The 66,076-nt window shown below is 33.9% G+C and overlaps 1 protein-coding gene across 1 annotated transcript; it reads left to right on the top strand.

The window, feature by feature from the left end:
- Window positions 1–32,946: 32,946 nt before the first annotated feature.
- On the top strand, window positions 32,947–50,140 carry sNPF (short neuropeptide F precursor). The gene is made up of 3 exons (XM_089233847.1): window positions 32,947–33,027; window positions 45,262–45,382; window positions 49,722–50,140. The coding sequence occupies exons 2-3, from the start codon at window positions 45,280–45,282 to the stop codon at window positions 49,919–49,921; spliced, it is 303 nt and encodes a 100-aa protein (XP_089089973.1). The 5' UTR covers window positions 32,947–33,027; window positions 45,262–45,279; the 3' UTR covers window positions 49,922–50,140.
- The last annotated feature ends 15,936 nt before the right edge of the window (window positions 50,141–66,076 follow it).

The following is a 66,076-nucleotide window of genomic DNA, read 5'->3' as shown; positions in this document are numbered from 1 at the left end:
CAGCCTTTTGTTATCAACCTCACTGGAAGAAAAGTTACAGTGAAAACACAGTTGAAGTGAAACACACGATGATTACTGGAAAAAACTCGCCCCCACCGAGTATGACAATCCTCTTACGCTTACTCATGTACGAAATTTCGTCATGAATTTTGGCGATGTAGTTTGGATCCCTATTCGGTGGATTGTAACAAACCACAACAATAAGTTTATGACGTTTTTTGTTTTCAAGCTCATTCCCCCGTGAATTCTGTTTCTATTACCATTTACTAACCCGCATTCCCGTCTACGTGGTCTGAGAGTAAAAAACCTGACCTAAGCCTATCGTAAACCTCCCAGACCCCCCCCCCCCCTATTCATATGAATCCCATCCCAACGAAGCCACCTATCAGTAAATGTGGGAAGCTCCAAGATCATGACCCCAAGTGAGGAGCAAATGTCCTTCAGGCCTAAATTGAAATGATGGATCCTACTGTTATACCCCTACTACTCCCTTGGCAGTACTGGAATCACTGCCCCATCTGAACCCTCTCCCCCCCCCCCTCGCGAGTGGATAATAGTTAGTCCCGATGCACTGACAGAGACTCACTAGTATCCCAAGACTAATGTCTTGTGTAACGGGTATGCGCCCTACTTAAAAGGAGGTATAAAGCTAATTTTATACCTCCTCTAAGGCCGAACACCTAGTCGAACAAAGACGTATGCAATACAAGAATTGCGACTAGGAAGAAAAAATTTCATAAGGGTGGAGAGAAAGATGTGTGCACATAGTCAAGGAGATAAAGAAATGACCAGAGGGGTTCTGAAATGTAAGGGTGTGATGATGATGATTCCGCAGAAGAGGGAGAGGAAAAAAAAGGAGAAACGGGAATATCAGCAGATAATGAAAATTCCCACCTCGAGATAAAACAAACACCGCTGTTCGAATCCCTCACCTCGTTGAGGGCCTCTTTCTTTTCTTGTCGAGTATGTGGTGTGTAGAACAAAACAATACAATTTTCATCACTAGTCTTTATTATACCATCCCTCGCTGGAGACTAGCGCCGAAAAACAATTGTATTGTTTTGTTCTAAACCGCACATACTCGACAGGAAGAGAAAGAGGCACTCAACGAGGTGCGGAATTCGAACAACGGTATTTGTTTTAACTCGAGGTGGGGATTTTTGCTATCTGCTGATCGGTCAGTTTCTCACTTTTTTTCGTCTCCCTCTTCTGCGGCATCATCATCACACCCTTACATTTCAGAACCCCTCCGGCCATCTTGTCTATCCTCTTCCTCTTTTGCTATGCGCGAATTTCTCTTCCTTCATTCCTATGCATTTTTTTCTCTTTCTAGTCGCGATTCTTGGAGCTCGTATCTCTTCGCTCTACTATAATTGCAGCCCAAGTTCGTAGTCGATGCCCCCTCGTTTTAAAGTGCGTCTTTCTCATAAAATTGTTTTTACTGAATATACACGGAATTTTTTTTTTTTTTTTTTTTGAGAGAGAGAGAGAATAATAAAGGTTTATTTGTATAAATAAACTACATACAACAACATAAAAAAAAAACAACACAACACATGAAACTACACACAAACTGTATACAGTACAAGAGTATGATCTCCCAAGGGACCTTTCTATTTTTCAATCAATACACATGTCTATTTCTCTATACAGGGTGATTCCAAATTCGTGGGACAAACTTTAAGAGGTGATATAAGGCACTTAAACAAGTATTTTTGATCATAAAATGTGCGGTAGAATCGCAATATCAAAGGCGGTTGGTGTAGAGGGTGTTTTGAGAGTGTGCACCACAGTACTTCACCAAAAGCAAATATGACATTTTTCTGACGGATTTGCTGCAATAAGTGCAATCAATCGAGAGTGCAGGGTATTTTAATGTGGTAGGCCTTCTCATGATGCAATTTTTGGGTAACGCAAATTCTACCACAAGTCATTGTACCACTTAAACATTGTTTGACACAGCATAACTTTATGGTCCTTGCATCAATAAAAAACAAAGTTCAATCCAATCCGAAGGTGCATATGAACCCTCGAATGGTTGATAGCACATATCGCAAAAAATCCGTTGAGAAAATATATTATTTTGTTTTTGATGAAGTGCTGTTGTGCACTCTCTAAAAACACCCTCTACCGCCTTTGCTATTGCGATTTAACTGCACATGCTATGATCAATAATGCTTGTTAAGGTGTCTTACATCACCTCTTAAAGTTTGCCCCATGAATTTAGAATCACCTTGTATAAATAATGAAAAATAAAATGGCAATTAATTTTTGTTCCCAAATTCAGGTGAAATTTAACGAAAAAAGATCATCGCAATGTGAATTCCGAGTATCTATCAATTTTATTCAACAATTTATGTTGAATTTCCGGTCCTTAAAAGTTAAGAGAAACTCATTCGTATTCGAAGAAGAGTGGAACCATAATATACCGATCTAAAAATAGAGCTATAAAATTTGTTGTTCTTTGGTAATACGAAATTTCTCTCTCCATTCGTGGCTCCATCTGTACGTGTAGAATGAAACAGCATTTAAATACAAACTGTGAAGTGGTGAATTGAAGAATGGTTTGATAAAGAATCAAAATAGATCATCAACTAGATTAAGAATTGAAAATATCAAGTGCCAAAAACAAATAAAACATTATTCAAAAAAGTTTCAGTTACACTGCTCCAAAAATATTGAATCATTATCAAGATACTAATCATAGTAATCCGAGATTAAATTATAATATTTTTTGTTTCGCGAAGAGTATTGTTTTCGAAGCGCTAATACAATAAAAATATTTGCATTGAAAAAGATTTCCCCTTCCCTTTTACAATGCACATTTTTCAAAAATATGTGTATTTTCAACAATTTGTAGGATCACTAATCATCAAAGTATGAAGCGATCATACTATAAACAGGATGTACTTATTTTAATTTACTATTTTTTTTATATCTTTTTTGCGACATATAAAAATTATTGTGCGTGTATACGCGTGTAAATAATTACTGTATATGATAATAGAATGGTATGAAAGTTGCTGTGGTAGAGGAAATAGAGAATTGATATTATAAATTATTTTTGACCTTCTGGAAGGTCCCTTCAGGGTTGCAAAGTGGGTGTATGTGCATGCCCATTTTTGTTTAGCTTTGTCTAGTTTTTGTGCATTTTTGTCTTGTCATCTGTCTTTCTTTTGTATTTTGTTACGTGTTTTGTCCAATAAAAAAAATTCGGTATTCAGCAGTGGTGGCACAAAATATTCTGCAAGATGCAAAAATCGTTTTTCATTGTATTTATGTTACGGGCAGGACCTGATTTCTTTTTACGTGATGAGAGAGACATTTGCCGTGGACCTCAAGATTTTGAGGTCCCAAAAATGTATCATATATTCACTGACTAACCAAATATCTTCTACCTCAGTTGCCTGAGGACCCCGCAAATTTTTGCTTAGCACAAGGCCCCCCCAAAATAAAAATTGGGCCCTGGATACGGGTAATATACTCTATTTTTGTCTATCAAATTATTTTTCAAATTACCTGTGCATTTATATGCAGTAAATTTCAAAAAATATTTAAATGCTCTATCAACGCAACATTAACCTAAATAATTTCTGCACACACAGCGAGCTTTACCGATATCTCTTAACAACGTTGAAAAGCATCATTTAGGTTCAGCAGTGGCCATCGACAACCTTTTTTTGCAAATTGGAGAAATAATGATATATTTCTCTCAATGTATTCCAATTTAACAGATGTATTAAAATCTCTAAAATATACAAAGATACGGAATATAATATATATATACCTCTTATTATATTTTTTAATTCAATCATATTCTAATTCAAAAGATAGAATGGATATAGAAAATTAATGGCAGCATCAGTATCCATGGGAGTTTTTTTCCCCGGGACCAGAAGAAGAATAATAACCCGTGCACAATCATCTGCATTATCTCGCTTCCCTATGTTTCTAACTACCAAGGCTCTTTTTTGCGTACGCGTGGTGGTACGCGTCACCGAACCATGGCAGTTAGAATTATATGGGGTGACCGCATCACAAGTATTTTACCGGACACATTTTTTCAAATCAGTTTTGCTTACGAAAGTATTTCTTTCCTGATTTTATCAAATTCATCTGATTAAAAGTAATTCAATGATATCAAAGTTGATATATCAAATCCATTTGAATAATCAAATTAATAACTGAAATTTTCTAGGGAGGCGCGATTTCGCCTCTTTTCTGCAGGAGCCGCCCCTGGTATTCAGTAATACTCACACAAACAGACATTTTCGAGACCAAACTAATTTTGATCAGAATTTCCCATCCAATTCCCATCCATAAAGAATCAAAATAGATCATCAACTAGATTAAGAATTGAAAATATCAAGTGTCAAAAACAAATAAAACATTATTCAAAAAAGTTTCAGTTACACTGCTCCAAAAATATTGAATCATTATCAAGATACTAATCATAGTAATCCGAGATTAAATTATAATATTTTTTGTTTCGCGAAGAGTATTGTTTTCGAAGCGCTAATACAATAAAAATATTTGCATTGAAAAAGATTTCCCCCTCCCTTTTACGAGTTCCAACGGAAAGAAATGATAGAAGAACTCAAAGACGTAATGAAAGATGTTATAGCTTAAAGCAGATGTGCTATAGCTGGTGTTGCTCTAGATGACCTGCCACCCGGGTTCCAAGCCTCAATTGTCGTCCCTATAGACGATCCTGGTGGGAGACTGAAAGAGCTTTCGCCCTGGGGACTCTGGGATAAACCTAATTTTTTATCGGTCCAAAACCGCATACCAGTGTTTAAACAGCAAAAACCGTTGACCAAACGCCCCTTTTTTTGGTCCGAAGCTATTTCGCCCGTTCTTAATTATGCTAGATAACTTTTCCCAAATTACGGCTCCTATCGATGTGCCAGTTTAACCTTGTTAACACCAAAATATGTACTTCAATGTCCCCAGGCGGCCCTGACCACCAGGGAAGAAACTAGGGGAATACGAGGGGATATGGTGCTCTAGGCCTTGGAAAAATGAGAAAAAAATTTCAACTGGTTCTAATTTTTGTGAGGCCCCTCTTCCGTTGAGGCCCATGCGTTAAGACGGGACTGGTTATACCGTCAAACCAAAAGATACCCAGGACACATCGCCATATGGCAATATTGGCTCAGGACTGGTTATACCAATCCAACAGCGAAAATATGATTAATGTTAATTGCTGAACAGATGAACTATTCCAAATAGAAAATCAGAGTGGGAAGAGAATGCCGCCATATCTATTTCCAAAAAGATAAAGTAGTTCTATTTTCTCTCGCATGGCTGTGTGTAATTTTTGCTTCCTTATGAGAAAAATACCTTTCCTATCCAATATGTTTGCGTTTGATTATTTGGTAGTACTCCCAAGGGAATCCTTTTGCGGACGACAGGAAACCACTCAAGATGTCAGTCAACCCGCGAGAGTTAGTTGATTGATCCAAATTGAAGAATGCAACATCACTGGGCCACCCTTATCAGACGCGAGGACCGCTGCGAGAATAATTTCGAGTCTCCTTAGCCCTGATTTTGTATATTTTATAGGGGGACAGAGAAGGAGAGAGAGAATTGGGCATCCAAAGATTCTTGCGTTACTTCAGAATATACAGAAATGCTGAAAAATATCTATCACCAATGAAAATTTAGAATTAATGAAACAAAAACATCCGAGAATCGATTGAAATTTAGAATTAATGAGAGGGAGAAATGTCCCAGAATTGATGAAAATACAGAATTAAAAAAAAGAAGAATTCCAGAAATTGTATAAATTGAGAATTAATGAGGAAAAAATCTCATAATTAATATAAATTCAAATTAACTAGAAAAATATTTCGAGAGTTGATAGTAATTCAGAATTCATTAGAAGAACAATTTCATAATTGATAGGAATTCAAAATTGATGAGAAAAAAATCTCAGAATTAATGAGAAAAATCTCAGATTTGACAAGAATTCAGATTTAATGAGGGAAAAAATCTTAGAATTGGTGAAAATTCAGAATGAATTAAAAGAATATTTTCAGAACTAATAGAAATTCAGAATTTTAGCGCCCCGCTTAATGTAGAAGGAGCCAGTAAAGGGTCAATTCGGCGCCCCCTCTAATCGACCCTCTGGGACGAGAGATTCACCTGCTCCTTCCTCCCTAATTGCCCTGACTGCGTCTTATATGCAATTTTTTTCTTTGAAAGGTACGAATATAAATAAATATTTTAAAAAGTAATTTTTTTTTCAGATTCATATATAGATTGAGTAGAAAAATCGACATTTTCTCTACAAAAACGAGACGAACACCTTTACCTTTTATTATCTCATCATTGATGAATGTAATTTTCACATGCGCATTAAACGCAGGAAAAAATACAAACTGAAAATATGACAGAATAAATTTTGAAAAAAATGAATGAATTCATTCATTCCTGATGTAACAAAAACATTCCCTCTTTTACGGGCACTCGTGGGACAAAAAAAGTCGTCACTATAAGAGGTGTGACCGCATCAGCGGGGGTTCTATTGAAACTGTAAAATACACATAGTATTAACGACATCTGAAATGGTTCTTTGTTTGCAAATGAAAGAAATTCTGACAATATAAGATACGTTAAAAATCATGAAAGTGCATAATTATTGTCCAGACACACAATTAAAGTTACGAAAGAAATATATTATTATACGAAGTTTATATACTGAATTCAGATCTTTTGGAAAAACTAACCAATCGATGTTTGATAGGTTTTGGTTTGTCAGTACTCCTACTTCTTCAAACATTGGCGGCATGCGGTCCGCGGGCCGGCTATTGTCCACCCCTGGTATATATGATTGTTTGAATATCACTCGATAATTTTTGGCAATTTTTACTTCATTCTTCGCACACTTCATCACTGACATCAACAGATTCGCTGCACAATTTCTTAAGTATAATTTCGTGACGCATACGAAACGATTCAACCAACCCTTTGAAGCTTTGAAGTTGGTGAATGCAAGTTCTTCTGCAGCTTTTCGAGCTTTTTATTCTAGAATCGGGTCGGAAACAGGTAAATTTTTGCTTTTTGCTGAAACAAATTAATCGTGCACAACTGCTTCTACGGCAAGTCCTTCTCTCTCTGTCTCCAGAAATTTATTTTTTTTAGCGTGATTTTCGTTTCTCGGTCATTATTCACGCCCATGTTCCTTTTGCTTCAAAATGGAGCATATCTGTGTCCTCCCGGCATCGAATTCATTTGCAAGAGCATGGACATTTTACGTTTTCTTTGAATTCAATGACATCATTTTTTTCTCTTCGGAATCTCTTTTAGTGATCGAGAGTGACGGTTACTAGAGTGACATTTTAAACAACGTGGAATCATGTAAAATATACGAGCACGAACAGAAAACTGACATCAGAGTTGCCAACCATTAACCAACTTCAAGCCAAATATTTAATTGAAAAGTAGCCAAAAAAGTGGATCAAATAGTGTAACTTGTGCTGCCACCTGGCGAACATAATTTGAACCAAAATTGTAAGTAGTTGTGCCCGTACAGGGGATTTAGTCCAATAGAACCAATGATGAAAATGATGTCAGTGACTATATCTGAGGATTAAGCAGGGGTTCAAAATAAATTACTTAAATAGTCTTTTTTTCCAGTTAGAAGTAAAACAGGGGTGACCGTTTTAAGAGGGGTTTATTTTTACTGTATTTTATTAACGCAAGAGAAATGGTCGGCTTTCACGGCCAGAATGTATCGAATGATTACAACTTTCCGTGGTCGAGTGGTTTCATTGGCATGCATTTCATCCACTACTGCGGTGAATATCCTCAGTGCAGTCACAGCCATCTTGGCTATCACTGACTCATCTCAACTCAACTACACTTGAGTCAAGGTGCCAATGGCGCAGGTGATGGCAGTCAAGTAGACAATGTGATCTCCTCGAACAACTGTGGATAACTGGCCTTCCTTTATAGCAAGGGTGTCAAACTCAATTGTACTCGGGGCTATTTGTTTCAAAATTATCTCTTTAGTTTATCGTCAATTATTTAAAAAAATTATTAAAAAATCTGTTAATTAGTAATTAAATTTTTTTTTATTGTTAACCAAAAATTGATTATAAACATTCAAAAAAAGTTCCAACAATAAAAATAAATAGTAATAAACAATAGTAATAAAAATAGTAAATATTAATTAGTAATAAACAATAAAAAATAATAGTTCTGACAATAAAATATTAAAATTAAAATAATAAAATTAAAATATTAAAATTAAAATATTAAAATTAAAATATTAAAATTAAAATATTAAAATTAAAATATTAAAATTAAAATATTAAAATTAAAAATATCCATTTTTATAGGGACACCCTTTGCCTAAAAACCCAATTACAATGTTATTACCCTGGCCGTCCTGACGCCAACAAAAAATTTACACGTTTCCAAGTGCAATATTCGCTGAGATATCTGAAGTCAGAAACCAGAGTAAAGTTGGGGAAGAAGCGCTGTCCGTTAGTTTTTGTTGTTCTTTTCCCAAATTTCCTCAAATTTTGGAATTTAAATATCTCAGCGAATATAGCACTTGGAAACGTGGAAATTTTTTTTAGCATCAGGACAGACAGGGCAACAACTTCCTAATTGAGTTTTTGGGCACAGGGTGTCTACATAGGTTTTTTTTCAATTTTAATAAATATACAGCCCGTTTCAACATGAATGACGTTGCTGAAATTCCTGACTTCGTATATTTATGTTTCGCAAGAATAACTTTAATAGCTGTCACCGTTTTTTTGCCATCCCATTTTGAAAACTGTCAGTCGATTGTGGGATTCTATGTGTATAGAGTCCCACAATAGACTGTGGGATAGGCTATATGTTTTTCAGCATTCCTGTACATTCTATTTGAAGTTATGTTTTTTTTATGTTGACTCCCCACCCCACCCCCAAATATATAAAATAGAGGCTTGGGGGGGGGGGGACTCAATAGCTAGGCCCCAGCTCTAGAAACCATTCTGCCCAAAGATGCTCATGTTTACACCTACTGTTTTGAATGTTCGGTAAGCAACTGCTTCGCAATATGTGCATCACAACGCATGCCACTCACGTCAGGTGATTTCACACGCCTCATGCGAGTCTCAAAAGTGCCTAGCCTATCAAAATTTGGAATGCCTATCAAAGTTGAGAATGATCGGAAATCACATCGAATGCACAATTTTAAAACTAAATAAAAAAAAAGTGAACATTTCTCCGTTTCTTTTTTGAGAAGACCTCTAAGAATAATAATTCAGAATAAGCTATTATTCACGCCAAATATTTAGTTATAACTGGTGTTGAAGATCAGAAACTATTCTAACATTTAACAACCCTTGCAGACCCTGTATACACAAATGTTTGGGTTGTTTTTTTTTCACTGTAGGAATTTTGTTTTTAAACTCGGGAGTTGATCTCTTTCTTAAAGGCTTATGTATAAGTTTTGAGTTGGTAAATATGATATTTGGGGGCTTTCAACAGAGGGCAGCACTTGAAGTTGAACTTCAATTCAATTCACTTTATTGTTTTAAATTCTTATATAAATACAAGATGAGACAAAAAATCAGTCAAGGGGTCTGGAGATCCATAATGGTTGACACATTGCAATTTTTATAATGAATACTAATGAACAGAGTTTCTTATTAGTGAACAATATCAGCAAACTAAAAAAGAAAAAATATATAAAAAAATTACAAAAGAGGCGTATTTAAAAATTAAATTTTCCTCCCCCCCTTCAGGGGGTTTTTAAGGAGTGTCACAACACTTGGAATCGAGTTTTCAAAAATGACTTTAAAATTATTTCATTCAATTCCAAACAAAATACTAAGAGTAGGCGAGTCTGGTGGCCTGGGCGTTGGACAAAAAAGGGGAGACGAATTCACCCTTTAAGTGCTTCTTCTACGTGGCAAGGGGCGCCAAAATGCCGGTTTGCCCCGGGTGACACAGTATCTAGTTACGGCCCTGTCTTTCATAATAAAAAAAAGAAATAATGAATTATATTGGTTAAAAAACACTTTGAACGTGATTTTTTCAGATTGCAGTTTGTGAGTTTATTCATAAGATAAAAAAAACTACTCCCTCAAAAATTCTGAAATTTTGCCGAAATGTTTATTCGACATGTATAATGGACCGCGAACGTGGATATCTGACTATTCGTTAGAATTTTATGAATTTTTAAGGTTTGAAAAAATATATAAATTTCAAAAATCTATATAAATCCAATATTTAAAAAAAAATACTTTCCATCAGTCTCAGTTGCTAAATCCGAGGTCTATCTTTCTAACACACGTCGATTAATGTACATTTCTTCAAAATTTTAGAATTTTCGGGTCAGTAGTTTTTTTAATCTTATGGATGAGCTCACAATCTGCATCTGAGAAAATCGCGTTGAGAGTGGTTTTTTGTATACGTTAACCACTGTAGTTCATTACTTATTTCCTTTATTATGAAAGAAGAAACTAACTGGTTGACACAAAATTTTTAGCATTTTATTTGAAATTAATCGAAACATTTTTTGAAGTGAATTTTGAAAATTCGACTGAAGGGTCGTGACACTCCTTAATCTCTGCAAACGTGAGCCAAATCTAACCATCAAAAAACATTCTCATTGATTTGTGTTTAAAAAGAAAAAATAATAATTAATTAATTTGGGTCGATATCTTTTAAGAACAGGTTATGATGGGCTACGTGGAGAAAGTGCCTCCGGAAAAAGCGAGACTTATTACATAAAATTTAGCAATGAAAAATTCTGGAAAAAAAATTTATGTGAAAATTAATATATACGCTGCATCATCTTGGTTGAAAAAATTTGAACGAAGTGAATTATTTGTTCACAAAAAAAATTGAAAATTTGAAAATTTTGATGACATTTATGTTTTTAATGCATTTTTCGGGAATCAAAAATGCAAAAACATCTTGAAATATTTATAAGATATAAATAAATAAATAAACAAACATATATATTAAAATATTCATAATATAAATATATATAATATATTTATTATGGGCATCTTTTTCTCAGACACCTCATTGGGCATTTTGCCTGTTGTGGCCTTGTACTTGCATTTGAAAAGTTAAAAACATGAATTCTCATCTCTGAAAGGGTTATAGATGATAAATGCTATTTCTCTCTGTGAGAAATGCTTTATGAAACTATTAAAATTTATGGCAGTTCATTTTGAATAGTTTAAATTGAAATATGTATTTCAAAACATATAATTATATAATTAAGTACATGTATATTTATTTATTTACGTACATGAAAAAAATATCCTCAACATATATCATATAAAGATTCCTCGTAATATAAACAAAGATAATAACGAAAAAAATGGTAAAAATGCGTATATGATCCTATTTTTCAAATGCACTTTTTCTTCACATAAACAAAAACATTTTTTTTCATATAATAACTTTTTTCTTAAGTCTGTTGAAAGAAAAAGCTATGCTTTCTTGCTGCAGAGTTTTTCAATAAAGAATCCATTCGAGTCAATTTCTTTTCCTAAGGGATTGAGTGTGAAATCTCATTTATCATTCAAAGCTCTGCAAATGAAGTTGACTGTGTGTGAATGAAGGAGATTTTGAAAGAAGATGAACCAACAAGAAATTTATGTGAAGAAAAAGTTGACAGACACTCAATTAGGCTCTTATATTATGGGAATGCATTAATGATTAGACATTATACCTTGATAGAAGTAATGCATAATAAGTTATGAATAATGGTATGAATAAGTTATGCTTAATGGTGATGATTCGTTGCTAAGCAAAGAGAATAATGATTGGATTGATTTTCTTAGAAGATTTTCTTTCTGCAGCTTACCATAAATGGCTTTGGTAAGCGGAATCTATAAAATACAAGTAAGGATGTGATTTGGTGATCAGTTATGTTGTTTTTTTTGCTCAATTTGCTGATTCCATTTCATTTGCCATTCATACGATCATTACCTTTGCATAATGGTCGTTTTTACTTACGTGATGACTAATGAGATCAAACTAGTTTGAAATGTGTGGCTGCTCAAACGTTTTGTGTTTGTATATTTTGTGTATATAAACGTTTTCGCTACCCCGCCCAGGGGTTTCGGGTTCCAGGAGATCCGGGAGACCCAGAAGATTCGGGGGAGGGGGGACACTCACACTTCCGGCGCAACTCAATCGGTTGCCTAAATCAACTCAATCGTAAATTGCCTATGGCGATAGACTTGAGTTGGCTCGATTTGAATGAATGAATGAATGCTCGAATGCCTCCGTATCGTAGTGTTCCAACTATGTTCACGGCTGACACGCGGTAGTTATCATATTTGTTGGCGTACAGACGCACTTCCTTTTTATGAAAATAAATCTGAAAAACAGGTTGGCTCTCATACACTGGTACTGTAAGAATTCACAAAATGTATGCAAACGCTGTTTTTATTACTTTTAAACCGAATTGAAAAAGAATTCAATCAACTTCATTTCCATTTTTTTTAATTCATAACAGAAAATGCAGTAATTAAATTAAAGATCTGCTTCATCTCATCACATTATTTCGGTGGGCGAATCACACTGATACTTTCAGTTTATTTAAGTACATCCATGCTAAATGCATAATGGCAGAAGTTGGTGCAATAGCTTATCGGTTGCTAAGTGATAAAGTACGGTATATACAAGTATTTCTAAACGTAGCAAGATTTTTAGACTAACTGTTGTATTAAAAAAAATGAGGAAAATCATATTGAATGATTTTTCGGTATCTCTCAAAGATATACTATGTCCCACCTTAGACAAAGATGCTTCTGTTTACTATAGTATGTGATGCTTTGTAGCCCTTTCCTTGGCAAACTTCTACAGAAAGTTTTGTATTCATGTTTGTAAATACGGTTTTTTTTCATTAACCAGCTTGGTACATATTGTAATCTCCGTCGTATGACTTTTACTTTTTTAGGCCAGTAGCTTTCTATAAGTGCAAAGCTGCTGCTAAAAAAACCAATCTATTGAGTTTTGCATGCTATATATAGTTTATACTCATATAGACTATTACTTCAGCTTGAAATGATAAATTAACTACTTTACGTACAAGCTTTTGGCAAAAAGTTTGAATTATCTCTATTTGACGAATCGGCGATATATCTAGTAACCTCGCCCTAAGCTAACTGCACGTTAGAAAAAAAAAGGGGAAATTAAAAAAATACAAAAGGAAAAGTATAATAGATAAAAGAGTTTTTTAGACTCTCTTTTCACACTCACCCTATGTGTTCTCTTTCGCTCTAACATGTATATAGTAGAAATATTTTAAAAATAGCTTTTATATATATATATAATTTTATTTATTTGAGTACACACAACTATACACAGAAAACCCAATTACAGGTTACATTGTATGTGCGGTAAGAAATCATTAACAGTAGTATAGGAAGAAAGGAGGGAAATAAAAAAGCAACCTCAGTTGATAGGGTTACTATAAAGCTTCTCGATGGTGAAGGCAGAAAGGAAAGGAAATACAGCAAACTTGTTTGAATTTAATCTACTGGCGTTTAGACGTAATATTTCGTCCGTGATCGTAAAGGGGTTAAAATTAATCGTCTTTATAATGAGCACCATTTCTAGCCGCAAACATTAATCGTAAAAGCATACACATAACGCATCTTTTATTGAACATATCCAAGACTCCTTTGATTATTCGAATTCCCTAGTTGGGACTAGTACTCGACATCCACACACACTCCCCACTTGTGAATACATGCTATATAAACACCCATCTAATTAGCGGGGAGACAAATGTCCAAATCCCGAGAAACCAAAACAAGTATGAGAAGTATTTCGCAATGAACCTCAGTCCGTGCCTCGCATACAAAGATGTGAGGAACTTTCGAAGCTCGTCATTTCTCCTTAGGATAAAAGTCTGAACAATACATTTCATAAAAGGCAAGGGAGATCACACGACAGAAAGTCCGACATGGAAACCAATCGTTACAGCCTAACTTCGTGGCTTTAAGTCAACCGAGTTGTTTATCGTTGGATATATGCCATATAGAGGAATGGGGAAAAGCGTTGATCTGGTTTCTTTCTTTTCGGCGTTTGTTGTATGCCCTTCATATTTATGGCTCAATTTTCTTTCGCGGACACGCGGCTATAGGTTCACAACATTGATAAGAACCTCGCTTCATAGTGAGGTAAAGAGGAGAGAGAGAGAAAAAGCAGTGTTTGTGGACTGACGAAATAGCTAAAAGCATCCCTTAACAAAGGGAATCTCCAACTGGAAATCCACAGCCATACAAACAGAAAAAGTTGCTACCGCACAAATAGAAGTAAATCTCCGTTGGGAGAAGAGACGGTTATCATTCTCCTCAGATGTTATTGGACTCAATGAATATTGATGGCTCCTCAAGAGAAATCGACATCCAAAACTTTATCAATAGTCTTCTCCCGCTCTCATTTTATTCTGCTTCGGTGATTTACTTTCATGGATTTCCGAAAGTGTTGATATTTCTCGCTATGTAATTTTATTGTGGTATTCTCCTTAGATATGTTTTACTTTTTTCTACATTTTTATTTCTGGTGAAAAGTAATTTGTTTAAGAGTAATCTCTGTATAAAATATTTGGAAAGTGACGATGTAAATATTAGAATTCATTCAATTAGTTAGATCAGCGTTTCTCAACCTATGGTCCGTGGACCATAGGCTGAGAAACCGTGGTCCACGACGATGGTGTAGGTGATCCGAAGGAAGACTTGGTGAAATTATTCACACGTTGTAAAATTGTAATATCCATATAGGTTCAAATAAAATCATATCTTCATAAATAGATACATCATGCATCATCACTAAATTTTGAACACATTTGAATTTATTTCTTTAAATGCAATTTGCTAATTACTGCCAAAATTGCTGAAGGGTGTGAAAATAAAGGGCTGTTTCAAATCGCGGTAAACAAAAAATACATTTCATGAAAAAAATATTCAAATTATCTGATGACTATATTTCATTGAAAAAAAATAAACTTCGGTTGTAATTGGAACCTTAAACAAAAATCCGTAAAATACGGGACCGTCAATTGTTATCAAAAACATTGTCAGAAGTTGTAACAATCGTAATTAAAATTCCCCAAAAATTGAGGAAAAAACGTTAAACCTGACAAATATGAGAGATGAATATTATTTATAATTGTTGCTGTAATTATGCTTTATGCTATCATAATATAATTTATACGTATAATGAAAACTGTGTGTGTATGTGTGTGTTCACGACTTCAGTGAATAGAGTATTACAAATTCAAATAAGTGTCGTTGAAAAAACTGGATAAACGTGTAAAAAAATCGAAACAACGACGATTAAAGGAATGTCCCGTAATACGGGACTCAAGTGGTCCGTCAAATTGTTTCAGGCATTTTACTGGTCCTTGTTTTCAGAAAGGCTGAGAATCACCTTAAGTTATATTGAATGAAGCAAATGCTTCATTCGCGATAGGTATATAATTATGATTAGAGCCCGGATTATATGCAAATGCATAAGTGCATGTGCAATTGCACATATTTTTATCATTTTTCTATTAATCGCATTGTACTAATGGTTCAAGATTATTTTTTATCTTTTTATTCTTCAAATTTAATCAAATTTCTTAAAATTGTTTTAAGAAAATATTTCAATATTGAGTATTGTTTATTTTAAGGCAAATCTGTATAAGCATTTTTAAAATTTTAAAAATGTTAAAAATGCATAATTTTGCATCTCTATGCACATGCATGTTTTCTTCATTTTTGCGCACACTTTTTAGTTATACTGCATATTTTTCTTTTTCTCTTAGACCCATACTTCAACGCTTTTAATATGCATATTTTTCCCCATTTTTGCGCACTCCAGCCTTTTTAAATGTACATGTTTTTTTCATTTTATGTATATTTTTCGATATTGTTATACATGCTTTATTGGGCATATTGAAGAATGAATATTTTAAATGAATATTTCGTCATTTTAAAATCATATTTCAGCACTTTTGAATGCATATTTTCACAATTTTTGTGATTTTTTTTCAATTTTCCTCACTTTTAAATGCATATTTTTGTCATTTTTGCGTATATTTTTCATATTTGATGTCATACTTCAGCATTATTAGATTTGTTTGCATTCTTCGCACATATTTTTAATTTCATGGCATATCCCGGAATTTTTAAGATTTATATTTATTTTTGTGAAATTCCAGCATTTTAGTGCATATTTCAACGTTTTTAGTGAATATTTCAACATTTTTAGTTTATATTTCAACGTTTTAGTGCATATTTCAACGTTTCTCAGCGCATATAATGCGGGTTCTAATTATGATAATTAAAACATTATATGTACTGTAGTTGAAAAAAATCATAACTTCTTAACTAAATAGAGGGAGTTATCAAATATTCCCGAAGAACAGGTACAAAACTTGTACGCTTATTACGCGATTCTCTATTAGAAAATAATTCTATTCTCGCCATTGTTTCACGTAAATATTCGTAAGAGTTCCAACGATTTCAATGTTACCAAGAGTCCCTGAGCTCGTTAGCACTAATTGCAAATCTGAAAATCTAAGAATCGGTAGAAGTGCATGATACGGCGATCATTTATAATAGTTTATCGCATAGAGATATCTATTTTAAAGCTAGTGATACCTGACGTGTTATCACGCTGTGGGAGAACAATCGCGAAAATTGCCGCGCCGCTCGTGCAAGCCTGCAAACTAACTTGTGTGGTTGTAACCAAGTTACTGTTTCAAGGGATAATCAATCCTTTCTTGACAATAAATATGAAAGCTATCTGCTCTTCCTTCGTTTTGACATATTCAACGTGTCATTGAATTCCTTTCTGTAAAGACTCCACTTTACTTAATCATGTTCATTACACAAATTCACTAATAGGTAGTGAAACTGTTATTCTACGGATAGTGAGTGCAAATTAAAATTACTTACACGGGGATGTCCCATAAATACAACAAAATCCTTCTTAACGGACACTCCTCAGACGCGGTCAGTGGCATATTTATAGGGGGGTTTAGCGGGCTATAGACCAGGGTCGCGCAAGTTTAGAGGGGCCAGCAAATTTGGGCGATGAATGACCAAGAAAATTAGTAGAATGGGAGAAGGGAGGCAAAATTTGTACAGCCCTAAATAAATCCGCCTCTGTCGAGACAGTAAAGGACTAGGTCAGTGAATGACCAAAGAAGTGGCCTAGCGAGTTTGCAAGCACGTGCGTGAGCAAAAGAGTGAGTGACATGTGTGATGTGTGAATGAACAAAAGTGTGATCTAAAGCACGTGCAAGCATGTGAGTAATTAAAAGAGTGATTTGGAGAGAGTGTGAGCATGGGAGTGACCAAAACCACTTGCAAGCATGTGAGTGACCAAAACCATTTGCAAGTATGTGAGTGACTAAAACCATTTGCAAGTATGTGAGTGACCAAAACAGTCTGCAACATGGGAATGACCAAAATATCTTGCAAGCATATGAGTGACCAAATTACCAATACAGTGTGCAAGCATGCGGATGACTAAAATATTGACTTGGAGAGCGTGTGAGCATGGGAGTGACCAAAAGAGTGACTTAGAGACACAGGCGTACTTGCAGAAGTGCGAGGGGGTGGATAAGTGGGTTATAGCACAGGTTGGTGAATTCTAGGGGAGAGTATTCAAAAAATTAGAATGGGAGTAGGGCGGAAAAATTCGTGTAACCCACAGGCAGCAAAACCATAAATTCACCTCTGGACATGATCACTCCACTTTTACGGCTGAATAATAACTTCCCCTTGTATAATAAACGTATGCATTTTAAACCCCTGATTAACGGTCACCCCTCTTTTACGGATGAATTTTTTTTCACGTCACCAGTGTTCTCAAAAGAGAGGTTTTACCGTACCGCATTATATCTGCAGAACAAGAGTCCTCGCACACAGTACAAAAGCAGAACCATTCCCTACGACCTACAGGTCGTATATACGTATATACAAGGTGTTTTGTAAGTCCTAATTCCGTCATTATCTCATCAACCGTAGTCGTAGAGTAGTGGTTCTCAAACTTTTGTCGTCCGTGGCTCACTTCCCCAATCCATGGAGCCTGCGGCTCCTCAGAATAGTTTAGTGCATGTTTTCACTTATAAACGAACCACTTCAAGGCTTTTGCCTGTAGTTTGTATTTAAATAAATAAATAAATAAATAGGCAATGAATTAGCATCAATATCCCCAGCTTACAGCAACGCTTCTGAAAAATGTTAGCGACACCCCTGGGAGCCGCGACACATACACTGTCGTAGATGTATGGTTTTAATTTGAAAATGCTCAAATATGTTCGGAAATCCCACTGTACCAGTTTCGAGATTGAAACTACAGTGTGTGCTAAAATAAATAATCGACATTTTTATACGGTCCCCCTGTCCTGTAATGCCACGATTACACTATAAAAGTTGTAGAAAAGATCTATGTAAAACTTCAGAAATGCAACCAATTGCGCATCGGTTATCATCATCAAACATTTTCAATCCACTGCTGGATGAAGGTCTCCTTTAAATTTTTCCATTTTGATCTGTCTGATGCTTTAGCCATCCAGTTGACTCCAGCCACTTTTCTGATCTCGTCAATCCATCTTTCGTGGGGGCGCCTTCTTGGACGTTTAACACCACGAGAGTACCAATCTAGAATACTTGTGGTCCATCTGCTGTTCTGTATTCTTTCTATATGTCCATCCATTTCCATTTTAGACGTTTAATTCTTTCTATGATATCATATACCTTTGTTTGGTTCCTTATCAAAGTGGTTCGTTTTCTGTCTCTCCTTGTGATATAGTATACATCTCCTTGCCTAGCATACATCTTTCCATGCTCTTTTGTGTTGTCTGTAGCCTTTGTATTGTCTTGCTTGTGAGTGTCCATGTTTCAGCTCCATAGGTCAGTGCTGGTAGCACACACTGGTTAAACACTTTTTTTCAGTCTTTTGTTTTTTTCATGGCATGTGGCTCTTCAGAATTACAGTTTTTGTCAAAAAGTGCTCCATCCTATCTTTATTTCCATCCTTCTCTTTATTACATTATTGATTCCGTTGTCCATGGTAATTTCTTGTCCCAGGTATACACAGCTTTCTACTTCTTCTATCTCGGTGTTGTTGAGCAAGATTGGCCTCTTCAACGCAAAGAGGCTGAACATAACTTTAGTCTTTTGCAGATTCATTTTCCAGCTCACCTGAATACTTGCCTTTTGCCAGTTCTTGTATCATTTCTTCTTGTTCGTCTGGATTACAGTTGATAACAACAATGTCGTCTGCAAAACACAAACGGTTGAGAAATTCTCCATTTATTTTAATTCCTTTCTCATCCCAATCCATTTTTCTGAAAACTTAAAGCGGTAAAGAGTTTTGGTGAGATAGTATCACCCTGTCTGACTCCTTTCTCAAGTTTACTCTTTGCTTTTCTTTTATCCAAACGAATCGTTGCAGTTGCTTTGTCATACATTTTTTGATGATATTGATGTAAGTCTCCTCTACCCCAATTACATCTAGGCTTTAACAACAGCAGAATGCGTTTGATTCTGTCTTCACATCTGCTGTTGTTAAAGCTTAGATGTAACTCGGGTAGAGGAGACTTACATCAATATCATCAAGAAATGTATGACAAAGCATCGGTTATATTTGAGCGAATATAATCAATAGGCTCATTGGGTTTTTTTTCCAAGTTTTGTAAAAGAACTTTCATCCAACTTTTATAGTGCAATCCCGGCCCTAGAAAGTTGTTGCTCTGTATCTCTTGAGGCCAATAAAAATGCCATGTTCATAAGTGCAATATTCGCTGAGATATTTGAATTCAAAATCAGAGAATAGTGGAGGGAAAGCGGCGTAAACTGGGAAGAAGCGTTGTCCGTTAGTTCATGCTGTTCTTTCCCAAACTCTGAATTCAAATATCTCAGCGAATATTGCACTTAGAAACATAATTTTTTATTGGCTTCAGGAGAGAGAGAGCGACAACTTTCTAATTGAAAGTTAGAAGCCCGGGGACTCTGTAAAAATTTAAATGTTTTGTCACACACTATGTATTTTCACTCTCAAAACTGGTACAGAGTGATTCCTGAACTCATTTTGGGCATTTTCTAAAGTAGAACCATATACGATGATATTAGAGACTATATATAGAGAATATACGACGACATATTCTCTACGACGAATGTTTGATGCGATAAAGGCCGAATTAGGACTTGTAGGACACCCTGCATAAAAAATAGAAAAATTAACATTTCTTTTACCAATTTGTTCTGGGATTATTTCTTTTATTAATTTTGAATTTTCATCTCAATTTGATCTGGGAGTATTTTTTTCATTTAGATTCTAAAAATATTTCTTTCATTAATTCCGAAATCATTTCTTTAATTATAGAATTAATGTTTCAACCATTTTCTGTTAATGATCGGTGGACCACGACAAAAAGTTCCACGGGCAATACGTTGAAGACCCCTGAGTTAGGTAAATTTTGAAAAATAATCTAATTTCTCGATGTTATAACACAAAATGTAGTCAACTTTCTCAATCTCAATAAAGTTTATAATATTTTTTTTTTAATTTAAAGTCATAGTCAAATGTCAATATTTTAGTTGTTCGCAGATGTTTCAATGAAAGTTTCGACAATAAATAGAGTGAAAATGAATACATTGGAGGAAATATTGGAAAAGGAAAGAGGCAATTCACTACGTGAAACTTACTCGTGAAACTGTTTTGTCACCGAAAAAAAGTATTTTGGCCGTCGCATTCCGAGCAAAGATATAGAAGAAAGTGAGAAACAGTTTTTTTGCAGAAAAAACCTTCGAAGCCAACACTTACACGTAACATACAGCTCCTTATTTTCAGTTCCCAAACTTAACATTCCTGAAAGTGGACAAAATGCGCGTCTCCGATAACTTTTTCTTTCAAAGCCCCAAACGTAATACAATATATTTCGAGGTTCACGAGATGCAGTTGGACAAAACATCTGCTTTGTCAGGATGAAAATCAAATGTTGTATACAAGATATACAGAAGACTGGATGTTGTGAAGATATTTATTATTTGAGATGTTAATTTTTTTTAAGGAAGGAAAAAACTCATCACTGCCTCTACCGGGAGTCGAACCCGGGTCCCTCGATTGCCGGACGAGTGCTCTGACCACTACTGACCGAGTGCTACAGAGGAGATAGAGATTTTCCTTCGCTAGAGCGTATATGTGCCGAACGGAACCGTGCAATGGACGGTGAACCGATCAGCTAATAGCTCATGGACGACGAGCCACCAGATGGCTATATATATGACATGAATGTCGCTCTTCACTTGTTAATACAAGATATACAGATATACACATATACGCTCTAGCGAAGGAAAATCTCAACCTCCTCTCTGTAGCTTAGTGGTCAGAGCACTCGTCCGGCAATCGAGGGACCCGGGTTCGACTCCCGGTAGAGGCAATGATGAGTTTTTACCTTCCTTTAAAAAGAAAAATTAACATATCAAATAATAAATATCTTCACAAATATCAAATACAACACCACAACAGGCAAATTGCCCAATGAGGTGGCTGACTTAAGAACATCATGGATCCCCGAGCCCCTACCTACTACTGCTACACCACACATGAATTTAGAACACAAGAATTTACCACACAATTTAGAAAATGTTGTCTGAATTTTAAATTTCCCAAAACATAAAATGTTATTCATGTATGCCGAAAGTCGAATGATAGTAGGACTCTTGTTGATGCTTATGGGGTCTCATACCTTTTAACATAGCGAAAAACTACGCTCTAGTAGAAATATCATTAAAATAGTTTTTATACATATTTTTTATTGTCTATGCTGTCCTATGCCAGTATAACGTTTTTTACACATCTTTAACAGTTAATTATTTGCACACAGCTTGCATGCATGATAAAATAGCATGACATCAATATATAATTGATTCAGAATAAAGGTTACTGTTCAGTTCACGAATTAGATAAATTTGTTTGTCGTGCGATAAAACAGCCATAGCCAATTGCAAAAGCATACAAACTTACATAAAAAAATAATATAGTAAAACCCTTCACAACGAACACCCTTTTTGCGAACGAATTTTTCTGACCTACCGGTGTTCGCAGAAGAGAGGTTTTACTGTAAATAAAAATGAAATACACTGCCAAATTGAAATAATAAAGATAAAAACATACAAGCAGTAGTAAATAAGAAAAAAATTAATTAAAATCACGAAAGAATACATTTTTTTAAAAGATTAATTTCATTCGAAAAAATATGTAAATCAAGGCAGTTGCAGATTGCAAAAAAACTTAAGAATCCACTGTTTTGTTCATGCTGTAATGTGGTACATGAAAGAGGAATTCATCATTTAATAACTGACTGCAATAATTCGATTATTTTTGTCGCACCACGATCATTTTTTGCACACGAGAGCTAATTAAACCGGGCTAATTAGCCCTCGTGTAGTAACTAGACCGGGACTACTTTTAACCGATTCCGAACGTTGTTTTTATACTCATCGAGAGGTTAATGCGCTAACCCCTCGATGTGGGACTCCCTGCGGTAGCAATCTTTTTCTGTGGTCATGTCGCCATTTCTGTTGTACCCGTGTCAGGAAAGTTTCTGAGAAGGACGAATCGAATATCTAACTCGCGACACCTTTAAACATCCTTTGGTACTTTAGACGAATATCTTATAGACCTGGGCTACCACGCCCAACTGCAATCAGTATCACTATTGCAGTTGGGCGCAATAATGATATGATGCTGCAATCAATATCATTATATAAAATTTTTTTTTAAAATTTAAAAATCGAAAAACTCCTTCGAGGTTCAAGGGTGGAAACGAAATGAAGAAAAAAAGATTGAGATTTCATTGACTCAATCCGATTTAAAATTAAAATTTTAAAATTCTTAAAATTCAAAAAGTTTTGAATTTGAAACAATTTTAAATTTAAAATTTAATTTTAAATAAGATTCAGTCCTATTCTCTGTGAGGCCGACCTTCACTGTTTTAGGACAGAGAAGCAAGATTACAATTTTGTGACTCTTTTGATATCGTGATAATTGATAAGATGAGCATTTTTTAATGCTTGAAATAATGAAAAAACATTCTTTAAATCTAAATTGTGATTCATTTCTATCAGTTTCTTTCTCAGCAAGGATTTTTTAAAAAACTCAACCCTTTCTATATATATATATATCAGTATGGTTTCAAAATATTCCACTATTACCTACACAGTATCTTCGACTTTGACATCTGACGTCTACAACAAAGTAAATTTAAGGAACTCTATATTAACAGGACGTTAACTGATAGGAGTAATTGTTAAAAGTAAAAGACTTTGTCTCTTAACGTAAAATGAATCGTATTGCATATTTCCCATCATAATGTTGTTTATTTATCTATTCATCCATTTAATATTCAGTTATTATTTCACCCGATGTAATGTTTTGAATCATGCATGTTATTCATGATAATCTATAATTCTGTAAATTCAACGCTATCTTTAAACACTTTTTAGTCATTTCTTGTGAAGAAAATAACTGAAAAAAAAAAGAAATGAAAGGAAAATTCGAAAAGAATGAAAAAAAACAGATGAAGAGCATTGCGAATATTGCTTCTTCAGCAGATTTTCCAAATAAAGTAAGTAAAGTTTTAAAAAAAAAAAAAAAGCATTATCGGGCAAAATGTACATAAGACGTATTCTAGAAATAGAAAATAAAGAAACGCACATGTGTGTGTAAGAAATCATCGGAAAAATTGTTTCAAAAAAATACATACATGAAAAGTATTTGTGCTGCTCTATAAAAATGCCTTATTTTGCAGCTTTCACATTCTCCATATATATATTCGATGAAATTCCATTAAGACTACTTTTTTTCCCAAAATAATGGAGAAAAATAACCTTGAGAAAACATACAATTCTCTTTGAATATTTATAATGTTTTATTCGTGTTACCCATACAGTACAGTAAAGCCCCTCTTAACGGACACCCCTCAGATGCAGTCAATTATAATTTGGTAGATATGCCAAATTATAATTTCCCCCTATATAATAGAAGTATGCATTTCAAACCCCTGATCAACGGTCACCCCTTTTTTACGAAAGGATTTTTTTGTCCCACTGGTGTCCGCAAAAGATAGGTTTTTACTGTATATGAATTGTATTATAAGTAAGCGTAAGCATATTTTTTCGTCAGCGGATTAGTTACTGGGCCAATGCAGCAACTAAGCGAGTTGAACATAGTTTTCTTTATGGAGATACGGTGAAACTTCTCTTTTGAGGACACCGGCAGGACAAAAAAAAATTCGTCCATAAAAGAGGGGTAACCGTTAATCAGCAGTTTAAAATGCATACTTTTATTATACAAGGGGAAATTAATATTTGGCCGTATAAGAGGGGTAACCGCATCTGAGAGGTGTCCGTTAAGAGGGTTTTTACTGTATTCGAAGCCAACTCCAAACTGCTTTTTCGGTATCCCATCTTGGTGCATTAGACAGTCATGCTGCAGCAAAATCTGAGCAATGAACACACACTATACTCAAAAGTTAAGTAAAGTAACGAAATCAAAAATGCTTACAAAAGCAAATATTTTAATGCTTTTTTGTTGGAGCTTATGCAGATGATAGGGTGAGAGAGAAGCAAAGGACACTCTCGTTACGTGAAATTACTGAGAAAATAGAAAATCCAAAATGGAATAACTGGCGTAGAAAAGAACAATCATACACAGAGCGACAAAAAGTTCAATGAAGAATGTCAGCAAAATATGGGATATGACCACCTACGCTGGTTACACAGGCTCGACAACGTCTATCCGTACCAATAACATTATCAATGACGTTTTGCAGTACCAGTATCCATTTATAAGCGAAAGACTTGTTCGCAACCTCACCGAGGCTTTGGGAAGGGTCATAGAAAGCAGTTGAATGTTTTCCACTTATGTTCTATTATATTCTTTTGGGTTCAACTGGACGCGGCTCCTGAAGGTGGCGCGGAGGCACATGACTCCCTAGCAAATTTTAGTCATTAATTCAATTCTTCAAATGAATTTGTAATGTAATATAAAAAATTAACATATATAACACCATTAAGTAATTTTCCACAAACAAATTTGATGGAAATCAGAAAATAATTATTTTCGGAAGTCCTGATTAAAAAAAATGTGCCCCCGTGTAAAATACGAGTCATATGGTTACCCCCATCGTTTCTACCAACATTCTTCGGCCAGCACCTTTTATAGCAGAGATCTAACTATAGATGGCGCTGCTTTGTTGAACGCTTGGGAATACAGTAAATTTATTAGAATTTGTAAGCAAATTGACGAATAATCAAGAGTGGGCGGAAGAAAAACCACAAAAAAGGCTAAATCCGATATCCCGCTGTTTGTATGGGAGAAGGGAAAAATGGTCGGAATTTTTTGAAGTAGTTTTGTTACAATCACTTGAACTCTTTTCAAGTCTATTTTCTGAAAATCCTAGGACCATGAGCCGGCTAACACTTCGGAGGGTACATAGTGCGAAATATCGATGTTATTAAACACTTCGAAAGAACAAAAATTGGTGAGGAATTTAACAATGTATTAAAAGTGGTTTTCAGCGAAAAATATAAAAAATATGTATATTTTATTTCGGTTATTTCCGCGGTTTTATTCATTTTTAAAGTTTCTGCGGACTTTATGCCCACCCTGTATATCGTTGTAGAAAGAGAGCGCTTTCAAAATATCCTCAAAAAATAGCGTTATAGAGGCGTTCATCGTATCTAAAGATATCGTTGTATCGAGACGAGTTTAACACTAGAATAAAGGCAATTCCAAACAATATTTGAAAAAATATCGTTGTAGTGGGGGTTTATCGTTATATCAAGTATCGTTACGGCTAGGTTTCACTGTATTTTCTATGTTGAAACACAGCATAACTGAAGCCAATAATCGGCTAGTTATGCAAAATGCGTCTTTTTATCTTAAACATCACAAAAGAAACATTTTGTCTTTAAAATTTGATAGATTTTTTTAGTTAAAAGTTTTTATTGGTGTGGGAATCGTCTGACATGGTCTTTTTTAGTATTATAGTAAATATTATACGTTAGTTATACTGGATATACCAGCTTGATACGGTTCTGCCGCTTCAAACGTGGCTCAAGCTCACCTGCCGCCCGGGTGCAAAGCCTCATGTGCCGCCCCTACAGACGACCTTGGTGGGTGACTGACAGGGCTTTGGCCTAGTGACTCTGGAATGAACCTGATTTTTTTAAATACAGAGCTGCACACACCATTGATTACCGAACAAAATATTTGTGGCCATATGTCCCGCTTTTAAAGAAACTGTCCCACATTTTGGTTTAGGATTATTTTTATCGTTCTTCATTGCGCCAGATAACTTGATCCAAATTACAGCTTTTATTGATGAGCCATCATTACCATGACCTCCACAACCTACAGCTGAGTCCTTAAACTGGGATCTTTGCCTGACCCCCCCCCCCCCATAGTAAATTTATAGCGTGAGAGAACTAAAAATGCCGAGAATAGATTCTTCCCGGCCTGGAGCCCTGTCAACCCAACCCTTGTGGGAGCCATGATCATTAATTATACTTAATCTGTAAAGTGAAAGTATAACGAGGCAACTTTTATTAAGAAATTCATTTCAAATTCGTTTCTGGTGCTCCAGAGCCGGACCAAGTAAGAAAACGAATTTTTCCTTTGCTTTTATTTGACCGTTCAGAAAAATTACTGGGCGGAAACACCAAAATGCACCTTTGGCTAATTGCAACAAAGTATGTTCTTGTTTCTGGTATTACGGTCCTAAGCCCAGTCTAATACCTGAAGTTTTCTTCGACATCTTCGTTGTCAAAGTATGACTCGAAAGCGGTATGGTATGTGAGTATTTAGTATTGGAAATATTTTGAAAATTTTGGTGTTTAACTAAAGCCTAAGCTGCCGCCCGGGTTCTTTGCACCCTCGTTTAAGCCGCCCCTGTGCCGCTTCAAATATTATTTGGTCAGGATTTTTTTTTATTATTTGCGTAAATATTCTGCCATATTCGCGGATCAACGTTTTTGCTTCGCGATTTTGATCAATAGGAAGTCTTAAGATTCATCCAGCAATTCTTTTTCTCGTCATTTCAAATCCTTTGGTTTTTTTCCACTTCAAAATACGGTATGAAATCCATGGGAAGGACTTCGCTTCACCAATCCGTCTCTTTATATTTTCTTCCAGACTGTAACACCGTACTAGTATACAGTGTATACAAAAGTTTTTGTTTTAGTTCATTCTTCCCAAACGTAAAGTCCATCATTTTCTGGGATGCCCCGGTTTCATTTATTTTTTAATCCAATCTTCAAGAGCCACGTCTTTTGCTCGTCAAATATATTTCCACTGCAATCAATCTTCATAGATTTACTTTTTTTTCTCTTCTGAACATGTATGCCATTTTATACTTATTTTTTAGATATATATATATCTTTGTTCCGAAATGATGACACGTAATTTTTATATTGTTTTGTTAAATGGAAGAGTAAAAAAAAACGTTTTGTGTTCTTTCATGTTATGAAATAATTTTCATATTTTCACACACAAAAACTCAAAAAGACCGTATTTAGATTTTTTTAAATGCATTTTTTTTTAATATATAAACAAAATAAAATCACAAAACACAAACACATATACAAATGCAAACGTACACATAGATACAAACATAAAAACACTTTGATACAAACACATTGTGACTCCAAGGGACTTCAATAAATCCTTCCAACAGGTCTAAAGGGTGTTATAACTGCATATAGTTCAGACAACACCTTTTATAAAGATTAGACATGTTATAGTATTGTATTTTTGCTTATATTTTACGATTACAGAGTAAGTTAAAATATTAAATTACTCATTATGAGAGTCATGTGGTTATATAATTAAATTACTTATAGTAAAGATCAGTACAATACGTTACACACCAAACATATCTATGCATTGTTTGTACAATCACAACTATATATACACCCATTTATCACTGTACAATTTCTTTCTCTCTCTTTTTGTATTTAATGTAAAATTTTATGCATATGCTTTTCTCAAAGTCTTAATTTCAAATGAATTGAGAAAATACAGTCGAATCACATTATAACGAATTCCGAGTGACTGAATTTCGTTATAACGAAATTCCGTTATAAACAAATTTCCAATTTTATGAACTTTAACATTTATGAAAAATATTTTGTTATAGCGGAATTTTATTCAAAGGAAAATGTTACTTATTTACGTTCTAGATAATAAAGATAATATATAGTGAAATTCCAAAACCAACTGAAGAGCAACTCAAATCAATTAGCATTGAATCTTTTTCTGAATAAGTTTCACTTGCTTAACATATTTGACGCGAATAATCCGTAATTTTTTTGTACAAGTATTGTGGAAACCGAGGAAACAACAAATTTGTCTAAAGCAGTGAGAGATTCCCAACCCTTTTTTTCCTTCCCGCACCCCCTTGTATAACATATTTTTTTTCTGTTAGAAAATTCTGGTTTTTTTCTGTAATTTATTACATTAATTATCCAATAATTAATTTCTACGAATTCTTTTACTTATAGTTTAATGTCTTTTCGGCTATGTCTAATATTCATTTTTTCTTGAAAATTAATCCAAAAACAAAACTAAAAGAAACTTACTATTTTTTAGTACTTTTTTTAGATTTGGAAAAAAAAGATTCATTGAATAGTTCTTCACTTATTGATTACAACCGCAAAAAATGTAAATTAATGTTTCCTTGATACTTGACTGAATTTTTTGACGTTTTTCCGGAGTCATGTGTGTTCACGACAGTATCAAATCTAAGCACAACATGCTAATATAACACGACATACTAATGTAAACAAACCATTAAGTAGTTTAATTGAATAATGGTATTTTTTTCAACCAAAATGGAAAACAAGTACGGTCACTAATCGAAAAAGAAACTTTTATAACTCAAAATTTGTATGACACGTTTCTGCGAACAGAAGTCAGAAGATGAGGTGTCAAAATATTGGTATGGTTCAATTGAAAAATTCAATTTTTATCCTCATTTTAATTTTCCTGAATGATCAGTCAACATGCTGTAGTTTTTTCCCCATCTCGCACCCTCAAAAATACTCTCCCGCACCCCCGGTCGGGAACCACTTCTCTAAAGTATACGCGTGCTCAAACGTATGCAATGCTTGAAAGATTTCGTATCCAAAAGCACATGCAAATTCCAGTCTTTTCTCATGAGTGGGCTGGTAACTGGTACATTTCGGGAATGAATGTCTTGAAACCAGGTGCGTATCTATGGGAGATAGGTTGATTCGGAAAAACTTCGACTAAAAAAAGGGAAAAGCCGGGACGGAGGAAAAAACATAACAACCAGGAGTGTCCTGAAAAATATGGGACAATATACGAGGTGTATTCGCGCTAACTATTGTTGTTTGCAATTTGTAAAATCACCCCTCCCAGATCCGCCCATGCTTGAAACCATGTAAGTTTCTGGAAAAAGGCTCGAACGAATGTCCTGTGAAGACAATTGCACCCACGTCTTGAAAATTTGAAAAAGTCTAGTCTTTTTTCTATGGGATCATATAAATACTGTTTGAATTTGAAATTCCAACTTGGTTCAATTTTTCAAAAATGGATAGATGAAGATATGCCGTATTTTATTGCCACATTGTTTTTATTTGCTCTATGACTGTACATATATTCTCACGCTAGTGGTCAGATAAAGTATAAAGATGTCTCAGTAGCATTGTTAAAAGAAAACAGCTCTGAGAACGTGTTGTTGGTTGGTATTATTTACTCTTGTTTTACTCTGTTTTCGGGAACTGCACACAAGTGAAATGAAATTTAACAATTAGTTTTTATTCTTCTCAGATCACGTTAATTTTTTTATATTTAGTTACTTATTTTTATCCAGTATCCTTTTATTTATGTGTAATTTTTTATATTTCCTTTGTCAATTTTGTTTTATTTCCGACTTTACCTACTTCCATTTCTTTCTTTTTTTAGTTTATTAAAACCACGAAGCAGAAAATAGCCCTTGTTAATAAAAAAATATGTATGCATTTTGAATTTTCATCGTTCACTGTATGTGACAAGCTAATAATTTCCAAAATTTTCGAGAGGGAGCTCGTCAAACTCACTGGACGATAGTTGGACACTGCATCTCTACTGCCCTTTTTAAATATCGAAACCACATTAGTAAGCTTTCAATCCCCTGGGACGGTCCCTTCAACAACACTACTCCTGTAAATCTGTGCGACTGACCCCAACAATTCATTAGCACATTCCCTGTGGAGCCTGATATAGATATCATCTGATCCTGGTGCTTTGCTTGCTCGTGCATTTTTTAGAAGTTTTAGTACTTCCACCTCTTCTACCTGAATATCGTTGGGGATTTTATAACCCGTATATTGAATATCGTTTTCTTTATTAAAAATTGACGCGAAAAAGTCATTGAAAGCACTGCACATGCTTACATTGCTCTCTATTGGTTCTGCGAAAACAAGAAACCATTCCCTTGTTATCAACCTTCCTCAAAGAAAAGTTGCGGAGAAAACACCAACGGCATGATGATCACTAAAACAAAACTCGTCCCCCACCGACACATCCTCGGAACTAGTGAGAACTAAATCCAAAGTATAACAGTACCTCTAGTGGCTTCTGATACATGCTAACACAAAAAATTAAAACTGAATCATAACTCATAATGCACGAATTTACCGGTCAGCAAAACTCTATATGAGTTATGAAGCGAGACTTGATTTTTTTTAGATGTTTACACTGAAAGAGCGCAGGTGTCGGGGGAGGGATATGATCGAAGTATTTATTAGAGTTATTATCGAAGAGTTGTTATAATAAATCGTCAATCAACTGCCTCGACAAGGAGACACCAGCATCGATTGGTAAGGGACAATTCTAGATAGTTGATTCGCAGGGAGTTTTTCTATAACCGGGTTGTGAATAAATGGAATAGCTTACATCAGGGGGTCTCGAATTCTAATACGATTGACACGTTTAAAAATTACGATAAACATATTGCGATAAATCGAGAAGCTATTCATACTTAGATGAGACACAACCATAATTTCCTATGGGCAGTACATTTATATTTATCATAATTATTGGTTTTTTTATTTCTCTTATTGAGTTGCAGTATTTTTGATCTAGTTTAGATATATAGTCGACATCCATATTTTTATGGGAATGTTTTTTGGCCACCTCGTTGAGCATTTTGTCTGTTGTTGCCTTTGTATTTGTATTTGTATCAATGTAACCGATTGAAAAATAAAACCCATGGAAAATATCTTATTTAGATTGTCGTAAAAATACCGATTGTGTTTCTGTTTTAAACTCGATGTTATCTTCCTCGAGACAATTCCCATAAACGTTCGTAGAATGACTCTCACAAACAATTAATGCGACAGTCGTTCAGAATTATTTGTTGATTTCTTAAGGAAATACACAGAAAACTCTTAGCTGACTCCAACTCTAATTTGATTTCTGTTTTCTTAATTGGAGCACAAATAAGATTTGTTATGTGAATTACGTTTTCTCTAATTTGGAGCCTCTGATGTTCTTAAATTGCAGCGAATTATTTCATGGAAAATGTTAAAGAAGAATCAAAACATTATCTTGATTATAAAATTTCTCTTAAGACAATTCAATGGAATTCGGTTCTTTTTTAATTCATCAAGCACTACCAATTTTTGATAAAAATTTGGGACTTTTTTCGTAATTTTCTGTATTATTTGTTTTTAATTTACAAAATTCGTTTTTTAGTACCACTTGATCAACATATGACCCAATACGTGAATCTCTTAAGGTATTCGACTACGTTGAAAACGTCATTTTGGAAAAAAATATTGATTTTTTTTTCATTACTAAATTTTAATATGATATACTGCTACATTTTGTTGAGGTTACGAACCAAAATCTAAGGTCTATCACATGTATTTGTCTAATTACAGTGTTTTATGGACGATATTTGTAGGAAGAAATTCCAAAAAAATCACACATTAACAGGTTTGAGTGTAACTTATTTTGAGTAATCCATACAATCCTTTGAATTTCGGTTCATAACCTTCACATCATTACTATCTAAATTCACTGTGAAAAGAACAAAACAGATTTTTTTGCAATTGTGTTTGAAATTTTGCATGAATTTTTCTTAAAATTAGGTATAAAAATGACTTTTACATAGAAAATGACACAGGTTGTCCAAAATTCATTATTGTTTTCACCATTTTGAGGCACTTTCTGTCAAAAAATATAAGTTCACTCCAATACCATTTTATAGAAAAGTGACAAGAAAGGTAGTCGGAAACCTTAAGGAAATGAACATACCATTACTAATGAATTTTTCATAAAAACTTGATGAGAAACTACAAGAATATGGATTTTTCCTATATATTTATGTGTGTACTATTTTATTGTTATATAATTTACAGTCTCTCTACATGTTTAAAGAAATTAATTTTCAACTACTGATGTAGTTATGGCTTAAAAAAGAAGGTTACTTCAAACGCCAGAAACGCACTCACTGTCATTTTTTTAAGATTATTCATTATATTATGTGGCATTTCGTATCAGATTTCTGTCACTGGATTATATATCTAGTAATATCAAATGCATGTTTAGTGTCTTTCATGTTTTTGGAAGAGAAGAAGCCATTGATTCTCGTTGTGATATCTTTTGAAAAAAAATTGTATGGGGAAACAGATATCGAAAATGCTTTATAATATTTAAAAAAAAAATTCGGCAGTATATTAAAAGAGGAATCGTGGCGTGAAAAATGGATCATCCGAAGGAGTGTCCGGGAAAAGTTGAAGGGCGAAACAGAAACTTTTTACAGGATAAGGAAGAACGGGAACAAAATCCTGGATGCGGAATGATGTTGATAGCGTCCTCTCACCATCCTGTGACGTGTCTCGTGGGCGGAGATCTTTAGCACGACCATTACAATATAAACTCCTTCACAAAGCTCTTTGGGCCAGTCTCTGACGATATAACACCACGACTTTTCCTCTTGATACTCTCCAACAACAAGTATCATTTTACTTTGAGGTGAGATGTTTCTTTTTATCCGATGAATTATTTTAAGGAACTTTATTTTTATGGAATGAGTTTTTTTTAATTTTTTTAGGGTAATTTAATCGTAACATTTGATTAATTTATGACATGTTCAAGTACATTTTGTTACATATATTGGCATAGATTTAAATTTATTCTCTCTGTTAATGCTCCCAGTTTTGAAAATAAAGGGAAATATTAATTCAATTTGATCAAACCTCTGAAATCTTTTCATTTGTTTTAGTGTCTTTAGTATGTCTGTGCATTCTAGTATTTATTGTTTATGAATAGGAATATTTATTAATAACAATTATGATTAATACTTTGAATAGAAATTGTGATTGGTGAATTTTTTTGTGACGTTAGTTTTATTCGTGATGATCAATTATTTGCCTACGCGATAACGTAGAAATTCTTATATATTATATTACCACCACTCGGACTAAAACAATTTGCAACAGGTGACTACTATTATTATTAATCTAGCCTGTAAAGCAGTTCCCACACGTTTATTTGATAACATAGGTTAACAGCTTCATAAATAAGTTCCGATCTGACGTAGCTAATGAGCAGGGAGTCAAACACCAATTCCACGGAAGTCTCAGCTTCAGACAATAGCTGCAAGTGAGAGTAAAGTAACTGTCATTATCAGAGATACACAGTCATTACCATTTCTCTCGATAGTAACAATTGTGGTGGTACGATAACATCTAATGTCAGTTTCCCTATTGAGTGAGGTTCTGATTCCCTTTCAGTATCGAAATATTTCGTACTTCAGAGGAATAAATATACCGAAATATACGGGGTGAATAGCTAACACCTTGTATCCCAAATTACTGGCGAACCGTTTATTCTAGAGGCATACTTCCAATTAGAAAAAGTATCTAAACAGCGTATGGACCTCAGATACGTCATTTGTATTGCAAGAGGTTGCATGTTATTAAAATAAAAAAAAATGACTTTTTATACGTACACACCGCGCTCATAAACCCAATTGGAAAGTTGTTGTCCTGTCTCTCCTGAGGCCAACGAAAATAATTCCACGGTTTTACGTGCAATATTTGAATTGAAAAATCGAAAGAAATTCGAGAGAAAGAACAGCATAAACTAATGGAAAACGCTTTTTTCCCTCATTGATGCTGGTCTTTTTTTACAGCTAAATGGTCTCAAAATTTTTCTGAATTATAGAAAGATGCGATGAAAAGCAAAAATCAACAATTTCAATTGCTGGTACCAGTTTTGAAAATTTTTATTCAAATGTTACGAAGCAAATTTTACACATTTGTGTGTTTCACATTTCCTTGTTTGATAGGAGGCCATATGAACGTTTTAGTTCCCATATATTTCCCTAATTATTACTTCATAGAGGTCCAACTATACCTGATTAATTTTTGCTTTTTGTTGATAATTATTCATATTTTATTTCAATTTTAAACTTTGCTGTAGAGTTTTTATTTCTTTCGGACACTTTCCGTAAAACACGTTGTATACTGAATAGTGCTCTATATATAAGGTGTTCTGTTCGGTCCTAATTCGGCCTTTATGTCATCAACCGTTAGTCGAAGAGGTACGATTCCAATTTAACAAATACTCAAAAAGTGTTCAAAAATCACTGCACCAGTTTCGAGAGTGAAATATAGCGTGTCATAAAATAAAAAAAAATCTACATTTTTATTTGGTCACCCTGTCTTAAAAAATCCCAATTAAAAAAAAGTTGTCCTGTATCTTCTGAGCCCAACAAAAAATATCCGCGTTTCAAAGTGCAATATATGCTGGGATATTTGGCTTGGAGAAAAGGTATGAAAAGCACGGCATTTACTAACGGACAAGTTCATTATGCTGTTCTTTCCCAACTTTTCTCCGATTTTGAATTCAAATATTTCTGCGAATGTTGCAATGAGAAACGTGGAATATTTTTTTACCTTTTAACTCAGAAGAAACAGGGCAACAACTTTCTAATTGGATTTTCAGAACAGGATGCCTGTATAAAAAATTATTTCAATAACTATACAACCATTTGCAACATGAATGACGTATCTGAGGTCTACACGCTACATAGATATTTTTCTTATTGGAAGTAGGCCTTTATCTAGTATCAACGGTTCGCCAGCAATTTGCGGTGCATGGTGTTAGCTATGCACCCTATATGTGTTTTTAATATCACTGGAAACAATTCATTGGCACTCATCATCCTACGGTTTACTTGCTTTCTCATGTAAAGTTGTTGCCCAGGTTTCGAAACTGGATTTCATTAAAAAATTTCCTGCATCCTATTAATAATTAAACTAATGGAACCGCAACGTTAAATCATTAAGACAATATATGTTTTGTAAATATTTTCTCGTCACGGTCGCCTTTCTCTTCAAACATCGAATTTGTGAAAATTAATCCTTTTATCAGGATTCTGAATACGGTCTCCATAACCGAGGATTCCATATAGTCTCTTGTGTTTCAGTTGAAATCAGTTGAATAAATGTAATTGGTCCCAATAGTGAGAAACCAGTGAAACAATTGTAATCACTGAAAGAATTACTTTTACGAGAGAAATATCCTCTCTTCGTACGTAACTAGTAAGTCCCAATTTACAGATGGTGGACAGAATGGTTCACGCACAAGCTTTCGGTCTTCACAAGTTGCTGTGTTTGAGTCCCGTATGGGGAATAGTCGTGTGCAACTATTCGGAATTGAAATTTCGGAACAATAGTTTAATTACCTCTGGTATAACCGTATAAAGAAGTCGTGTATTTCAAAATAACATAAGCATACAGTTATTTATGCTACCCAAAATTTTCCTCAATTTTTCAAGCCAGTATTTTTGTATTAACACGTTCATTTCATATTTTGTTATGCAAGGTGATTCTAAATTCATAAGATAAACTTTAAGAGGTTGTATAGGCTAAGACTCCTAAACAAGCATTTTTGATCATAGAATGTGCGGTCGAATCGCAATAACAAAAGAAATAGAGGATGCAGCACTTTATCAAAAGTAAATACAATACTTTTCTGACGGTTTTGCTGCAGTAAGTGCAATCAAAACCATTCTAGTGTGCAGGGTATTGTAATGCGGAAGGCTTTCTCATAGTGCAACCTGTGTATTTTCCTATCACAAGTTCTACTACAAGTCATTGTACCGCTTGATCACTGTTTGGCGCAGCATAGACTTGACGGTCCTTTGTGCACCAATGAAATACTAACTCTATTCTAATCCGAAGGTGCATATGCACCCTCAAATGGTTGATAGAACAAACCGCAGCAAATCCATCGGAAACATATGATATTTCTTTTTGGTAAAGTACTATTGAGCACTCTCTAAAAACACCCTCCACCGTCTTTATTATTGCGATTTGACCCATATTCGATGATCAAAAATGTTTGTATTATTATTATTGTCTTATATTACCTCTTAATGTTTGTCCCATGAATTTATAATCACCCTGTATACCAGAGTGAGCGTACATTTCAAAACCCTTAAAAATTCCATTATGTATAAATTTCAATTCATCCTGTTATCTGCTTTTCTTCGAAATGAATCCCAGCGAATCTCAGTACTAGACATACGTTGAAAACATTTTTCTTTTACTGAAGCCGGGATTACACTATAAAGGTTTGACAAAATATCTTTTACAAAACTTTAAAAACAAACAACCAAAAACCTATTGGTTCGCTCGAATGTAACCGATGAGCTTATTGGTTGCATTTTTCAAGTTTCATAAAAGAAGTTCTATAAAACTTTATAGTATAATCCCGGCCGAAGAGCTACTTTCTATCATAACAAATTTCTATGCATACTGTATTTAACTGGGTACAAGGCCGGGATTACACTGTAAAAATTTTAGAAAAGTTATTTTATAAAACTTGAAAAATGCGACCAATAATCGTATTGTAGAAGAAAAGGAGGTTAGTTACACATGACTTCCCTTTCCTGAACTAATTCTAATCAAGTGTCGTTGATAAACTTGATAAATACTTGAAATTCATCACCTTTTATCTGTGATTATGCATTATGCATAATGCCATAGTGTAATTTATGAATTTGATAAATATGAAGAAAAAAATTCCAAATGAATCACGTATGTATGATAAATATTGTCAGACTCCGATACAATGATACTATACATGTATGAATTTGATGCGTAGTATATCATATATTATGATTTATGATGTTTGCCGACGAGCGACGCTTTGATAACCGGTAAAAGTGATATCTCTTTCAGTACTTATTAAATTTACCAACGACGCTTGGGTACAATGCATAATCGCCGGTAGAACTGATTAATTTAGGGAAATTTATGAAACTTACCAGAATGTTTGGTAAGTATGCATAACAACCGATTATTATGTATAATAACCATATTCACCACATTTACCGTAGTATATATATTAGTAATATATACCGAATATATATTCAGTAAATGAGATTTTTGGAATAATATATTTTTATTTATTGTTATAAAATAAAATTGAATATTATGAATATTTTAATTTTATTAATATTTATTATTACCGTTTCAAAGTTTTAATCATAGAATGTTAATACATGATTTTGACGGATTCGTAAATTTCAATTCCAAAAGCAAAATGAATAATGTGAAGTGAAATCATGTATGTAAGTACATAAAATATTTTAGAAATGAAGTTCAAAGAAATTCTCTTCTTTCATCATCCGTTCAATCAATTCGCTAGTTGAATAAGCATCTTATATAAAAGAATAAATCATAGCATTTGAGGCATCATTTGAAGTAGGCCGCTGTGGTGGTCGAGTGGTTATAGTGACGGACTCGCGATGCGAGGATCCGGGTTCGAACCCCACAGTGGTGGTCGGCTGAAGTTGGTTTTCTGTGGTTCCCAACTTCAAGGTGCAAATGCGAGCCGATCTCCCCGTTAAAAAGTCCTACAACAGAGAGCAGCAGTCCTACAACGATAAATCATTCAATCATAACACTTCACTCATAGTTAGAGAAACTGGTGACAGATGGCAGCACTACACTACACATAACAAGCATTACAGAGGAAATACTAAAATTTTTTATTTTTTATTTTGGATATTTTATAAAAAGCTCTGTGTTTGAATACTGTATAAACCAATGGTACCGATATTCGATCTGAAAAATAAAAATAAGGAAACTATTTCCAATATTTTACTCTAACAAAAATCCATTTCGTTGTGTTTTCAATTGCATTTATTCAGAATCAACATGAAACTAAAAATGTGATCAAACTACCATAACATTTTGTGCTTTCTCAAATGGAAATCTTGATCACAATATAGGCATTTTTTTCCTCTCATGATAAAATCAGCTCGTTTCCATTTCGAAGACAAAAATTCAGAAGAAATGTGTTCTTAATCTGGTAACAGCGAGTTAAGTTTAGTATAGCCCATTATCATGATATTGACTATTCACAGTGGCACTTCTACACGATAGTACGCTTCCAAAAAAACTTTTGATAGATGTGGAAAATATATGTAAAATTTTATTTCTTTCTTTCATTTCTTTTTCAAACTTATTCAAAAAAAAAATACTTGAAATATGTCAAATACTTGATGTTTCTACTCATTTTTCATATTTTCAGTAAGTTTCATGCTCGTAGCGATCTTTTTTTTTTTTTTGCTGTGAATGTTTTAGAAAGTGAATGATCGACTTTTGCAAAGTGGTAAAAAGTTGGTAAAAACTGAAAATAGTTTCAAATATTTTCCCAATGCAAAGAATGGCAAAGAACTTCTATTTCCTTTTTTCTTCTCGATCACAGTTTCTCTGTGTAAGATGAGCGATGATAAAATGCAATGTAATCTGTCCCTGAATATCCCAACGAAGAAATAATTTAAAGATCGTTTCCTTTTTTTAATTTTGCCGTATCGTCTTTTAAACGTCAATACTAATTGCAAGTTGTCTTTTATGAGAGATAGCTTTTTCAGAATATTTGTATAGTTATATTTATTATGTTATGAATAAAAAACCTATTTTAAACATACCCCCTCGGTTTTTTTTATGAAAGAATAAATAATTTAGTCATCTTTGTCACACCATAGTCATTCTATGGACACAAGGACTCGATAGATTGGGACCTGATACATTGGTTAATGGCAAGGAATTAAACCAATCAGAAAAAGCAAATTGATCATTTTTGATCATCATTGATCATTTTTGTCGCACCACGGTCATTTTCTGCACACGAGGGCTAATTAGACCGGGACCTACAATTTATTGCCGATTCCGAACGGCAGGCTTGTTTTTCATACTCATCGAGAGGTTGGTGCGCTAACCAACCTCGATGGGGGACTCCCTACGGTAGCAATCTTTGCTGCGGTCAAGTCGCCGTTTTTTGTTGTACCCCTGTGTCAGGAAAGTTTTCTGACAAGGACGAACTGGGTATCGAACTCGCGACACCTCTAAACATCCTTTGGTACTTTAGGCGAGCATCTTATCGACCGGGCTACCGCGACCAAAAAAGCAAATTGAGTAGCAATTAAATGTGAGGACATTTGACTGTCACTGAAAATTCATCTAATATACATTTTAAGCTTGTAACAATTCCTCCAATAAGCATTTCAATTCAACTTTTCAACAGAGCTTTTGAACAGATTATTTTGACATGAGTTTACAGTAGGCAGCAAATATATTTTGTAGGCACGATATATCGTATCTACATTTACTTATTTTCATATCGAATATATGTCTTATTCACTAACTCCATTCTCAAAGTATTACGGACGTGAAATAGTCAATCAAGATCTGAGGAAAACTGTACAAATTCGAGGAAAATCTTCATAAACGTAAGCATTTTCTAGAAATATTCAATTTGGACTGTTCCATGAAATATCACTGGTATACAAAATTCCTTCCAAAGTTTCAGTCATAGAATGTGAATACGTGATTTCTTTTTTCAGATTCGTGAATTTCATTTCAAGAGCAAAATACATAATTTGAAGTGAAATCGTGTATGTCAAGGTAAATAGAATATTTCAGAAATGAAGTTCAAAGAAATTCTCTTCTGGCATTAATTCAGTCAATTCGCTAATTGAATAAGCACCAGAATAAATCACAGCATTTGAGGCATCTCACATCATTTAATGTAGCAAATAATCAAAATACTTAAACTTTTTATTCTGTATATTTCATAAAAGTTCTATATTTGAATACTGTGTAAATCAATGGTACCAATATTCAATCTAAAAAATAAAAATATAAAGGAAATGAAACTATTTACAATATTTTACTCTAACAAAAATCTATTTCTTTGCATTTTCAATTGTATTTACTCAAAATCAACATGAAAATAAAAATAAGATCAAACTACAATATATATAATTTTCTGCGTTCTTAAATGGAAAAATAGAATTTATCATGTGCACTTTTTGCTACTCAATTTTTTCGATGCGTATTTGAGGTATGGTATACTTCGACACATTATGGTTATTAATAACATCAATGAAATATATGGACTGTTAACGTGTATAAAGAATAAAATGAAGCTGACAACTATTTATTATGTTTAAACTACTTGTTTTACATGAAACCCGAACATTTACTATTACTTCGTAGGTAAGCGCACTTTGAATTATAAATATAGTTTTATAATTTTCCTGTGCCTTTTATATAATACAAAAAATAAATAAAAGTTAGTGTGAACATATATAAAAAAGGAACAGGTTGAACCTGTTCAATTTTTTCCTTTCATATGCACACATTTATTTTTATTCCTTTTTTTTTGCACACCTCTGTAGTGGTTTCATACGATTTAACATGGTGACAAACTTTACTCTAACAGAGATATCATTAAAATTATTATTTATTTCAAAAAAAATTTTCACATGTTTTTAATTGTATGCGCTATTCTATGACAGTACAAAGTTTTCCATATCTCTGATACTTAATTTGTTGTAAATTTTCAAAAAAAATTCATTAAAAAATACTTGCGCACACACACACACACACACACATGATAAAAAACCATGTCATCAATGTAATTGAATATAAATCTATTCAATATAAAGGAAACTAGTCAGTTCATGAAATGAAGCAAAAGTTTGAGATTTCATTCACCCAATCTCATTTAAAATTAAATTTTAAATTTAAAAATTTTCGAAATTTAAATTTTAAAACTTAATTTTAAATAAGATTGAGTCAATAAAATCTCAACCTTTTGCTTCATTTCATGAACTTAACAGTTTCCTTATTTTGAATTGATTTTTATTCAATTATATGGTATGAAGTATTATATTATTAGTTATGGTATTTTATCATGCGTGCAAAGATGTTTTGTTTTAAATGAATTTTTTTGAAAATATACAAGAAGTTAATTGCCATAGATAATTAAAACTTTGTACTAGCATAGGCTAGCCCATAAAATCAGAAACTTGTGTTAAAAAGTTGAAATAAATCTATGGTTAAGTAGTATTTTTAATTATATTTCTATTAGAGCATAGTTTTTCACCATGTTGAATGGTATGAGACCCCACCCCTTAATCTGCCTTTCCCAAATATATGAATAAAATAAATATGTATATTTTGTTTTATTTCTCTTCTTCAGTTTATTTCTGCAAAATTTTATATCAAAATTACTCATCCGAATTTACGTAAAAACATTCAACAGCTGCATAACGATAGTTGAATATTGTTGAAATATTTTGATAAGATTCTTTGTATATATATGTATATATAGAGATATGTACACACACACAATATAGAATATATACAGTATTATATCAATTCAATCGTGAAAGCTTCGGAAGTAAAATGTCTGAAAGTATTTCCTAAATTTAAGACAACACCGGAAATAGACCTTTAAGATCCCGTATTTCTTGACTTCTTGTATAAAAGAAAAATACATGCTTGAGAAACGTCTTCAATGGAAGTACCATTTGGGGACGAAGTGTGATCTCTTTTCCAGAATATAGTCAACTTTTATTCGTTGTATCAGGTTCGGCTGTTACTACAGCAGTCATTTCCAGTCAACACAGAGAGTTTTCACTCAGTTTCTTCCTCTTTTCTTAATTTTCTTTAGATGGGCATTCTTTTGATTTCGAGTTACCTGAAATAGGTGATAACGATAATAAAGTTTTCCCATTTAACGTGAATGGTTCCATAAAACTGAGGCTTTACAGATCGACGTCGTTGATTTTCTGTTGTTGAATATACGATTTTTTCTCTTAGTTAATTTCTAATAGATTAAAATTTTGGAGCCCATCAAGGAAAACAAATCACTAAACTTTCGGAAATTTTTAACATCTGCTTTAAGATCTTGCCAGAAATATTTTCGGAAAGTTCTTCTGAAAATTTAATTTTCATGAAAAAAATTTCTTGAGGTCGAAACGTACTGATATATCGATAAAAGTCGTTTTGAAAAAGCTTTATTTTATCATATAATTTAATGTCTCGAAAATAATAAACTTTCAGCGTTAATGTAAAAATGAAATGTGTCGTTTTCTGTCGTTATATGTTTTTCTCAAAGATTTTGTTTTGTCAGATCGGCTCTATTTTTCGAGATAAAGCGAAAATTAAATATCAATAGTGATACATAAGCACCATACACATCACATAAAAGTGTGCTGAATGTAAATCGATAATGAACTTCATATCAATAAACAAAGACCACTGATGCCTGATCATGGTATGAATGTTATAATATATTGAATAAACAGGAAAATAAATAAAATTATTCAAAGTGAAAATTCGGCGCAAAAATTAATGGCTGCTGATTATATACGGAGTGATTATAAAAAAACTATCCCGACATATGGGCCCCTAACTATCATACCATTCACAGAAACTGAATGAAATTTTGGCATAAGGTATTTTGAGGTATGGGCTCAAGAATGATATGGAAAACAACAGCGTCACTCTAACAGTTACGGTTACAGTGAGAAAATGTCGAAAATATCAAATGGCAACACCAAGTTTTTTGTATTGGAATGCGATCTCCATACTGAAAAACACTAAATAGCGTTGGAATGGCACCTGTAGCACGAAAATTCCCGGAGCTAGGCAAGGAAAAAGTAAAAAGGACTTTGCCGTGCACCAGAGCATTAATGTTCGTCACACCGTTTCTTCGATCCCAGCCTGATTAGTCGTCCACAAGATCATGTGGAAAATTTGTGAAACACAATAAAATGCTTTATTTTATGCTCCTTATTGGTTGTTCTCACTTTTAGCCTATCTACCGCCGGTGATTTTCATGCTACAGTTGCCGTTCGAACGCTATTTAGGGGTTTTCACAATGGAGATCACATTCCAATACAAAAAACTTGGTGTTGCCATTTGATATTTTCGAAATTTTCTCACTGTAACCGTAACTGTTAGAGTGACACTGTTGTTTTCCATATCATTCTTGAGCGCATACCTCAAAATACCTTATGCCAAAATTTCATTCAGTTTCTGTGAATGGTATGATAGTTAGGGGCCCATATGTCGGGATAGTTTTTTTATAATCACCCTGTATATTGAAATTTTGGGATATGCGTTATCTTAAAAACTAGAGCCGGTTCGGCAAACTCAACACCAGTTTTAAAATCAGCATCCTCGATATACCTAAAACCGATAAAATTCGCTTGGAAACATGAAAAAACAATTTCCGTTGAACAGTGTAATATTAGTAATTCTTACATAGCTAACTCTCTGTATGTTTATCGTACTTATAAATTAAATCAATTCAATTTGTCCTGACCTAAACTTTTGTGAACTTGTAAATAAAAGCTATGTAAAATTCGAGACATTCTATCTCTCTTGTCAAGATTCAAACTTACAACTTAAAACTCAAAACTTAAGCATAAATCCTAAGTCATCTTTCGCTTTGCTGCGAAAGCAAGCTCGTCCTGGCCTAGAATATGATTGTTCTGGATACCATATCTACAGAAGGATGTAGACTTGGTCGAGAGGTTGAAGAAAAGAGCCACCAAGGAACTGGTACGTATGAAGAACTTGAGCTACAAAGATAGAGTGGATTTATTGAATATGTTTTCTTCGGAATAGCTAATTCTTTGGAATTTTCAATGAGATGGATATTATGGATTATGAAATAATCGTTACTTCGTCATTCCTCTGCTTCGACTCGGAAACGTCAGTTTTGATGGTTGGTCAGGGACATTTCTAGGTTGTTGTGTCGCAGAGAGTATTTTTTTAACAGGCATGACTGCATGAAATAGCTTACCTTCTGTTGTCGTAAATATCACCACGATAGGTATGGCTAAAATAAAATGTAACACTCAAGGTGAGAGATATTGAGGAAGCTGTCCATACTTAGATTTGATGACTACCCTATTTTTATAGACAGTGTACTGTGTTTTTTCAACGTTTTTTAATTTCTTTGATATTATTCTTAATTTTTGGTTGCTGTAATGGACATTCTATGGACATTCATATTTATTATATAAAGGAATCTTTTCAATAATATTTTCTTATACAGGGTGGGCAAAAAGTCCGTAGAAACTTTAAAAATGAATAAAAACCCGAAAAATAACCGGAAAAAAAATGGTTTGCAGGGTTAGCGTCGCTAGGTCACGGGAATTTTTTTAAGACAGGAAAAATTCAAAAAAACAGCCGATAGGTGGTGCTTGTACGAGTGACTTCGGTGGAAATATGCAAATGAGACGGTTATATGAACTTGTGCTCCTAATCCACAACCAGTTCACCGTTGTAAACCGCGTATGGGGACCTGCTTCACTCTGGATTTGTGACTCGCCTGCAATGGGTTATCCCCTGTGGTGGTGGTCACATATAATACATACTGCTGTAATAAACGATTGTAGTAGTAGTAGGTAGGGCCTCCAAAGGATGGCTCGGGAATCCATGATGTTCTTAAGTCAGCCACCTCGTTGGGCAATTTGCCTGTTGTGGCGTTGTATTTGTATTTGTATTTGTATTTGGAGGAATTCTGTTCTTCATTTGCGTATCTTTTCTTTGACTTGTGTACGTCAGCGCTACCTATCGGCTGTTTTTGAGTTATTTTTTCCTATCTTAAAAAATTCCCGTGACCTAGCAATGCTAACCCTGCAAACCGTTTTTTATTTCGGTTATTTTTCCGGTTTTTATGGATTTTTAAAGTTTCTACGTACTTTTTGCCCACCCTGCATATATTTACTAAAGGTAGGCTTTTACTAAAAAGGCTTTATGCTAAAAGGTAGGACATCCCTTAATATTTGTATTTATAAATTTTTCGCATCCCATGACATTGATATATTTCAGAGCTAGGGGTTCGTCAAATTACGAATTGATAACTGTTATTTATTTATAGTGTTTATTATCTGAAAAGATGTGTTCAACACTTTTGCGGCTGGTGTTTCTCACCTTGTTTGTGACTGTCTTTGCTGAGCACGTGGTAGCCATCTCCGATCAAGAATGCCGAGATGCGTTACGTAAGTTCAACCTTGATTAACCTCAACCATCGTTAACCGGACAGTAAAGACTTCAAAATATCACTATCCACAGTGTTTCGAACCTCTCAGTATGTAGTTTCATATCTGTATTTCTTTCAAAGAGAAAATCCGTTTTACTCAAATAGTAAAAAAAAGCAAAGAATTAGCTAACAGTGAGTTGTTTTCTTTAATCACGGTATTATCATACACGCGGTAGTGTACCTGAACTACGAAGAATTGATAATCTTTTGCTTGATACTAGCGCAATAACAAAGAAATTAATAATAAAGGCAATTGACAAGCAAAAAACCACAAATTTCCAAACACTTTTCGACATATTAATGGGTATCATCACAGGATAGCTGACTACTATCACGCTAACTTGGATTGATTATCAAATCTTAACTCTAAAGTTGCTCGAAAAAGAATTACGTCCGGGCAAGTTAAAAACTGTGGTCAGAATTTCTAACCGTCAGACCTTTCAGCGTATAACTTGAAAACGAACGCTATTTTTTTTATATTTTACGTGGACTATATATAGGCAATGTTTAGTATCAAAATATCGTCACGCACACGCCCACACACACACATATAACCCATCCAACTTTTACAATAACATCTTAAAATTTTGCATTCATTAACGACGATCCATAAATTCGGAAAATTCATTAAAGTTCAAGATTCCAGTAAGTCCCTGTTCTTTGTTCTAGGACTTAGTACGAGATGTTGTGATCCTCGTGAATTTTCATCATACCCTAAGAATTTCCCTATATATACCCCACGGTACTAGAAGAATATTTGCATCGAATTAAAGAGGAACACTTTTCGTACAATATGTGAATTAAATGTCTTCCAGCCTGACATAGATATCCATGTTCGAAGCAACTTTACATAAGCGTACTGCTCAACCAATAAAAATAAATGAATAATGAAGCATTTTGGTAAAGCTTCGTCTAACACAAGATGAACATACATCAGCGATGCAATCCAAAAGCTAATTCAACTGATGCATGATAAGACAAGCTTGACGTATTTAAATGCAAATAAATAAGTTCAGTTCCTGTGAACAATCAAAATGAATGAATACGAACTGTAAGTTTTCTTTTCTTGAATGTTTTTTTATTTAAAAAAAATTAAATTCGGTAAGTACACTCTTTTCTAAAGTTTATTGATATAGATTAGCTGGATACTAGATTAACGTAACTGAATTATAAAAATAGGGTTCCGATAAATATAAGGCTGCCGATGTCTAAGTAAGGTTTGTAAGTATCATATGAATTTTGATTTCGAAGTGTTTCGCTCAAAACTGCGTCTCACATCTTTAGTGAAAATATAACCGAAAAGAATTTGGTGTGTGTGCGTGTGTGTGTGTGTGTGCTATTTTTCTGGTAGAATCTGTGTTTCAGTATCATTCTAACCATTGAATGTGTTACAATGCAAATCTATATTCTTTGCTTCTCATATGTAAATATCACTTTCCAATTAATATAGCGGTGACAATTATAGCAAAGATATCCAAAACATATATCTTAAGAAAGTCACACAATGCTTATCACACGACAAATCGGAATTTAATAATTACATTATAACATTTAACAGAATCCGATCCTATAACTAAGACAAAAGAGTCGATGGTAGCTAGAAGCACAGCTTTGTTAAAACCATCTTCCCATTTAGATTTAGCTGCATTGATTTTTTTTCTGAAATATAGAAACATCTCAAATTTTAATACCCGTTGAGTAAATTGATGAATACAAATTTTGTTCGGTCCAAATATAATGAAAAGATTCGTGTTCATAATCTCACGATAGTCAATAGTCCTCGTACCGATAAAGGGAAAGATTCAGTCTCATTAATTGATGTTCGTACAGATATACAGTGGAATTCTTCATGGTTCGATGAAATTTTAGGCATATCAAGTGCATCGACTAACGAGTGAAAACACTTTGTAATAACTTTTTAACGAACTTTGGAAAAATTTAAAATACCGCGCACATAAAGGATATAGTTTTCAATAAAAATACTTTGATGTAACAAGTAATCAAGGGTTATTCCCTGTATTTGTTAAGTTTTACTTTCAAATTCAAAAGAAAACAAAAATTCTTGAAAATTTCACGCCATTACTTTCTCAACTAGAAATTGTGAGAGCAATGAATTATCAGCGTGAGGAAAAGAAATTAATTTTACCCATCGCTGTATATTAACATTTAGGTATCCATTAAAATTCATAAATTCAACACGGTTTCCAGCTGAATGAAGGTACGTAAATATTGTGAAAAGTTAAGTAATTTCGGTTTGAATAAATTGAACTGCGTTATTAAATTTTTGTCCCAAAGTTTCCTTCTAAATCCTCCGTTAAAATTACACCTGACCAATGAATATCACCTCATAAAAATTTTTGCCGGAAGTTTCCTTAGTAAAATGATTGAACTTTATCCCTTCGCACATCTGAATTTTCAGCTGATGGATGTTTATAAATACTGTCAAAATATTTAAAATGTCTACAATGACTAGAAATCGATGATATCATTAAAAGTTCCTTATTAGATTCAAGGTAAGTGATGAATAAGCGGATGGAGAGATGTCGAGAAGACTGTTTCAGCGATATTAATTTTGCAAAACGATTTCTCATATTTATAACCTTGTCTAAACATCATTTAGTATTTTACATTCTCAAGCATTAAGGTTAACCGAGCAAGGAGTCCGAAACACTTCCACAGACGGGAAATTAGCACTTGCGAATGTCAACCATCGTCTAAATAACTTGGAGCTATGTGCAAAGAAGCACATAACCATGAACTCTTAGGAAATTGCAGGTTTTACGGATTACGCGTTTCTAATTACGCTAGTTTTAACATTGATCTCAGAAAATCAAATTAAATTCAATAAATAATTTCATTCGAGAACATTTACCATCTTTTAATTTTTGTTTTATTTTAAATATTTTACGTGTGAATAATATTTTGACTACTGAAAATGAGATGTGCGTATTTCTAATTGGACTGAAACTGGATTTTTATAATATGATTGATATTTGGTCAAATTCCACACATCGGCAATTGACTTATATAAGAACAACGATCGAGCTTGAATGACTACGTTATTTCCCGAGACATTCATTTTTTATTTAACGTTATTATGAAAACGTAGCTCTTCAAATTGTCTCGACTTAGGTTTGGTTTTCTTAGAGGGTTTTTTCTTTTTCTCATATAGTCAGAAATATAAAAGGTGATCTAAAAGTCACAGGAAATTTTGAAAACCAATAAATCGCAAATTATTTATTTTAGGACGACGTAGTTTTTATAGAAATACACTGAAAAAAAATGGGGTGGGTGTTTTTTCAAGTAATATAACAATATACTGCCGGAATAGCTGCATTTTTGGCAACATGTTATTCGGTTAAGTAAATAGTTTATATAGAGTAGAGGTGATTTACCACGAATCTTCTTAAACCAGGTTAAAGGTCAGTTGCTTTCTGATACCCACATTTCTACCTCTTGGTCAGTAGTGATGTTATATATATATATATATATTCTGACAGTTCTCTTTTTTTTTCATTTTAAAATATCCGTACATCTACCCTGAGCGTTATTGGGAAGAACGTCTCATCCTACCGTAAATATTTTAAATATTTATTTTCAAACCTTTTGCGACTTTTTGATTATTAGGTGGTGTATATCTTGTAATTCTAAAAGTCACAAATCAATTGGTTTCACTATACATTACAATAGACGCTGTGCATTGGAATAGAATCAGAATTTTATGACTACCATAAAAAAATAAGTTGCAACCTCAGTTATTGTTCAATTTAAAAGTGGCTCACAGAAGTTGCTACTATTATATTTAAATTGGCGTTGACTTATGATACCAATTCGAATCTGGTTTCAGTTTTGAATCATATGAAATACCTGGTCTATCTGTGAAAAGCAAATACAGAGCGTATAATACATGCATTATTTAAATTTCACATCGTACATTTAAAACCAGGCAACATGTCTAAGAGAATGGACTTCTGTGTGTTTCCATTCAAATAAAACTACTTTATAAAAATCCGGAGTCTAACGAATTTTTTTAGCCTCATAGAATTAATCAGTAAATTAACAGATAAAAATATGCTGTCTAAAGAGGAGAATTTGAGGGTTACAAACTAGTCTAAAAATAACTGAGTGAGAGAGAGACTTTTTATTCTTTCCTCTTAATTTTCTTTTATAGTTTTAATATAGCAAAACACAAGAGGAATTTTGAATAAAACAAATCGTAGACACCATTCCTGAAGTTGTTGCATGCATTCCTTGCGTATTCTGCATGTTAAGTTATTCTTTTTGCACCTCTTTTGCAGTACGCCTCCGAGACATCTATGAGTTGCTGCTGCATTCCAAATGGGCTCCTGCAGGGTACAGTATGAACCACGAACTCGTCCGTAAAGGTGACAGGTCACCTTCTCTTCGTTTGAGATTCGGGCGCCGAGCAGATTCAACATGGGACAACATGGAACGCCAGCAACAAATAGCTGGTGGTGAAGAAGAACGAGTTGATTAAATTCAAAAAAAGACATTTCACGATTTAAAATTTTTATTCAGTTTTAGTGAGATATTCTGACCGACTCATGTATACATTTAGTTTCAAAAGTACTGTTATTTGAATAACTTGAGTTGAAAGCTTCTCACGAAAGTTTTCGTACCACAGAAAAGTAAATGAATGAAGCTATATTGTTACAACTGCATAGCTTTCCTTGAAATAAAAATTACAGGAGATCAATGTTTCTGTTTTTATAACTTATTTTTGGAGTTTTTCTCAATCATTCATAACAATAATACTCAAAAAAATTGAAAACATTTATCTGTTTTTTAGGCTAATGATTAGGTATGTATTCATTGTCAAAATATATCATTCTATACAGGTTTTATACTATCAACCGCTCAATAATTACACACGTGATTGCTTGTGAAATACTAATTCAGAAAAGTTTTTTCCCCGTTTTAGGATCGGAGAAATATTAAGGGAGTTATAACTTTCTGAAATTCTGTGACGTGTCAGTTTTGCAGCTGTCAGTTACGCACCAAATACTCAACAAATAAAAAATTTTCCCTATACAGTTGGATGCTGATTATTGAAAAGGAACTGATATATTCAATCCCGTTACAAGCCAAGTTTAGTTATTTTCTTCCACGATTGGCGCTTTTACTTCTTCTTCGTGTAGAGTGATATTAACCTTGCTATTACGTGTTACCTTCACCCCATTATGCTGGAAAATTTATCACCAGATTTATAAAGTGCTAGCCAAACAAGATTTATTTGTAAAATTTTTTCCCAAAGTTAACACTATTTTGCCAAAATGTGGTAATTTGTTTTCCTTCACTGTTAAGTTAAATTTTTTGAATTAAAGGGCAAGGGAAAAAAACTGGTTTGTTCAGCTTTAGCTTTCTTGATTACTCTCAGGGTTATATATAAGGGCATTTTGTTATCACCTTAAAAACTCCAAGATATACGTTTAGTGTGCTTTCAGTGAATTTGACAATATTCGAAAATGAAGTAATAACTTTTTAATGCGTTATAACTATTGTAATTATTGGCACTTAATACTCCGTAACTATTGGTCAAATCAAAAAACTGAAAACACTTTTCCATATTAGTTTTCACAAGGAATCACATGGGTAATTATTGGTCGGTCGATAGTATCCACCTGTATATATTGGACTCTCTCCCTCTCTCCCCGTACTAAAAAACTACAACAAATTGTCACACAAACATTGAACATGTTTTAATCAGAATCATCTAAAAAAGTTTTTATAAGCAACAGAAGCATATTTTATACCTTACCTTTTCGGGGATGATAAACGTCCGAAAAGTAGTAACACCAAAGCAATTCATGCAATCAATCATTTACAACAACGATGATATCCTGGGTGATATTTTTTGTCGGAATTTCCAGCAGTGATTTCTTTGCATTGATTTCCGCAACCTGAACGCCTGTTCACACGCGTCAAGTAATTTAGTAGTCAAGTGATTAAGTTGTTAAGTAGATAAGTCGTCAAGTACTAAAATCTGTTCCGACGTAAGTAATCAAGTAGTCAATGCTCAATAGATAAAACGAAACCATTCCCACCGGCACATGCGTATCGGTCCTACTTAACCGCAAAAATAAATCCGGTTTACTCTTTCGGTTAAGCAGGGCAAACGCGGATCTATCCTATTTATCTACTTGGCAACTGAACCCGTGTAAGCGGCTATAATATCTGCATACATTATGAAGCACTAGGCGACTTAAAATTTAGTTAACTATTAAATTACTTGGCGCGTGTAAACGGGCCTTAAGAGTAAAGTTTTTCAAGACAATAATTTTAGCACTTATTAGGAAATTATAAACTGAATATAGTCTGTATGAAAAGGTTTACTTACGCGTAATTTATAAATACAATACATAAATTTCATTCATTTTGAAACGACTCGTCATACCCAAATTTATTATATTTGCTAGTGGCATGTTATTTCCTCCGTTTCTAGTCTTAGACAAACGTTTTGCGGTAGCCGCTTTTCCGAGCTGCAAATCAACGTTATTACGTATTCTAAGTAATTTAATAACAAAAAAGACAGCTGTTTTCAGAGTTATAAATGCACGTTTATTACTCCAAGCTCAATTCTAGGGAAGTAAAATTTGTTATTTCTAATCAGCCATGAACAGTATTTTCACTGGAATTGATAAAGTATTGAATTTAAAAAATTACACGCAAGAAATGAATGTGCAATGCAAACAAAAACTCCTTTCACATATTGTCAGACTTTGCCACGGACCAAGTTCTTAAACTTTATAAACTCATTTAGTTCCGTTCTTAAAAACTATAACTAACGGTAATAACAAGTTTCAAATCCTGACGCTCGTTTCACGTTACCAAAGGAAGGAAAACATAATTAAAAATTGACTAAGTAATATATAAATATCTCGTTGACGTAGGTTCCCATCAATACCAGCCTGATAGAGGTTGATGTGATGAAACGTACGTCAGAGTTTCACACTTTTGTTTGTTATTATCAGTGGCTAGTTTTAAAAACGTTACTTAATCATGAAAAATGTTCACAAAAATAACCAACAAAACGGCAAATAAAAAAGGAAAAATCACGAAATTTTAACGTATTTCAATACACTATGTCTGAAAATGTCTTGATTTTTATCCAATATTAATTTATGATCTCTATCGATTTCCGTTCTATGGAGGAGATTCGAAAACTTTTTACAGTGAAAAATGTTCCATTCACATTTTACGTACCTTCAATCGTTGACGAAACGTGTGCAAGTGTCCAAAGGTGCCTACACACTATTCTGACATGACGTGGTCCTACGTTTTCCCACCTCGTTCTACGTCACGTCGTTTTAGTGTGTAGCGGTCTTTTTTAAATCTCGTTTCAACACATACTAAAGTTACTTTCAATGACGTGACCTAGTCGGAATTACTAAAGGACCAAGTGATACTTTGCAAAGCTGGTCCTGTGTACCCCGTACTTGATTTACAAGCGATAGGGAGATGCTCTAGACGAACTTGAATATGATTGCAGCATGGGCTAATGAATGAAGCATGACCTGTATTATTGATTATCGCATGGTCGCTTATTTTGGTTCGGACAACCCACGTTTCCCTTAAAAGTTGAGAGAGAATGATATTACCATCCTGAATGCAACTAGGGTCACCGATATGGGAATTCTCATTGATGAGCGGTTTAGGTTCTCTGAACATTGTTCAGCGGTTATCAAAAAACCGAATAGAATGCTCGGTTTTATTCTTAAAAGGTCTCTTCGCGTTGCCCTAAAGTCATTCTTCCGCTTTTCCGAGGCTTAGTTTTGGAGACCATACTTACAGAGACACATAGACTTGGTTGAGGGGCTGTAGAGAAGTGCTACGCGTGCTCTTGTTGGCACACAAGAGTTGAAAAAGACTTGATGTCTTGAGTATGTTTCATTGGAGGAACGCAGGTGTCGAAGGAATATGATCGAAGTGTTTAAAATTTTCAACGGGATGGATAGGATGGACTATGTGTTATTAATACACCTTCAATCAACTGCTTCGACAAGCGGTAACAGTATCGTTTAGTAAAGGACAATTCCGTGTTTTGGTGTCTCCGGTGAGTTTTCCCTTAATAGTGTTGTTAATGAACGGAATAACTTACCTCCAGGGGGTAAGTTATTTATAAATAACTACATTTCTGAATTTAAAAATATTAATTAACCAAATGTGAATTCTAACACATTTGATGCGTTTAACAAGAAGTACGATACACATATTGGGATAAATCGAGAAGCTATCCATACTTAGATGAGACAAAAATAATCTTTTTTGTATTTGACATCAATATTTTTTATGGGAATAATTTTTTTCATCCACCTCATTAGGAAATTTGCCTGTTGTGGGCTTTGTATTTGTATTTGTACACCGGTAACAAATTACGCTGTCATCTTGAATTTATTGGAAGTCGAAAAATAAATCTTTACATTATTCAAGGTAATTGTAAAGTTACAGGCGTTATTTGTAATGTTTATACGCCAGTTGATTTCAATTCATTTTAACCGATGAATGAGAGCAAGATCCTAAGTCTATAAGCCCTTGTGTTGATGTCTACATCGACGAATTATTACTAAAAAATATTTTCAACCTGTGCGAAGATTACTCTTCTCTTGTTATTAATTATTTCTTTTTCTGATAAGAAACTTACCTGTCAACATGATTGCAAAAACATTTTGTGTTACTTTGTCGAAAGGAGAAAAAAAGTTACGTTTTTTCTTTGTATGATGCATTATGCAAATGATTGCACATTGTGTGCACTCATAATCACTCCGTTTACTTAGATTATCTCACGTCATCTTATGTGTATAGGTGGGTTTTTTTCAATTGCCTGTGATTTTTTTCTGTTCTTCCTACATAAGAACATCCCTACTTTGAAATGCTATTAGCCAAACATGTATTTCTAGCAAAAATGTGCGGGGTTTCATTTTTACTGCATTTTTATATCTACGAACGTTTCTTTAAGAGGTACGTCATCTTGTATAAACATTACAATCATTTGATTTTCCTCAACTGACATCTTACTCGAGAAATGATATTAAGGTGCATTGAAAGAAATTGTTTTCCTTATCACGAATGCCTCGTGCCAACTCAAACAAATGTTTAACCATATATTTGATCACGGACATTTATTTCCATTGGATGTTCACATTTTATGGTGCAATCTATTGAAAAAACATATATAATTTTTTCAATTTGTTTCATTTTTTTTAATTTCAACTCATTTTCATTTCGGTATCTCAATCGACTAGAATTTATCAATCAATTAAAATATCTCACGTACGATGTATTCCATATGAGAGTCACAATGGTTGATTTAAAATTTTACGGGGATTGTGTGTCTAAATTCAACGTTTATATACATCTTGATAGGAGTTTCTGGCATTATACTCATAATATGAGAGTACAGCCCGGCAAGCATATATTCATGTTGTTCTTTCTCAAATTGTTATTAAAACAGCCATCGAGGTGGAAATTGCTTCTTAATCTTCTTGTTACGCTGTATGACAGCGACAATATTTTGCTCGTCTGATAGAATCCAGTCACGTCGGTTGCGACTCTTAATTTCCGCTATAAAACAGCCTCCTATTTCAATGTCTCTATTATGAGCATCTCGATAGTGAAAAGAAAATGCGAAAACTAGGCCCCCCCCTTCTCTTGCTATGGAATTTTACTTTATTCCTCGACTAGATTTCTTGGCCTTTCCATCAAAATTTTGCGAAGTTCCGAGTAAAAATGATTTTTTTTCATACATATATTTCCTAAAATTCATGAATAAATATTCTTTAGAAAAAAACCCAGAAAAGTACCAGAGCGTAAAACTTTTTCTTTTCGAACCCTGTACAAAAAAAAAGTGAAAACTTAGAATGCATATTTCATCATATGATAATATGGTTGCATATTGCACATTGGTTCTGTTCAGGCGGCCACACAAATTTTCGATAATATTAGAACATGGTAATGTTTTCTAAAAAAATCTATTTATGAGATATAGAATTCTACATAAACCGGTGAAACTATTATCTTTTACTATCTATCAAAGACAAAGAAAAATTGATTTCTTCTGCTAAAAAATAAGGAATAGTATATACTCGTTATATACCTATTCGATACGTTTTAGTAATAGAGTGTGTTTGATTCACAACATCACACTAACAGATTACATGAGAAGCTTATTTTCAAAAAAAGAACATTTTCACTTTTGCTAAATTTACAGTAGCGGTAAAAACTTATTTCTATGGAATACGTTTGCTTTACAAAAGTAGAAAATAGCCCAACAGGTAACATGTAGGAATGGTAGAATTATACTTAAATACTATATTTCTTGATCAACATTCAAGAGAGTTATACACATTTGAATTTTGGAAATGTTCCATTTTAAAAAAAAATTAGTGGAAATGTTACTTTTTGATTAAAATTTGAGCTGGTCAAGTATAACAAATTGGAAATTTACATGCCACCTGTTGATTCCAGAAGGTTTTAACTTGCTGCGTTCTCGTCATTAACGTAAGAAACACGATCATTCTACAGTAGAATCTTCCATAACGGACACTTCCACCAATGGACACAATTTTGAATTGCATCGACGGAACTCAATGCATCTTACTATCTATTAACAGACACTTCCCATTAGAAGACAAAATTTTATCGATAACGGTCAGATGGGTGTCCGTTATCGAGAGATGAAAAATACCGAAGTGTATGAAAAAGGTGAATATATGTTCCTTTTTGTAGAAACGACCAACATAATTTTTACCAAAAATATTCTTGTTTGAATAATCCCGGTTTCATAATCTGACAGAGATTATCCTAAATATTCACACACACATAAACCGTTAAATAGTGCATTTTGGAATAAAGTGGAAATCCACTCTTTCACTTTTGAAAATAAGCTCCTCATATGTTCAGGATTAACGTCGAGAAAGACTATCATAACTTTTCATGCTGGTACATCATGCGCCAAAATTGTAGCTTCTATATACCATTGAATAGCTTACCTTTTGATAGTTACGATCACCTCAGGATCCTTAATTATCCATTCTGTGCTATCAGTATGAATGCTTGAAATGGAATGTCTTTTTTCTGAAAACTTGTCGATTCTTTTCTTGCCCATAAAAACATTGCATGTAATATACAACCAAGTATTTGGTTGCATGAGGCAATGAGCCGCTTTATTTAGAGGTTGATGTGTTCCTGAATCAAGTAAAAAGACAAAATTACTATCATTCCAAGATTATCTCGTCCCTCTTCACGTAATGTTGCGATTCGAACGGAACGCATAAAAACTACAGAAATACATCTCACATCCTTATTTGTATAGTCCAAATACAATGAAACCTCGATATAATGATATTCTGCGGAACAACAAAAAATATCGTTTAAGAGGGATTATCGTTATATCGAGAGGTAACATTATCATCACGTGCCATCAAATTTATGCTGCTGTGGGCGTATTTTCTACATCAACACGTTTTTAGTACCACCAAAAAATGCGCTTTTGAGTGTTTATTCTCAGAAAAAAATTTTAATTGATTAGTTGATAAAAATAAATTCAGTTAAATGTATTGCCCTGTAAAGAGGTTTATATTGTGTACACTTAAGTGTATCATACAAAAAGTAGCTGTACCAAAAATTCAACACGTTCGGTGATCATGTGGTAATAAATACAGATATTAGTAGACGTACTCGGAAGAACTGGAATATGTGATGACTTTAAAAATATATTGAAAGATATTTCGAGCGAAATACATATAAAGAAATATCTTTTTGTAGCGGTTTCAAAATCTCCTCAAAAAATATCGTCATGGAATTGTTTATCGTAGTAAAGGGTATCGTGTTGCATTGAGAAGAGTTTATCATTAGACTATTTGTGATTTCAAAGATTTCAAAAAAAAATATCGTTATAGAGGAATTTATCGTTACATCGATCGATCGAGACGTTATATCGCAACGATCGAGTATCGTTGTTGTGAGGTTTCGCTGTATTTTAATTCGAAGAAAAATATTTAGGAATAGAATTTCCGCTGCAAGTGTTTTATATGACTCTTTAAAGTCTTAATATACAAATGCAAATACAACGCCACAACAGGCAAAATGCCCAACGAGGTGGCTGACTTAAGAACATCATGGATCCCCGAGCCATTTTTTATAGGCCCTACCTACTACTGCTACACCCCCCCCCACCCCCAAATTTTGTTTTGAAACTCAAAACAAAATTTTCCGAGATTCCTTCCAGCCCGGCATCGTGGCAGTCTCTGGGATAGTTTTTCACAACACTTGTTCATTTTAAACTAGGGATCCCAAACTCATTAGCTCTCCAGTGCATAAAATGAAAATAAATCACAAAAATAATAAATACACTGTATAAATAACAAGAAATTCAGCCTCAAAAATAAGTCAACTTAATTGAAGTTTCGAGTTCTTTCAATAACCTCTGTTGTCATTATGAGTAACATGTCACCAAACTTAACAGTTGATTACTTTATTTGCGTTTTTCTTTCTGACATTTTCGGTTTTAATTTTTTCACAAAAAAACCCAAAAAGAAATTTCTTCACTCCAAATTCAGAACAAAAAAATTGTTTTTGACTAAATATTTGTAAAACCGGATATGACAGAACCCTCAATGAAATATACTGACCTCCGTTGAAGGCCATAAAAGAGGTTATGAGAGAAATAAAATAAAATTATATCTCGCTCAAAATCAAAAAAAAAAGTTATCCTCGTGAAAATATTTAAGAAAAATTTTACCGGATATGAATCAAGGAAGTGTCTTCTTGAAGTTATTACATCCGGCTCAGATCAACAGTTTGAGAACTTATAAAGACCGAAAAAAAATTCACATATTAAAAACCTTGTACATCGTCTCATACTGAATAATACTTGAGGGCGGGGAGTTCTTTAAGAAAAAATAAATAAATAAAGACGCGTCAATCACACTAAAAAATGAAAGCTTGTACTACATTTGTACTTATGTTTATTTGCAGGTTTCGTGTTTTTTCTTAATTTCTTAAAATCAAACTTGGATGCTTAAGATAAACAACTATGTTCAAACATCATTTCAGAAGAAAAAATATCAATTTTATTTTTTAATTTTCACACGAATCCCTCATTTCTTCCAAAACAGGACTTGTTTTGTTTGTATGATACTTAGAACCGAAGTTACGTCCACTTTAGTGCTGTGTTTCTACATCATGTAATCTATATATGTATATAAAGAAGAGTGTCAGTTTGTTTATGTGTAATTCATACAAATCTATATTTTTATCATGATCTTGATGAAATTTTACACGCTTGACCTTGAAAACAAGAGGAAGGTCTCTCACTGTCTACATAAGATTTCGAAAAACCACCCAGACACACTCAGGTCCACACTCAGGACGACGTTTATATTAGAACGTTGCGCTCACGACACCCATCTTGAGTACACATCACCCATCTCAGGTTCACGTCACCGTTGTTGCGTTAACACTATCAGCGGAAGTCATACATGCTAAGCAAGGAATTTATACTTGTTTTTTTACAAGAAATAAATATTACTATTTCTATACAGTTTCAATTTTTAAGTCACGTCACTTCGTTGATACCCAGTGATTCAAATATGGCCTTCGATTTCAAACGATTGCAGTTTCCCATCCGGCTTGCATTTGCTATGAGTATCAGCAAGGCACAGGGGCAATCACTTTGTGTGGTAGGTGTGGTGTAGCAGTAGTAGGTAGGGCCTCCAAAAAATGGCTCGGGGATCCATGATGTTCTTAAGTCAGCCACCTCGTTGGGCAATTTGCCTGTTGTGGCGTTGTATTTGTATTTGTTGTAGTGCACTGAGTGGTGTATTGCTTATTGTAATGCAGTGCTTATGGCTTATTGTAATGCAGTGCTTATGGCTTATTGTAATGCAGTGCTTATGGCTTATTGTAATGCAGTGCTTATGGCTTATTGGGCTCATTGCGTGTTATGGTGCTTTGTTTAGTGCGATGCATCGCATATTATGCGGTATTGCGGTGCATGAGGTATTCTGCTGCATTGCTTATTGTAGTGCACTGTAAATATTGGCCGATTGCGCATTGTTATGCATTACGTATTTTAGTGAATCACGTGCCATATTGCTTATTCTAATGCAGTGCTTATGGCGTATTGTGGTTCTTTGCGTATTGTGCTGTATTGCCGACGGGGGTAAATTACGCATTGTGTTGTTTTGCTTATTGTGGTGTATTGCGTATTGTGCTTAATGTGGTATATTATAGTGTGGTTACCGAATATAGTGGTGCATTGCTTATTGCGGTGCTTTGAATATGATGGTGCACTAATTATTATGCTGTATTGCTGATGGTGGTGCAATAAGCACTGTACTGTATTGCCGATGGTGGTGCAATAAGCACTGTGCTGTATTGCCGTACAGCCTTAATATAAGGCTGCATTACATATTGTGCTGCATTGCCTAAAATGGTGCGTTGCTTATTGCACCGAATCGCCGATGGTGTAGCATCGCGTATTATGCTGTATTGCTTATTGTGGTGCATCGCACATTGCAGTGCATCGCGTGATATATTGCTTACTGTAATACAGTACTTTCTGCGTATATTATGGTGCTTCGCTTATTGCGATACATCGCGTATTGTGGTGCATTACGTTTTATGCTGTATTGCGAGGCACTGTAAATAGTGGTACATTGCTATTTTTGGTGCATTGCTATTGTAATTCATCGCGTGCTGTATTGCTTATTCTAATGCATTGCTTATTATGGTGCTTTGCTTATGTGATGCATCGCGTATTGTACTGTATTGCATATAGTTATATGTATTGTGGTGAATCGCGTGCTGTATTGCTTATTGCGGTGCGTTGCGTATTGTGCTGTATTGCTTATTGTAATGTATTGCTTAATCTAATGCAGTGGTTATTGCTATTGTGCTGTATTACTTAATCTAATGCAGTGGTTATTGCTATTGTGCTGTATTACTTATTGTAATGCATTGCTATTGTGCTATATTACTTATTGTAATGCATTGCTATTGTGCTATATTACTTATTGTAATGCATTGCTATTGTGCTGTAATACTTATTGTGGTGCACTGCAAATACAATGCTGATTTTAGTGCATCGCATGTTGTATTGCTAATTATAATGCAGTCCGATGCAGTCTGTATTGCTATTGTGGTAAATTGCTTATTGCGATGCTTCGCTAATTGCAGTGCATTGCTGATATTGCTGGTTGTTGATTTGTACTGTAGTGCATAACGTGCTGTATTGCTTATTGTAGTGCATAACGTGCTGTATTGCTTATTGTAGTGCATAATGTGCTGTATTGCTTATTGTAGTGCATAACGTGCTGTATTGCTTATTGTAGTGCATAACGTGCTGTATTGCTTATTGTAGTGCATAACGTGCTGTATTGCTTATTGTAGTGCATAACGTGCTGTATTGCTTATTGTAGTGCATAACGTGCTGTATTGCTTATTGTAGTGCATAACGTGCTGTATTGCTTATTGTAATGCAGTTCTAATGCGTATTGTGGTGCATTGCGTATTATTGTGCTTTGCTTGATGCGATACATCGCGTTTGCGTATTGTGGTGGATTGCATATTATACTGTGGTGCACTGCAAATGGTAGTACATTACTGATTATAATGTATTGCGTATTGTAGTGCATCGCGCGCTGGATTGCTTATTTTAATGAGTGCTTATTGCATATTGGGGTGTATTGCTTATTGCGGCGTACTGCAGATAGTGGTGCATTCCATATTGTAGTGCATCGTGTGCTGTATTGCTTATTGCAACGCAGTGCTTATTGCGTATTGTGGTGCATTGCGTATTATTGTTATACATTATTATTATGCGTATATTATTATTATTGTTATAGTATTATGCGATACATTGCGTACTGTGGTGCATTGCATATTGTGCTGTATTGCTTATTGTAATGCAGTGCTTACGGTGTATTGTGTTACTTTGCCTATTGCGATGCATCGCGTATTGTGCTGTATTGCGTATTGTGGTGCATCACTTATCATGATACACTACTTATTTTGCAGTATTGCTGATGTTGGTCATTGCACATAGTGGTGCATTGCTTATTGCTGCATTACAGATGGTGGTACATTGCGTTGTGTGCTGAATTTCTCATTGTGGTGAACTGCACTGGTGGATTGAGTATTGTGCTTTATTGCTGATGGTGATGCTTTGCGTATTGTGATACACCGTATGTAGTGAATCACTACTTAATTTGCTGTATTGCTGATATGGTAGTGCATTGCATATAGTGATGCATTACTTATTGTGCTGTATTGCCTATCGTGGTGTATCACGTATGTATTGCGGTGCATCGAGTATTCTGTTGTATTTATGATGGCAGTGCATTGCTTATCAAAATCAGAGTGGGAAACTGGAAATTGAAGGACTATTTTGCAGGCATTCGCAATGCCTGAGGAATATTTTGCTTTATAATTAGAGAAGATGTGACGAGTAGTTAGCTACATTGGAGGAGTTGGGGGGGGTGCCCCCCTAGTTTATTTATAAACTCACACAACAGGCATATGCTCAGTTACAGTGGAGTGAAGAAAAAAGTAAAAAAACAAACATAAACAGCACGTTGCAATACAGAAAGGCAAAGAAAAATTCAAATAATAACGACACAATAATAATAATGAAAATAAATGTAATGCAAATAATACCATATGTGTATCCAAAAAAGGAGAAAAAATAGTCAAAAAAGCTCATGAGAACTTCCGCACCTGAGGAAGCGAAAAAAGAGGAGAGTTTTCCAACACATTAGTTCGGTATGGTTGGACATAGAAGAGATTGCGGTTACGAAGATTGATGCTATTACAGTGAAAACTGATTTGCGCTAAAATGTCCGGTACATCCAAGTCGAAGTGCAGAATTTTTCATTCTGACGGCGGACTTCGCGTGATTCATAGTAAAAAGTAGATCTTAATATGTCTGTATAGGAATTCGAATATCAAAAATTTGAAATTTCTTGAAGTAAACAAAGTGCAAAAGCCTATTTTGTGTGCGTTCTATCCTCATGTTATTGCACAATTAATACCTGCCTGTTGTGGCGTTGTATTTGTATAACTGATCTAACGTAAGAACTGTAAAGACGCAGAAATTTCTGTATTTTGAAAAAATTTGCTGTTGCGGATTACGAAACCGAAATTCCTTGATGCTTTTGAAACAGTGTCATTAATATGCTGGTAGGTATTGAGAGTCTTATCAAAAGTGACACCTAAGTCCTTCATGTACTCTACTCTTTCGAGCTTTTGACAATCAATATTGTAATTGTACAGGATGGGATTATGCTTTTTACTGAAAGACAAACATTTGCACTTGGCAATATTCAGATTTAACTTATTGGTGTTGCACCATGAGCTGAGTTGTTCGACAGAAATTTGTAGAGTCTGAGCGTCATCTGTATTATTTATGACTTGGAAGATTTTAACATCATCAGCATATATCAAGCAATTAGAAGCTACGTGATTTCCCAAATCATTGATGAACAAAATAAAAAGCAAAGACCCCAAAATGAACCCCTGAGGAACACCAGTAAGACAAAGATAACGATAAGATTAGCACCATTAAAACTTACTTGTTGTTATCGACCTATGAGGTCGATAACAACCTGTTAGCAAGGTCACCTGAAAAATCCCAAGTCCTGATTTTTGGAAGAAGGATAGTGTGGTTAACGCTATCGATAACTTAATACATCATCATTATTGCCGATAATTAGGTCGATAATTTAATACATCATCATTATTGCCTTTTTTAAAAATAGGCGTAACGGTGCAATTTTTCCAAAGTGAAGGAAAGAGACCTGAATTAACTGAAAAATTGAAGATAGTAGTGAGTGGAGTTGCCAAATAGGGGACCACAGCCTTTCACCCAAAAGGTGGTATATTATCATCACCATGTCCTTTATGACCTTTGAGTTTTTTAATGGCAAAAAGTACATCAGTCTCAGTAATAGGGCTGAAAAAACAGTTGTCAGTGAAATCATAATCATTGACATAATCAACACATACACTATTAGAATTACGGAAAACAGAACCAAAAAAATATTGGAAGAATTCAGCAATTTCAAAAGCATCAGAGGAATGTGTAGCTGTTGTGGCGATGTATTTGTATTTGTATCTAAATAAAATCTAGGTTATTCGAGCTTGGTAAAATTTTGCATAATTCATCTTGAACCAAAATAAGCCGATGATCACTGTCTCATGAGATTTAACAAATCTACCCCCTAATTTACAAATCTCCCTAAATGAAGCCCTTCGCTCTGCGTAAAGCGCGGGCAACGTCAGGTACTTCAGCTAGTCTAAGAATAAAAACTTTAAACGCGTTTTACGAAGAATGCTATTTATATCACATTTTAGTTTCAAAAATAATTTTTTAAAAATCTATTGATTGTATCATTACAAAATTTGAATATTGTATCATTACAAAATTTGAATATTGTATCATTACAAAATTTGAATATTGCATCATTACAAAATTTGAATATTGTATCATTACAAAATTTGAATATTGTATCATTACAAAATTTGAATATTGTATCATTACAAAATTTGAATATTGTATCATTACAAAATTTGAATATTGTATCATTACAAAATTTGAATATTGTATCATTACAAAATTTGAATATTATATCATATTTTGCTGTATGTTGTTAAGGTTATGAACCAAAACCTTAGGTCTAACATATGTATTTGTCTAATTACAGTGTTTTATACACGATATGTTAAATGAAATTTCAAAAACTTCACACGTACATGAACAGATTTGGGTATAACTGATGAACTTATCGATGAACTTAAATTTTGGTTCATAACCTGCATCATTACTAGCTAAATGATGCACTGTGAAAATAAAAAAAAACATTTTTTTCATGCATAAGAATAATGAATATTACTTGCATTTTGCTTAAACTTTGACATAAAAATGATTTTTTTTCATAGAATTACATTAGGAAGTCGAAATTTAATTATTATTTTCGCCATTTTGCAGCACTTTCTAACAAAAAATTATTAAAATTCACTCCAGTACCATAGCTATACAAAAAGTGCTAAGAAATTTAGTCGGACACCTTAAATTTTTCGGTAATTTATGTTGTTCATTTTTATCGACAAACTTTTGTAATATTCTTATTTCAGAGAAAAATACAGTTACTTTGTACCACATGCTTTTTCCGTTCAAAACACACATATGTAATCAAATTTGAAGTTTTTGTAACATTGTTGAGAGTCGATTAGTATTTGTTGGCAAGAACGCAATTTCCTTCTAAACTCGATTTCTATAGAGCGATGATCATTGAATCAGATGAAAACAACGTTCTCAATTGACTTTCCATATATATATAAGGTGGTTTTTATTTATGATATTATTCTATATCTTTCGAAAGCTCCTTCTTATACATGTGATACTCTCATGTTTCAAAGGAAATGTCTGGAACACACTTGTCCCGATTTAAGCAAGTCGTCGTTCTTTATTTATTTAGTTAGATATATATACACATGAGGAATACCGTTGTTATATGGTTTATGCAAAAATGACTTATTGATTTTTCAATTTGAAATGTTTCAAATGGTTGTAGCTCTGATTTTCAGAATGTCTAAAAGCGTTCCGAATCCTTGAAGCGAATTTCTGATAAGTTTCTTCGTTTTGGTTTTGACGGCAAACGGCGTTTTTCTTCCGCTCCAGTTAGAATCGTATTTTTCTCTCAAGTAGTTTTGCATTTTTATTTGCTTTTGTTGTTAATGTTGTTTATGTTTTTGTTTTTTTTCCATAGGTTTGAAATACTGGTGAACATGTTTTTTTGGTATGTTGTTTCAGTAGTGGTTTCAATTTTGTGGAACCATTCGAGTGAATTTTTAAGGATTCCAGGTATATCTACTGACAACTAGGTGAAGGTTTTTTTAATGAAGGAAAGTAAAATATGTAAGAAGAGTAAAGTTTCAATACAATGAAATGGATTCACGTAATGTTGTGTGTTGAATATTATTTATTGAGTCTTGGTGAACAATAGATTTTTGTTTTCTGCTGTCGTAAAATAAGTACGAGTTTCGAAATTTTGACTCGTCTGAATAGATCACAGAGTGTGAATTTTCATCCTTTGTGATGCAACCAAAAACTTGCAGCATGTTCGTAAATTTCTTTTCTTTCTTTTAACCTCTTGTGTACTGCCGTCAAGCAACATGGTTTTCTTATATTTTTCAAGTAAATTCATTTTATATTTTGAGTTCGTTTTGGCATTGATGCTTTTAAGCAACTCCTAAACATTCCATTTTTACTTGTGAGCTCTTATTGAAGTTTCTATAATTACCAGCAGAATGGCTCAAAGTGGGGAGGGGGGGGTACACCTCCTATTTCTTGTTTTCTATTTCTCCAAAAACCGAGCAAGAACAATTTTTAACCTTTGCATTTTGCTCATTACAAATACAAATACAACAGGCAAAATGCCCAAAGAGGTAGCTGAGAAAAAGATGCCCATAAAAATATGGATGTCATATATTTCAAAAATACAGCAACCCAATTAAAAATGCAATTAATAAAAATTATAAACAATATATACACGTGGTAAAAATTATACAATGCCCGTAAAGAATGCTTATGGTTGCCTTATTCTAAGTATGGATAGCTTCTCGATTTATCCCA

The sequence above is a fragment of the Pholcus phalangioides genome, unplaced genomic scaffold, assembly GCF_987345545.1.
Source record: "Pholcus phalangioides strain wild (caught in Gottingen) unplaced genomic scaffold, Ppha-v1.0 ptg000007l_1, whole genome shotgun sequence".
Classification (NCBI taxonomy): domain Eukaryota; kingdom Metazoa; phylum Arthropoda; class Arachnida; order Araneae; family Pholcidae; genus Pholcus; species Pholcus phalangioides.
This window is presented reverse-complemented; position numbering and strand designations above follow the sequence as displayed.

Excerpts from the sequence above, each read along its gene's own strand:
- sNPF (XM_089233847.1), top strand. The coding sequence starts at position 45,280 with ATGTGTTCAACACTTTTGCGGCTGGTGTTTCTCACCTTGTTTGTGACT. Across the intron at positions 45,383-49,721 it reads AGAATGCCGAGATGCGTTAC|TACGCCTCCGAGACATCTAT; the intron begins GTAAGTTCAACC and ends CCTCTTTTGCAG.